This window comes from Nicotiana sylvestris, chromosome 3 (genome assembly GCF_000393655.2).
Source record: "Nicotiana sylvestris chromosome 3, ASM39365v2, whole genome shotgun sequence".
Lineage (NCBI taxonomy): Eukaryota > Viridiplantae > Streptophyta > Magnoliopsida > Solanales > Solanaceae > Nicotiana > Nicotiana sylvestris.
In genome coordinates, this window is record NC_091059.1 from 60,013,497 (window position 1) to 60,085,585 (window position 72,089).

Consider the following 72,089-nt stretch of genomic DNA (forward strand, 5'->3'; position numbering starts at 1 on the left):
AAAAAAGGAAAATTGATCATGGACCATTGGTCTTCTAAGATCAACGACCAGGATTAAATTTAGGTTGGGTTGAATTTTAAACAGGTAGGGTATTTGGGTTATTGGATTATTGGGTTGATAGGGTATTGGGCTAGTGGGTAGGTCCAAAAAATTTAATTAAAAAGGACTATATTTTAAATACCCATTTAATTTAATAAAATAATTTAATAAAATAATTAATCAATGATAAAAATGTCATTTTTGCATGAAAATAATTTAAAATAATTACTTAATATTATAAAAATATAAAAAGTCATTTTTCATGTAAATAATGTAATTATGCATATATGGGCTATTATTGCAAAGCTATTGCAATTATAGCCTAAAGATACAAATATAATTATGCATAAAATGATTAAAGCTTAATATGAATATAAATGATAAAAATCAAGTAATAAATTATTATAAAATTATTTGTTATGCAATTAGTAATTATTTAGATAATAAAATGCTGGAATAAATTAATTAAAATCCTTTTAAAATTACATTAAATTATGGAAAAATATTAGTGGATGTTCATGCACTATCTTGAAAGTATATATATGCATTTTAAAATATATGAGGTAAAAATTGGGTATCAACAGCCACTATATCCAAAATGTATCATACCCGTCCCTTAGCCATATTACAACCATAATAAAGTTTTATTTGATTTCAGACCGAGTGGGCCTACATTAATAGAGGTTTACATAATGAGCAAGCCTATGGTACCTTTTGTGTGCATGTGACTTCTTTGCGAGAGTGAGTGAATTTTCTTTATATGCGCGAGTCCTTAAAATATATTTGATCATTTGATTTGGATGTGTCAACTGCTTACTCTTTGTTTTATTGTGAGGGCACATGGTTTCATAAAGGATAGGTAAGGTTATTAGACCTCTATGTTAGATTAAGTATTCAAGCATCGGGTGCATTGTGACATTGAGTTAGTTTTCGAGGCTAGAATTGTTATAATCATGTTGTTCATGGGGTTGGATGTTTTGAAATTGGGCATGAGTATGGAAAGTGAATTTTGACCGCATATGCTAGAGCTTAATTATTACTATCAACCATGGTCATAGGTGTAGTGTGCTGGGAATGCGTGGCTAATTGGATCATTGAAGAGGAAGAGTTTAGTTGGTTGACTCGAGGGCGAGCAACATTTAAGTGTGGGGTGTTGATGTCGTGCTATAATTCCATATATTTTGACGTTATTTACTCTACTTGCTTTTTATTTGGATGCTAATTTGTGCAACAATTGAGTATCATAGAGATTATTTCACGTGTAGGAATGCTTGGACATGAATTAGAGAAAGGTTGCATGAAATGGTACTTTAGAGCTACAAAATGAAGCAATAAAAGAAAACGTGCAAGGCAATGAAAAGTCATGGCCATAGACAGTGCAAGGCGTTGTCCAGGGCACTGTCATTGGCACCCCTGACAGTGCCTCACGCAGAAACATTGGTGCCCCTGATAGTGCCTCGTGCAGAAATGTTGGCGCCTCTAATAGTGCCTCGCGCCGACGTTGCTACCGAGCCACTTTTATTTCATCCTTAATTTTGGACATGTATATTTTAACCCTACTTTATAAAACCTCCTAAACATAGTTTTTAGAGAGAGAGACATCATTAGAAAGGGGATTCGAACCAAGAGGCAAGAACACGCTAGGAGCAAGGCGGAGAATTCTTCTACGAGTTTTTCACTTCCTTTTCCTATTTTCATTATTGGTTATGATTTCTAGTATTGTAGTTTTGCATACTATTATGAATAGATAACTTGTTATTTAGTGTTTTGATGGAACCTTTTGTAAGATAAATTTTAGTTATGTTTTTATATAATTGAATCTTAGATTTCTCTACTTGTTCAACTACATATTTACTAGTGTTGATTGAATAGCCATCGATTGACTGTGCCTATTTAGTATGTATTACTTGATATAGGGTACATACGTAGGTAGTTGTTAAACAACATCACTCCTAACGTATGTGAGAGATTAATATGGAGGGTTTAAAGGTGGGATTAGAGATAACAAAACCTTGGTGCGATCGTAGTGAGCAGTGAATTAGTGGAAGCTAGCGTAGATCGAGAGAATATGTCTAGTAAATTGTGGTAATTTCTCGATAGAGAATTACGACACCAGAAGTACTCATGATCGGTAGAGAATACTTAGGCAAAATTATAGAAGACGCAATGGGAAGGTTTCCGACAATTGGGAAAATCATAACTCTAGATCTCGTTAATCTTTTCTCCAATCCGTAGTATCTTTAGTTATTAATATACTAATTTAATTTGTTAATTAGTTATATATAAGAATCTTAATATTTAAAACTTAGGAAGTGTTCGAGCTTATCTTCATAGTGATAGTAAATAGTTGTAGCTAAACTAAGTTCTGTGTGGGATTCGATTCCGAATTATATTTGTAACAATCGCTTATCCTTTTTAGGACTAGAGTTGGGTGTGATTAGAGTTTAACCCTCAATAGAAGATAATCACATAAATTAGAAGCAAAAATACAAAATTTCAATAACTACCTAAGAACTAGTGTCACAAGTCATGAGCCACTAAGAGTAAATTTACGATAGCGATGTGAAGAGAGGTACAATATTTGTTTGAATACACATAAATAAAAATATAAGATCCTAGGCTACCATGAACAAATGGCAGCTAATGACTGGAAAGATGGGAAGTGTAAAAATTCACAATAACTATGTTTCAAAATCTTTACACAGGGTAAAGAAGTATAGTATGAGTACAACCGACCTCCTAAGTAGTGGTGAGGTTTTAGTCAAAATATACTCACCTTATGTAATTTACTTCATTCATATGCATATATCATAATAAGGAAAGTTCCAAAAAGTAGCAAAAATCAATAATAAGGTGCATAGTCAATGAGAAAAATAGTAAGCATATTTTTTCAAATAACAAGGTCAAAAAAAGCTTATATAAATACAACAAATCCACATATAAAGGAGATATGCAACAAGTAATATTAATTTGAATGCTTTTACATGAGTCTAGAATATCTATACATAATAATGACTCAGCTTTACATCAATATGATATCCTCCAGGTGTCCAACTATCTGCTAACAAGTCACATGTGTGTGTAAAATGCATAAATGTGCATAATGAGTTTAGAATATTCGTGCATAATAAAGATTAAAACTTTACAACAACCAACACTTTCCTGGTGTCTGACACCTCCCCAATATCCAACAATATTATGCACACATGGCCCAATGTAGCATGGTGATTGCGTGACTCCGGAGGGATGAATCTAAATCTATGCATTCGAGAATTATAGCTCCATAATCAATCATTAACTTTCATAAAATTTCACATCGTGACATAATCATATCCATTGCATAAAATAAATCATTGTGCCATAATTATATTAACCACAAGATATAAATTATTGTGCCATAATCACATTAACCGCACGACATAAATTATCATGTCATAATCATATCAACTGCAAGGCATGAGTTATCGTGCAATTATCTCAGTCCATATAAGGGAACCATATGCATGGTTATACGGATATGAACAAAGGAGATAAACATGTATGATCCATATGGACTAGAGAAATCAACATGCAAGGATGTATGCATGTGTATAATATATGACTATGACTATAACATATAATCCAACATACAATTAGTGCATCATGTTCAAATAAAATATCAAAAGACTAGACATGATCTCTAGCATGAATAAGAAAAGTGAAGTAGTCATACCGGCAGATAAAGCATATTGTAAGTAGATCATGTAAGAAATAATGTATAAAAAGTCTAAATTTTATCCCAAGAATGGAGAACCTTGGTATCCGCATATGCGCTCGTAACCTCGTATACACGTTGTCACGACTTGGAATTTCCACTTTCGAGACTTTGATGGCACCTGATATTCCACTTGTTAGGCAAGCCAACGTTAGAGGATTCGCAAGTCAACTTCAACCAATTTCAATAACAGGAACAATTAGGCTATTCAAAAGCCAAAATTGATTGCGAAATAACATAAAACCCATAATATCTGATACATTTAAGATCTGGAGTCACAACTCACGAGCTACTATGATTTAATACAAACAGAGTCTGAAAGAAAATACACTATTCTAAAAGAAAAGAAACAATAAAATAATAAGACTAGGAAGAAACTTCAAGGTCTGCAATCGCCAGTAGATCTACCTTGGGTCTCCTGACAAACAAGTCCAGCTTCTAACCTCACAATCATCTAGGGATAGTACCAAAATCTACATAATAAGTGCAGAGTGTAGTAGCAGTAACACCGACCCCATGTATTGATAAGTGTCGAGCCTAACCTCGGTGAAGTTGTAACGACCTGGCCGGTCGTTTTATGAGTTACCGCTTTATTTCCCCCATTTCTGCTTTTTTATGTGTTGTTTAGCTACATTTCATCGTATCGCGTTGGTTGGTTTGGGCTTGGAGTAGTTTTGGAGTGTTCTAAGACACTTAGTCTCTTAAGTTGGCCATTTAGTTGGAAAAGTCAACCGAAAGTTGACTTGTGAGTAAACGATCTCGTAATTTGGTTATTATGGCTCGGATAGATTTGTTAGGTGATCTGGGACTTGGGAGCGTGTTCGGAACGTAATTTGGAGGTTCGAGGTAGATTTAGGCTTGAATTGGCGAAATTGGAAATTTGGCGTTTTCCGGTTGGTAGCGGAAATCTTGATATTAGGGTCGAAATGAAATTTCGGAAATTGGAATAGGCTCATTGTGTCATTTGTGACGTGTGTGCATATTTTCAGGTCATTCGGAGATTATTTGATAGGCTTTTTGGTCGTTTGTGGACTTCGGTATTTTTGGAAACCTTAGGCTTGGATCCGAGTGTGTTTTGATGATTGGATATTCTTTTGAGTGTTCCAAAGGTTGGTATAAGTTTGAATAGTGATATGTGACTTGTTCGTATTTTTGGTTGAGATCCCGGGGGCCTCGGGATGATTTTGGAAGATTTTTGGAAAGTTTGATTTTGAAAGTGAGTAGTTTCAGCTGCTGCCCCTGTCATAACCGCACATGCAGATTGGGGACCACAGGTGTGAGATCGCAGAAGTGCAAGAGTAGCCGTAGATACGGCCATAAGCGAGAAGGCCAGAAGTCACTGGTGCGGTAGAAAGGCGCAGGTGTGGTTCAAGGAAAATAAGTAAAAACCACATATGCGGTTGGTTCGTTAGACCGCAGAAGCGGTACTGTAGGAGCGAAAAAAGGACCGCAAGTGCGGAATCCCTAGGTCAGAAAGTATATAAGTTTCCCTTTGCGAAATTTGGGTTGTTTTCCACCATTTTTGTCCGGAGTTGAAGCTTTTTGGAGGGCTTTGAAGAGGGAATCAAGGGTGTTTTCATTGAGGTGCATTTCTTGAACCTAAAACTTGATTCTATGTTGATTTTCAGTTGTTTAAACATGAAATTTATGAGATTCATGGTAAAAAATTGGGAAGTTAGGGCTTGAAATTGGAGAGGTAAAATTGGAGATTTGAGAGCCATTTGAGGTCCGATTGCGATGTTCTTGGTATGTATGGACTTGTGGGAGGATAAGGATTCTATTGATATAATTTTTATCGGATTCCGAGACATGGCCCCGGGGGTCGGATTTGACCAATTTCAGGATTTTTGATGTAATTTGATTATTTTCGCGTGGGCTTTGTTCCCTTAACATATATTGATGTTATGATTCTGATTTTGGATAGATTCAGGGCGAGTTGAGGCCGATTCGAGAGGCAAGGGCATCGCAGAGTAGGATTTCATCCAGTTTGAGGTAAGTAACGATTGTAAATCTAGACCTAAGGGTATGAAACCCCGGAAATTTCGTACAATTTGATAAATGAGGTGACACACATGCTAGGTGACGGGCATGTGGGCGTGCACCCTTAGGGATTGTGACTTGGTCCGTCCCGTGGCGACTATATAGTTGCATATTTTGATAATCAATATATGATATCCATGTGTTTTAGAAATGAATCTGTTAACTTGGATTGAATGCCATGTTTGGGGCCTTGTGTCGAACTGTTTAGACCCTTAGGGGTATTTTATTACTTTCGTCACACTGTTTTGATTTGAAAGCATATCATCAGTCATGTTTTACCTGTTTATTGTTTATTCCAGTTTCATTACCCTACTTCTTAATATATGAAAACTATATGGGTTGAGTTTCCCTAATTTTCACTAAAATGTCTGAGTGGTCGTGAGGTTAATGACTAAGATAGGTTGAGGACCTAATGGTGACGATTATATACATGAGATGTCTATTATGAGATGTCTATTGAGCGGAAGTGCTGAGTGTAAATACTGATTAATGAGAGTTGAGTCACGAGTGACTGAGAGGCTTGTCCGAGGGGCAATACATATGAGTGATACTTTGCCCGATGGGCTTGTTTATGAGATTTTCTGTTTTCACTCTTCTTTTATATTGAGCGTCTATTTAAAAATGTTGAATAAATGATTTAAAGGATTTTTATTGAAACTGGAGTTTTTATAAAATATTTGGTTATTGAACTACTGATTTAAATGCTTGTCACTGCACTCAGACTTTATTTACTTTAGTTACTTACTGAGTTGGCGTACTCACGTTACTTCCTGCACCTTGTGTGCAGATCCAGGTGCCAGAGCTTTAGAGTGAGAGCTTTCAGTAGCTTTTTGTGAATTTCCGAAGTTAGCAAGGTAGTTGCACGGCGTTCAGCCCTGCCTTTCTCCTTCCTATCCTAGTACTTTATATTTCAGACTTATTTTATATTAAGTAGACAGTGTTGAGTTGTACTTAGTGGCTCATAACTAGTGACACCAAATTCGGGCTGTATTGATATATTTATGTACTTGTTTCCGTGTATTTATTTTGATATATATTTAAAAAATGAAACATTTGAGACTTAATCTATTTAGAAAAATGAATCTTACAAAAGATCTTCACATTGTTTGTGTTGTTTTGGCTGGCCTAGTACTGTGATAAGCGCCATCATGACCGAGGTGTTTTGGGTCATGACAAGTTGGTATCAGAGCCTAGGTTACATAGATCTCACGGGTCATGAACCGATTTAGTAGAGTCTTGCGGATCGGTATAGAGACGTTTGTACTTATCCTCGAGAGGCTATAGAACCTTTAGGAAAAACTTCACATCCTTGAAATTCGTGTCGTGCGAATCTGTTGATTCTGGTGCAAAACTTTTGTTATTCTACCCTCTCACAGACGATGAGGACACGTGCTATCGGTCAGGATGAATGACCACCAGTACCACCAGTTGGGGCCACTAGAGGCCGAGGTCGCGGTTGAGGCCATGGTGGGGGCAGGGGTATAGCCCACACAACAGCTAGGGTAGCACCTGCAGATCCACCAGCCGCCACAGTTCATGATCAGGTCCCAGTTGCGGATGCTCCAGTAGGGCCAGCCCAGGCACCGACTATGCCGATTGTTATACCAGGCCTTCAGGAGGCCCTGGCCCACATTCTATCAGTGTGCACTGGCCTAGCTCAAACGGTCTATGTACTGCATTTGCAGCTACTTCTCAGGGTGGGGGAGGCACTCAGACTCCCGCCGTATACACACCTGACTAGATTGTGCAGGGACTTCAAACACCAAAGGCACCTCCAGTCTAGCCGGTTGCACCAGCCTAGGATTTTGTGGTACCAGTTATGCCTAATGACGAGCAGTGTCGATTGCAGAGGTTGGGTAGACATCAGCCTCCAACTTTCAGTGGTGCAGAGGGCGAGGATGCCCAGGGTTTCTTAGACAAATGTTAGAGGATTCTTCGGACCGCGGGTATTTTGGAGACCAATGGGGTCTCGTTCACTACTTTCCAGTTTTCAGGTGTTGCCTTTACGTGGTGCGAGGCTTATGAGAGGTGTAGGCCTGTTAATGTAGCGCCTCTTACCTGGAAGCAGTTCTCCGCTCTCTTTTTGGAGAAGTATGTGCGACAGTCTCATAAAGAGGAGTTGCACAGGCAGTTCGAGCAGTTGCGTCAGGATGATATGACTGTGATGCAGTATGAGATGAGATTTTTAGAGCTAGCTCATCATGTTGTTTGGTTGGTTCCTACAGATAGAGAGAGGATCAGAAGGTTCGTGGATGGCCTCATATATCAGCTTCGGATTCTTATGACTAGGTAGAGGGTGTCAGGTGCTACTTTTGAGCAGGTTGTTGATATTGTTCAAGAGATTGAGTCAGTTCGTTGCTAGGAGCAAGATTAGAGGGAGGCTAAGAGGTCTCGAGAATCTGGTTGTTTTGGTGGCATTCCTTTTAGAGGCCAGTTTTAGCACGGCAGAGGCCGTCCATTCAAACAGGCTTAGTCAGCTCGCCCAGTTCATCGTGGGCATCATCAGGCCATGGTTCTCATAGTTCACATGAGGTCCATTCATCACTTAGCGCCCTACCAGCCTAGAGTTCGTCCCGTGCTCCATCAATTTAGGGTTCTTCCATGCCAGGTCCTTCTACTGGTCATTCTAGTGCTAGGGGTTCCCTTCAGTCCCCGTCTCCAGCACTAGGGAGTTGTTATGAGTGTGGAGAGTTTAGCCATATGAGGAGGCAGTGTCCTCGTCTTCCTAGGGGTCCAGCTCAGCAAAGTGGTCAGCCCCCGACTTCAGCTCCAGTTACTTCACCACCCTCTAAGGCAACCAAGGGTGGGGTCAGTCAGCTAGGGATCGCCCCAGAGGGGGAGTTCGATCAGGTAGTGGTCATGCTCGTATGCACTCCCAGCTAGACCAGATGTTATTGCTTCAGGTACCATGATTACATGTATTGTCTCACTTTTCCACAAAGATGCCTTTGTGTTATTTGATCCTGGTTCCACTTTTTCATATGTGTCATCACATTTTGCTCGCTATTTGGATACGCCCTATGAGTCTCTTGTTTCATTTATTTGTGTATCTACTCCAGTGGGTGATACCATTATTGTGGACCGTGTATACCGGTCGTGTGTGGTGATTATTGGGGGTCTGGAGACCCGAGTTGATCTTTTGTTGCTTTGTATACTGGACTTTGATGTGATATTAGGCATGGATTGGCTATCTTTGTGTCGTTCTATTGTGGACTGTCATGTTAAGACTGTGACGTTGTCTATGCCGGGTGTGCCACTGATTGAGTGGCGAGGTTCGGTTGATTTTGTTCCCATTAGGGTGATTTCATTTCTGAAGGCCCAACGGATGGTTGGGAAAGGTTGACTTTCATACTTAGCTTTTGTGAGGGACGTCAGTGCAGACACTCCTGGTATTGATTCTGTTCCAATAGTGAGGGATTTTCTTGATGTGTTTCCTGCAGACCTACCGGGCATACCACCAGATAGGGATATTGACTTTGGTATTAATTTGGTTCCGGGCACTCAGCCTATTTCTATTCCACCGTATCGTATGGCACCGGCGGAGTTGAAAGAGCTGAAAGAGCAGTTTCAGGAACTCCTTGATAAGGGGTTTATTCAGCTTAATGTATCGTCGTGGGGTGTTAAGAAGAAGGATAGCACGATGAGGATGCGCATTCATTACAGACAGTTGAATAAAGTTACAATCAAGAACAAGTATCCTTTGCCTCGTATCGATGATATATTTGACCAGCTTCAGGGAACGAGAGTGTTCTCCAAGATTGATCTTCGTTCAGAGTATCACCAGTTGAAGGTCAGGGACTCGGATATTCTTAAGATAGCCTTCAGGACCCGATATGGTCATTATGAGTTCCTTGTGATGTCTTTTAGGCTGACCAACGCCCCAGTAGCGTTCATGCATTTGATGAACGGCGTGTTTCGACCTTATCTCGACTCGTTCGTTATTGTATACATTGATGATATTCTGGTATACTCGCGTAGTCAGGAGGAGCACGCGGAGCATTTGAGAGTTGTGTTGCAGAGATTGAGGGAGGAGAAGCTTTATGCAAAGTTCTCCAAGTGTGAGTTTTGGCTCAGTTCAGTGGCTTTCTTAGGGCACGTGGTGTCCAGTGAGGGTATTCAGGTTGATCCGAAGAAGATAGAGGCGGTTCAAAGTTGGCCCCGACCATCCTCAGCCATAGAGATTCGCAGCTTTCTTGGGTTGGCGGGCTATTATCATCGGTTCATTTACGTATTTTCATCTATTGCATTACCCTTGACCAAATTGACTCAAAAGGGTGCTCCATCAAGGTGGTCGGATGAGTGTGAGGCGAACTTTCAGAAGCTCAAGACTGCCTTAACCACAACTCCAGTGTTAGTTTTGCCATCAGTTTAAGGTTCATATACAGTATATTGTGTTGCTTCAAGAGTTGGTATTGGGTGTGTTTTGATTCAGGAGGGTAGAGTGATTGCTTATGCTTCTCGTAAGTTAAATCCACATGAGAAGAACTACCATATTCATGATTGGAGTTAGCTACCATTGTTCACACATTGAATATTTGGAGGCATTATCTCTATGGTGTGTCTTGTGAGGTGTTTACTGATCACTGTAGCCTCCAGCACTTGTTCAAAAAGAAGGATCTCAACTTGAGGCAGTGGAGATGGTTGGAGCTGCTAAAGGATTATGATATCACTATCTTATGTCATCCGGAAAAGGCTAATGTAGTGGTCGATGCCTTGAGTAGGAAGGCGGTGAGTATGGGCAGTTTGGCATATATTCATATTGGGGAGAGACCTCTTGCACTGGATGTTCAGGCCTTGGCCAATCAGTTTGTGAAGTTGGATATTTCAGAGCCCAGTCGAGTCTTAGCTTGTGTGATTTCTCGGTCTTCATTGTTCGATCGCATTAGAGCACGCCAGTATGATGATCCTTATTTGCTTGTCCTTAAGGACAAAGTTCAGCATGACGATGCCAGATATGTGACTATTGGTGATGACGGAGTATTAAAGATGTAGGGCCGGATATGTGTACCCAATGTGGATGGGTTTTGGGAGTTGATTCTAGAGGAGGTTCATAGCTTGCGGTATTCCATCCATATAGGTGTCGCGGGGATGTATCAGGATTTGAGACAACACTATTGGTGGAGGAGAATGAAGAAGGATATTGTGGGATTTCTAGCTCGGCATCTCAATTGTCAGCAGGTGAAATATGAGCATCTAAGACCAGGTGGCTTTTTTTAGTGGTTAGAGATCCAGAAGAGAAGTGGGAGCGGATCACCATGGATTTCGTAGTAGGGCTCCCACGGACTTTGAAGAAGTTCGTTGCTATTTGGGTGATTGTGGATCAGCTGACCAAGTCTGTGCACTTCATTCCAGTGTGTACTACTTATTCTTCGGAGCGGTTAGCTGGGATTTATATCCGAGAGATTGTTCTCCTGCATGGGGTTCCAGTTTCCATCATTTCAGATAGAGGTACTCAGTTTACTTTGTAGTTTTAGAGAGCCGTGCAGATAGATTTGGGTACTCAGGTTGAGTTGAGCACAACTTTTCACCCTCAGATGGACGGACAGTCCGAGCGCACTATTCAAATATTCGAGTACATGTTGCGCTTGTGTCATTGATTTTGGTGGTTCATGGGATCAGTTTCTACTGCTCGCGGAGTTTACATATAATAGCAATTATCAGTCGACAATTCAGATGGCTCCATGTGAGGCTTTATATGGGAAACGGTGTAGATCTCCAGTTAGTTGGTTTGAGCCTGGCGAGGAAAGGCTTTTGGGTACAGACTTGGTACAGGATGCTTTAAACAAGGTGAGATAATTCAAGAGCGACTTCGTACAACGCAGTCGAGATAAAAGAGTTATGCTGACATGAAGGTTTCTGATGTGTCCTACATGGTTGGGAAGAAGGTTCTATTGAAGGTTTCACCCATGAAGGGTGTTATGAGATTTAGGAAGAAGGGTAAGTCCTCGGTTCATTGGACCTTTTGAGGTACTTTAGAGGATTGGGAAGGTGGCTTATGAGCTTGTTTTGCCACCCAGCTTGTCGAGTGTGCATCCGGTATTTCATATTCTATGCTCTGGAAGTATATTGGTGATTTATCTCATGTTTTTGGATTTCAGCACGGTTCAGTTAGACAGTGATTTGACTTATGATGTGGAGCCAGTGGCTATTTTGGAGCGTTAAGTTCGAAAGCTGAGATCAAAGGATATAGCTTTAGTGGAAGTGCAGTGGAGAGGTCAACCCATGGAGGAGGCTACCTGGGAGACCGAGCAAGAGATGCAGAGCAGATATCCTCACCTATTTGAGGCTTTAGGTATATTTCTTGATTCAATCGAGGACGAACGTTTGTTTAAGAGGGGCGGATGTAATGACCCGGTCAGTCATTTCATGAGTTACCACTCTGTTTTCCCCATTTCTGCTTTCTTATGTATTGTTCAGCTACATTTCATGATGTTTGGTTCGGGCTTGGAGTAGTTTTGGAGTGTTATGAGACACTTAGTCTCTTAAGTTGGCCATTTAGTTGGAAAAGTCAAACGAAAGTTTACTTGTGAGTAAACAATCTCGAAATTTGGTTTTAATGGCTCGGATAGCTTCGTTAGTTGATTTGGGACTTGGGAGCGTGTTCGGAACGTAATTTGGAGGTTTGAGGTAGATTCAGGCTTGAATTGGCGAAATTGGAAATTTGGCATTTTCCGGTTGGTAGTGGAAATCTTGATATCGGGGTCGGAATGGAATTTTGGAAATTGGAGTAGGCCCGCTATGTCATTTGTGATATGTGTGCTAATTTTCTGGTAATTCGGAGGTGATTTGATAGGCTTTTTGGTCGTTTGCGGAATTCGATAGTTTTGGAAACCTTAGGCTTGAATCTGAGAGTGTTTTGATGATTCGATATTGTTTTGAGTGTTCTGAAGGTTGGTATAAGTTTGAATAGTGATATGTGACTTGTTCGTATTTTTGGTTGAGGTCCCGGGAGCCTCGAGATGAATTCAGAAGATTTTCGAAAAGTTTGGTTTTGAAAGTGAGTAGCTTCAGCTGCTGCCCCTGTCATAACTGCACTTGCGGATTGGGGACCGCAGGTGCGAGATCGCAGAAGCGCTAGTGCAGCCGCAGATGCGGCCATAAGCGGGAAGGCCAGAAGTCGCAGGTGCGGAAGGTGGGACGCACCTGCGAGACCGCAGGTGTGGTAGAGAGGCACAAGAGTGGTTCAAGGGAAGTAAGTGACAACAGTATATGCGGTTGGTTAGACTGCAGGAGCAAGAAAAGGACCGTAGGTGTGGAATCCCTAGGTCAGAAAGTATATAAGTTCCCCTTCGCAAAATTTAGGTTGTTTATCACCATTTTTATCCGGAGTTGAAGCTTTGTGGAGGGCTTTGAAGAGGGAATCAAGGGGGTTTTCATTGAGGTGAGTTTCTTTAACCTAAAACTCGATTCTATGTTTATTTTTAGTTGTTTAAGCATGAAATTTATGAGATTAAGGATGAAAATTGGGAAGCTAGGGCTTGAAATTGGAGAGGTAAAATTGGGGATTTGAGGGGCCATTTGATGTCCGTTTTGATGTTCGTGGTATGTATGGACTCATGGGAGGATAAGAATTCTATTGATGTGATTTTTATCGGATTCTGAGAAGTGGGCCCGGGGGTTGGGTTTGACTAATTTCGGGATTTTTGATGTAATTTGATTATTTTCGCGTGGGCTTTGTTCCCTTAGAATATTGTGATGTTATGATTCTGATTTTGGATAGATTCACGGCGAGTTGAGGCCGAGTCGAGGGGCAAGGCCGTCGCAGAGTAGGATTTCATCCAGTTTGAGGAAAGTAACGATTGTAGATCTAGACCTGAGGGTATGAAACCCCGAAAATTTTGTACTATTTGATAAATAAGGTGACACACATGCTAGGTGACGGGCGTGTGGGCGTGCACCCGTAGGGATTGTGACTTGGTACGTCCTGTGGTGACTATATAGTTGCATATTTTGATAATCTGTATATGTCTCCATGTGTTTTAGAAATGAATCTGTTAACTTGGGTTGAATTCCATGTTTGGGGCCTTGTGCCGAACTGTTTAGACCCTTAGGGGTATTTTACTACTTTCCTCACACTGTTTTGATTTGAAAGCATATCCTCAGTCATGTTTTACCTATTTATTGTTTAATCCGGTTCCATTACCCTACTTCTTAATATATGAAAACTGTATGGGCTGAGTTTTCCTGATTTTCACTGAAATGCCCAAGTGGCCGTAAGGTTAATGACTGAGAGAGGTTGAGGACCAATGGTGAGGATTATAAATATGTTATGGATAGAGTTGCACGCCGCAGCGATATTTTATATATATATATATGGATCGGACTGCATGCCACAGCGATATGTATTGGATCGGGCTGCGCGCCGCAGCGATATGATGTTTGGGTTGTAGGAGCCCCTCCGGAGTCTGTACACCCCCAGTGAGCATAGTCAACTATATATTTATGGATCGGGCTGCACGTTGCAGTGGTTACTATTATGAGATATCTATTGAGCGGAAGTGCTGAGTGTGAATACTGATTGGCGAGAGTTGAGTCACGAGTGACTGAGAGTCTTGCCCGAGGGGCTATACTTATGAGTGATACTTTGCCGGAGGGGATAATTTATGAGATTTTCTGTTTTCACTCTTCTTTTATATTGAGCCTCTATTGAAAAATGTTGAATAAATGCTTTAAAGGATTTTTATTGAAACTGGAGTTTTTATGAGATATTTGGTTATTGAACTGCAGATTCTGACTTTGACATTTCTGTTGAGATTCTTGATAAAGTATGCATATGATTTTTAAATGCTCGTCACTACACTCAGACTTTATTTACTTTAGTTACTTACTGAGTTGGCGTACTCACGTTACTCCCTGTACCTTGTGTGCACATCCAGGTGCCAGAGCTTCAAAGTGAGAACTTTCAGTAGCTTTCTATGAATTTTCGAAGTTAGACTTATTTTGTACTAAGCAGATAGTGTTGAGCTGTACTTTGTGGCTCATGACTAGTGACACCGGATTCGGGTTGTGTTGATGTATTTACGTACTTGTTTCCATGTATTTCTTTTGATATATTTAGAAAATGAAAGATTTGAGACTTAATCTATTGAGAAAAATGAATCTTACAAAAGATCTTCACATTGTTCGTGTTATTTTGGCTGGCCTAGTACTGTGATAGGTGCCATCACGACCGGGGTGTTTGGGGTCGTGACAGAAGTAGTGACGAGGCTATGACAAGACACCTACATAATAAACTTGTGCAATTTAATAGTATATGCACAAAATAACAACAAATAGAAGCTAGAAAAGTAATATCGGAGGGGGACATGCTGAGGAGGATACGAGATAAGAGAATCACAATAGAAATGATATCCAGAACAGTCAATATACCTTGAAACAATGAAATGATTAAACACAATAAAGGAAAGTGCATGGCGTCACCCTTCGTGCTTTTACTCTCAACCTCACCCTATAAATCAACAGAAACAGCACGGCATCACCCTTCGTGCATTAACACTCACATACGGCTTGACATCACCCTTCGTGCATTAACACTCTCCTTTATAACATAACAATGAAGAAGTAAAAATAGGGAGATAGGATCAATAAGTATAAACCTTACTTCAACAACGATCCCACAATACCAATCTCAACTCGGAATCCATAATCAATTATCACCAAAGCTCATAAACATGATTAGAACAATCAATTTAACAATTAACTAGTCTAAGCATGGATAATATGATCAAGGAAGGTAACAATTACAAGAACAAGTCCCACTTGCATGTTATAACCCGACAACAACGCATTAGTACTCGTCACCTCACATATACGTTGTACCCAACATCAAAACACGTAGAAAATAGACAAGTCCTAATCCCTCAAGTCAAGGTTAACTATGATACTTACCTCGCTCCAAGGACCAAACTCAAAGCTCAACCACCGCTTTTCCTTTCAAACAATCCTCCGAGCCAATAGAATCTAGAAATTTACCAACCAAACGATTCAAATTAAGCCTGAGGAAGTACCCACGATTGCAAGAATTCAATTAAGGTCATTATTAAAAAGGTCAACAAAAGTCAACTCTCATGCTTGCTTGGTCCAACTCGAAATTCGGACCAAAACCCGATTACCCATTCACCTCCGAGCCCGGTTATATAATTTGTTTTGGAATCCGACTCAATTTGAGGTCTAAATACCTATTTTTCAAAAATCTCTAATTCTACCAAAAAACCTCAATTTCCACCATGAAAACTCTAGATTTTAGGTTGAAAGCTTAGGGAAAGTAGTGAAATATTGAAATAAACTAGTTTAGAATCATTCACCAATGATTTGGGGAAGAAAAGTTCTTTGAAAAATCGCCTCTAGGGTTCTTGAGTTTGAAATTTTGAAGAATGAACCAAAAATCCCGTCTAAGTCCCATTTTGATCAGTTGCAGATGTTGCATTTGCCACCTGGGGTTCGCATTAGTGTAAAGAAACCATCGCAAATGCAAATATCTCCACACTTCTGCTTTCTTCGAAAATGCGAAGAATGGTTCGCAAATGTGAACAATGATCTCCGCAAATGCGATCATTTGATCGCATTTGCGATAACTGCCTCCCCTTGCCCCTCTTCACAAATGCAAACTCTAGCCTTCCCAGCTAGTCTTCGCAAATGCGATGCGTAGCTCGCAAATGTGAATCCATCAGTGGTCGCAATTGCGATGAATGACCTCGTAATTGCAAGGTCTGAGGCCTGCAATAAAACTGAAGCACACCAACAACGCTCTAATTCCAATTTTCACTCGGTAGCCTATCCAAAACTCACCCAAGCCCTCAGGGCTCTAAATCAAAAGTGCACACAAGTCTAAAAACATCATACGAATTTGCTCACGTAATTAAATCACCAAAATAATACCTAGAACTACGAATTGAGCACCAAATCAATTGAAATTTTCAAGAAAAACTTTGAAACTTCTATCTTTTTACAACCGGACGTCCGAATCACGTCAAACCAACTCCATTTCTCACTAAATTTCACAAACAAGTCATAAATATAATATTGGACTTATATCGCGTTCCGAAACCAAAATATGGACCCTATATCTAAAAAGTCAACCACTGGTCAAACCTTTCAAATTCATTAAGCATTTACTTTATAATTCTACAAAGTCCGATAACTCGACCTACGGACTTCCGAAATCGATTCTAGGCATACGCCCAAGTCTCAAATCACGATACGGACCCACCGGGACCGTCAAAACACAAATTCGGGTATGTTTGCTCAAAATGTTGACTGAAATCAACTCAAATTGATTCAAAGCTAGAATTTCATATTTTTATCAATTTTTACTATGAAAGTTTTCTAGAAGCATGCCCGGACTATGCACGCAAATCGAGGAGGGTAAAAATGAGATTTTTAAGGCTTCAAAGCATAGAATTAGGTTCTAAAACATAAGATGACCTATCGGGTCATCATATTCCCCGCATCTAAAATGATTGTTCATCCTCGAATAGACATAGAAAAGTACCTGGGCTGGTGAAAAGGTGGAGATATCTACTCTGCATGTCCGACTCGGACTCCCAAGTAGCTTCCTCGATGGGCTAACCTCTCCACTTCACTCGAACTGAAGGATAACTCTTCGATCTCAACTAACGAACCTGCCGGGCTAGAATAGCCACCGGATCCTCCTCATAAGTCAAATCCTTGTCCAATTGGACATATCTGAAATCTAACACATGGGATGGATCGCCGTAATACTTTTGGAGCATGGACATATGGAATACCAGATGACCTGCTGATAAACTAGGTGGCAATGCGAGCTTGTAAGCCACTTCACCCACTCTCTGAAGAATCTCAAAAGGTCTGATATATCTAGGGCACAACTTGCCATTATTTTCGAACCTCATTACACCCTTCATGTGTGAAAACCGGAGCAATACCCGCTCTTTCACCATGAACACAACATCACGAACTTTACGATTGGCATAACTCTTATACCCGGACTAGGCTATACGAAGTCTATCCTGAATGATCCTAACCTTATCCAAGGCATCCTGTACCAAATCTGTACCTAGTAACCGAGCCTCCCCCGGCTCAAACCATCCAATCGGCGATCGACACCGTATACAATATAATGCCTCATATGGAGCCATCTAGATGCTAGAGTGATAGTTGTTGTTGTAGACAAACTCTGCAAGTGGAAAGAACTGATCCCAAGATCCTTCAAAGTCTATAACACAAGCACGGAGCATATCCTCCAATATCTGAATAGTGCGCTCGGACTGTCCGTCTGTCAGAGGATGAAATGATGTGCTCAACTCAACCTGTGTGCCTAATTCATGTTGTACTATCCTCCAGAAATACAAGGTGAACTGTGCACCTTGATCAGAAATGATAGACACGGGCACGCCCTGGAGGCGGACGATCTCATGGATGTAAATCTTAGCTAACTACTTTGAAGAATAGGTAAATGCCACAGGAATGAAATGTGCTGACTTGGTCAGCCTATCCACAACAATGAAATCCATAGTGATACGCTCCCACTTCCACTCAGGAATCTCTATCTTCTGAAGCAAACCACCAGGTCTCTGATGCTCATACTTTACTTCCTGACAATTTAAACACTGAGCTACATATGCAACTATATCCTTCTTCATCCTCCTCCACCAATAATGCTGCCGCAAGTCCTGATACATTTTGGTGGCGCCCAGATGAATAGAATACCGGGAACTATGGGCCTCCTCTATAATCAACTCACAAAGTCCATCCACATTAGGCACACAAACACGATCCTACATCCTTAAAACTCCATCATCTCCAACCGTAACCTACGTGGCATCACCATGCCGCACTGTGTCCCTAAGTACAAGCAAATGAGGGTCATTATACTGCCACTCCCTGATGCGCTCAAACAATAAAAACCGAGAGACCGTACAAGCTAGAACACGACTGGGCTCAGAAACATCCAACCTCACGAACTGATTGGCCAAGGCCTGAACATCTAATGCAAGCGGTCGCTCACCGACTAGAATGTACGCAAGGTTGCCCATACTTACTGACTTCCTACTCAAGGCATCGGCCACCACATTGGCCTTCCCGGGATGATACAAGATGGTGATATCATAGTCTTTCAATGGCTACAACCACCTCCTCTGCCTCAAATTGAGCTCCTTTTGTCTGAACAAGTACTGCAAATTCTGATGATCCGTGAATACCTCACACGACACGCCATAAAGAAAGTGCCTCCAAATCTTTAGTGCATGAACGATGGCTGCCAGCTCTAAGTCATGAACAAGGTAATTCTTCTCATGAACCTTTAGCTACCGTGATGCATATGCGATCACCCTCCTATCCTGCATCAATATCGCACCAAGTCCAATACAAGATGCATCACAATATACCATATAAGATCTTGAACCTGTGGACAACACCAACACCGATGTCGTAGACAAAGCAGTCTTGAGCTTCTGAAAGCTCGCCTCACACTCGTCTGACCATTTAAACGGGGCACCCTTCTGGGTCAACCTAGTCAACGGGGATGCTATAGAAGAGAATCCCTCCATAAACCAATGGTAATAACTCGCCAATCCCAAGAAACTCCGAAACTATGTAGCTGAAGTAGGTCTAGGCCAGTTCTGAAGTACTTCAATCTTCTTAGGATCCACCTGAATACCCTCTACCGACATAACGTGTCCCAAGAAAGCGACTAAGCTCAACTAAAACTCACATTTTGAAAACTTAGCATATAACTAGTTTTCTCTTAGAGTCTAAAGAATGATCCGAAGATGCTGCTCATGCTCCTCTCGACTGCGGGAGTAGATCAAGATATCATTAATAAACACAATCACAAAGGAATCCAAATAAAGTTTGAACACCCAGTTTATCTAATCCATAAATGTTGTTGGGGCATTTGTTAGCCCAAATGACATCAGTAGAAACTCATAATGCCCATACCGAGTCCGAAAAGCTGACTTAGGGACATCATATGCCATAATCCTCATCTAATGGTAGCCAGACCTCAAATCGATCTTTGAAAATACCTTGGCACCCTAAAGTTGATCAAATAAGTTATCAATCCTTGGCAATGAATACTTGTTCTTGATGGTGACTTTGTTCAACTACCGATAATCTGTGCACATCCTCAACGATCCATCCTTCTTCTTTACAAACAACACGGGCGTACCCCAGGGCGAGACACTAGGTCTAATGAAGCCCTTATCAAGCAAATCTTGAAATTGGTCCTTCAATTCTTTCAACTCTAATGGGGCCATATGGTATGGCGAAATAGAAATAGGTTGAGTGCACGAGGCCAAATCAATACAGAAGTTGATATCTCTATCGGGTGGCATCCCTGGCAGGTCTGCAGGAAACACCTCTAGAAACTCACGAACAACCGATATTGATTCCATTGAAGGAACCTTTGCGCTAGAATCGCGGACATAAACCAAATAAGATAGACACCCCTTCTCGATGATATGCCAAGCCTTCACATAATATATAACCCTGCTGGTAGAATGGCCAGGAGTGCCTCTCTACTCTAATTGAGGCAAACCCGGCAAGGCTAAGGTCACTATCTTGGCATGACAATCCAATATAGCATGATAAGGTGACAGCCAATTTATACCCAAAATGACATCAAAATCAATCATATCGAGAAGTAGGAGATTTACGAGTCTCAAGACCCTTATGGTAACCACACACGAACTATAAACACGATCTACAACAATAGCATCACCCACGGGTGTGGACATATACATAGGAACACTCAAAGAATCACGAGGCACAACCAATATGAAGCAAAATAGGATGACACGTAGGAATAAGTAGAACCCGAATCAAATAGAACTGAGGCATCTCTACTGCAAATTGAACCATACATGTGATAACCACGTCAGAAGACTTAGCCTCAGGCCTGACTAGAAAGGCATAACATCGGGGCGAGGGGCCACCACTCTGAACTACATCTCGAGGATGGGCCCTAGCTGGCTGGCCTCCACCTCTAGCAGCCTGACCTCCACCTCTAGCTGTCTGACACCTACACCTAGCTGGCTGAGCGGGCGGTGAAGCACTTAGTGTCGGGACCATGGCACAAGAACTCTGATGCTGAGAAATGCTCGATGCTCGAGGGAAAAATCTAACAATGTGCCTTGGATCACCACAAGTATAACAAGACATTGACTGTTGTGACTGCTAACCTTGAAACTGACCCTGTCGGCTTGAGTAACCACCCTGAAAACTCTAGAGCGGAGGTGCACTAATAGGAGCTGACGGTGCACTATAGTCTAGCTGATCGAAATAAGGCATATGAGAGCCACGACCACCTTAAGTACCGTAGGATATCTGGAGCACCATAATTGCATATAGAATAATTAATTCGCGTCACACAGGTAAGTTTATAGCTAACACTGTTGCAGATATTTGTAGATATTTTTGCTTTAGCGATAAAATAATGGCAATTTCAATGGATAATGCTTCTAGTAACACCAGTGCTATAGGCATGCTTACAACAACACTAAATCCTGCATTTACTAATATTTTCCATGTTAGATGTATTTGTCATATTTATCATTTAATTGTCGGTGATGGTATGCGAATATTAAACATAGAAATTGAAAAGGTTAGAATGGCTCTTAATTGGCTTTTTTATTCAAACCGTAGAAGTAGACTTAGAGAGTATTGAAATGGCCTGGGAGGATGGCCTCTACCAAAAGTACACCTACCTCTAGATGAGGCACCACTGATCTTGTCAGACCCCTGACTCCCCCCCCCTGCTAGAACCATCTCGACTCGCCTGGCGACATTGGCAGCCGTCTAAAAAGAAATCTCACTCCCACTCTCCTTGGCCATCTGCAACTTGATAGGCTAGGAAAGTCCCTCAATAAACCTCCTCACCCTCTCTCTCGGTAGAAAGTAGAAGAATAGCATGACGGGCCAGATCTACAAAGCCGGTCTTATACTGGGTGTCAGACATAGTACCCTGCTGAAGGCACTCGAACTGCCTTCGCTAGTCCTCTCTTAGTGTGACAGGAAGGAAATTCTCAAGAAATATCTGAGAGAACTAGTCCCAAGTAAGAGTAGGCGACCCAGGTGGTTTGGTCGATACAAAGTCCTTCCACCATCTCTTGGCGAAACCCATCATCTTGAACACAACAAAATTGACCCCATTGGTCTTCATTATCCCCATATTCCGCAGCACTTCATGGCAGCAGTTAAGTTAATCTCATGGGTCCTTAGAAGGTGCACCACTGAAGTGAACTGGGAAGAGCTTGATGAACTTGTCTAACCTCAATAAGCCCTCAGAAGACATAGCTGGTCCATCACCGGCATGTGCTGCAACTGTCGGCTGAACTACTCCAACGAGCTGAGCTGCTAGAGTCTGAAACTAGGGAACCATCTGCTCCGGAGTGTGAGCAGCGGGAGTCTGTGCTCCTCCCCCAGCTTGAGAGATGGCTTGTGCCATAGGGAATGTGTCGGCCTGTGCCACACTCTCCTTAAGGCCCACTAAACGAACCAAAGAATCCTGAAGCACTTGGGTGGCGATGAACCCCTTCAGGACCTGAACTGGTCCAGCTGGCACAGTTTGGACTGGAACATTCTCATCGAACTCTACCAGAGGCTCCGCTGTTGGCGCTGCTACTCAAGCTTTAGGCTGATCTCTGCCCCTACCCCGGCCTCTGGCACTACCTCGGCCTCGACCTTTGCCCCTCGTAGGAGCTACCACTGGGGGCTCTGGCTGCTGCTTAGCTGAAGATGCAATACGTGTTCTCGCCATCTGTGAGAGAACAGGAGTAGAAGAGTTCAATTAGCAATGAGAGAACAGACTCGCATGATAGAGAAGAATAGAAGTGAAATTTTTTCCTAAACTTCATAGCCTCTAGAAGATAAGTGCAAATGTCTCCAAACCGATCCTCCAGACTCTACTAAGCTTGCTCGTGGATTGTGATACCTAGGAAACCTAGTACTCTGATGCCAACTTGTCATGACCCGGAATTTCCACTTTCGGGGCCGTGATGGCACCTAACATTTCACTTGCTAGGCAAGCCAATATTAGAGGATTCTCAAGTCAACTTCAGCCAATTTCAATAACAGGAACAATTAAGCTAAACAAAAGCTAAAATTGATTGCGGAATAACATAAAACCAATAATATCTTATACATTTAGGATCTGGAGTCACAACTCACGAGCTACTACGATATACTACAAATAGAGTCTGAAAGAAAATATATTGTTCTAAAAGAAAAGAAACAATAAAATAATAAGACTAGGAAGAGACTACAGGGTATGAGGACGCCAGCAGATCTACCTTGGGTTTCCTGACGAACAAGTCCAGCTGCTAACCTCACGATTACCTAGGGACGGTACCAAAATCTGCACAATAAGTGCAGAGTGTAGTATTAGTACAACTGACCTCATGTACTGGTAAGTGTCGAGCCTAACCTCGACGAAGTAGTAACGAGACTATGACAAGACACCTATATAATAAATCTGTGCAATTTAATAGTATATGCAAAAAATAACAACAAATAGAAGCTAGACAAGTGATATCGGGGGGGAACATGCTGAGGTGGATACGTGATAAGAGCATGACAACAGAAATGATATACAGAATAATCAATATGCCTTGAACCAGTGAAATGATTAAACACAATAAAGGAAAGCGCATGACATCACCCTTCGTGTTTTTACTCTCAACCTCATTATATAAATCAATAGAAACGACACAGCATCACCCTTCGTGCATTAACTCTCATAACATGGCACGGCATCACCCTTCGTGCATTAACGCTCACAATGTGGCATGGCATCACCCTTCGTACATTAACACTCACATACGACATGGCATCACCCTTCGTGGATTAACGCTCTCCCTTACCACATAACAATGAACAAGTAAAAACAGGGAGATAGGATCAATAAGTATAAGCCTTACTTCAACAACGGTCCCACAATACCAATCTCAACTCGGAATCCATAATCAATTATCACCAAAGCTCATAAACATGATTAGAACAATCAATTTAATAATTAACTAGTCTAAGCATGGATAATATGATCAAGGAAGTCAACAATTACAAGAACAAGTACCACTTGCATGTTATAACCCGACAACAACGCATAAGTACTCATCACCTCACATATACGTTGTACCCAACATCTAAACAAGTAGCAAATAGATAAATAAGTTCTAATCCCTCAAGTCAAGGCTAACCACGACACTTATCTCGCTCCAAGGACCAAACTCAAAGCTCAACCACCGCTTTGCCTTTCAAACAAGACTCAGAACCAATAGAATCTAGCAATTTACCAATCAAACGATTCAAATTAAGCCTTAGGAACTACCTACGATTGCAAGAATTCAAACTAGGTCATTATTAAAAAAAATTAACAAAAGCCAGCTCCCGGGATCGCTTGGTCCAAACCCGAAATATGTACCAAAACCCGATTACCCATTCACCTTCGAGCCCGATTATGTAATTTGTTCTGGAATCTAACCTCAATTTGAGGTCTAAATCCCTATTTTTCAAATATTTCTAACTCTACAAAAAAAACAAATTTCCAACATGAAAACTCTAGATTTTAGGTTGAAATCTTAGGAAAAGTAGTGAAAGATTGAAAGAAACTAGTTTAGAATCACTTACCAATGATTTGGGTAAGAAACGTTCTTTCAAAAATCGCCTCTAGGGTTCTTGAGTTTAAAATTTTGAAGAATGAACCAAAAATCTCGTCTAAGTCCCATTTTGATTAGCTGCAGATGTTGCATTTGCGACCTGAGATTCGCAAATGCGAACCCCGCAAATGTGAAGAAACCATCACAAATGCGAAGCTCTCCACACTTCTGCTTTTTTTGCAAATGCGAAGAATGGTTCGCAATTGCGAACAATGATCTCCGCAAATGCGATTACTGCCTCCCCCTATCCCTGTTCGCAAATGCGAACTCTGGCCTTCCCAGCTACTCTTCTCAAATGCGATGAGTAGCTCGCAAATGCGAATCCATCGGTGGTCGCAATTGCGATGATTGACCTCGCAATTGCGAGGTCTGTGGCCTGCAATAAAACTGAAGCACACCGGCAATGCTCTAAGTCCAATTTTCACTTTGTAGCCTATCCGAAACTCACCCGAGCCCTCGGGACTCTAAACTAAAAGTGCACACAAGTCTAAAAAAAAGCATACAAACTTTCTCGTGCGATCAAATCGCCAAAATAATACTTAGAACTATGAATTGAGCATCAAATCAATTGAAATTTTCAAGAAAAACTTTGAAACTTCTATTTTTTTACAATCGCACATTCGAATCATGTCAAACCAACTCCATTTCTCACCAAATTTCACAGTCAGGTCATAAATATAATATTGGACCTATACTGGATTCCGGAACCAAATTACGGACCCAATATCTAAAAAGTCCACCATTGGTAAAACCTTTCAAATTTAGAAAGCCTTTAACTTTCAAATTTCTACAAAGTTTGATAACACGGGCTAGGGACTTTCGAAATCCATTCCGGGTATACGTCCAAGTCCCAAATCATGATACGGATCCACCGGGTTCGTCAAATTATCAATTTGGATCTGTTTGCTCAAAACATTGACCGAAGTCAACTCAAATTGATTCAAAGTTAGAATTTCATATTTTCATCAGTTTTTAACATGAAAGCTTTCCGAAAACATGCCCGGACTTCGCGCGCAAATTGAGGAGGGTAAAAAGAGATTTTAACGGCTTCAAAGTGCAAAATTAGGTTCTAATACATGATATGACCTATCGGGTCATCACACACGTCACTCTCAAACACGTAGCATGTAGCACATAAGTCTATTTTTTAGAAAAAATTCCTTAATTCGAGGTAAGCAAGATACCTACCTTAATTCCAGACGAGCTTTATTCTTCAAAATTTATTTTTTCTAGCTCCAAATCTGTTAAAGGAGACTGATCTAGCCCAAAGAATGCTCAAGCAAATCAAATAAAGTTATAGCAATCAATTTCAAATGATAAAGGTTCGATTCAAAAAAGTCTCAAAAGTCAACAAAAAGTCAATTCCGGGCCCTTATGGTCAAAGGCCAAGGGCCTTCGCCAAAAAGAAGAGTTCGACCTAGAACGAATAACGACGGGTTAATGTTTCGATGAAAGTTCGAAATAACAACCTTAAAGGCCAAGGGCCTTCGCCAAAAAGAAGAGTTCGACCTCGATCTAACAACGACAAGTTAATATTTTGATGAAATTTCAAAATAACACCCATAAAGGCCAACGGCCTTCGCCAAAAATAAAAGTGCGACATCGATCGAACAACGACAGGTTAATATTTCGACGAATGTTCGAAATAACACCCTTAAAGGACAAGGGCATTCGTGAAAAAGAAGAGTTCGATCTTGATCGAACAATGACGGGATAATAATTTGATGAAAGTTCGAAATAACACCCTTAAAGGCCAAGGGCCTTCGCCAAAAAGTAAAGTTTGCCCTCGATCAAACAACGACATGTTAATATTTCGACGAAAGACCGAAATAACACCGTTTAGGGCCAAGGGCCTTCGCAAAAAAGAAGAGTTCGACCTCGATCGAACAATGACGGGTCAATATTTTGACGAAAATTCAAAATAACACCCATAAAGGCCAACGACCTTCGCCAAAAAAAAAGTTCGACATCGATCGAACAACGACGGGTTAATATTTCGATGAAAGTTCGAAATAACACCCTTAAAGGACAAGGGCCTTCGTGAATAAGAAGAGTTCGATCTTGATCGAACAATGACGGGTTAATATTTCGATGAAAGTTCGAAATAACATCAGATTTCATCCATATAGGAGCAGAGGCAAACATGCCCAATCTAATACCTGATCTTGGGGAGAAACTATCTCAGTAGGAGGTTGAGAATGCTGAAGACCTGGCAATTCCTAAAATATAAGACGAGGATGGTGAGCCTTTGAGAAAGTCTACAAGAAATAAAAATTACCATCTTGGATGTCTGATTATGGTACCATTACAACTTCTAAAAAATGTTACTATCCCATGAGTGACAGTCTTTCATCTGCAAATATTTCCCCAACTTGTCAGCATTATCTGATGGTTGTCTCTCTTGTGACTGAGCCTAAGAGTTACCAGGAATCATGCACTTATTGGGTGCAAATGGGTCTACACGTTGAAGTTCAAATTTAATGGAGATATTGAAACATATAAGGCAATGGTGATTGCAAAAGGGTACAACCTACAAGAGGGCCTCAACTATCATGAGACATTCTCACCAGTGGTGAATATTGTCACAGTCAATACTGTGTTATCCATGACAATAGCTGCATGTTGGCACATACACAATATGGATGAGTATAATACCTTCCTGTAGGGGAATCTTCATGATGAAGTTTACATGTCACTTTTGAGGGATTTTCTAGATTGGGGGAGAATAAAGGATTGGTTTGTAGGCTAGTAAACTCCCTATATGGGTTGACGCAGGTAATAATGGAATGTGAAGTAGACAAAATCACTAATGAATTCAGGCTTTACACAAAGCAGCCTTGACCATTCTTCATCAAAAGAATTGATAAGCACATAGTAGTAATCTTGGTGTATGCGGATGACATGATAATTCCAGGGGACACCATCAACTTAATTGAACAAACAAAATAATAACTACACTCTGCATTCAAAGATGAAAGATCTGGGCACTCTAGAATACTTCTTGGGAGTAGAGTTTAGCAGATCAAAAAAGGGAATATTAATGAACCGGAGAAAATATGCTTTGGAACTCATTGGAGACATGTGCCTAACTGGATCAAAACCATCATGCACTCCTTTGTATAAAAACATAAAGCTAACCACTATGGAAATTGACAAACTAGGAAAGAGGACAAATGATGAAATTATGCATGATAAAGATGTTTATCATAGGTTAATAGGAAGACTCCTATGTTTGACACAAACCAAGCCAAATACTAGCTTTGCCGTACAAACTCTAAGTCAGTTTATGCATCAACATAAAAGGTCACACCTGCTTTGAAGGTGGTGAGATATGTGAAAAGAACCAGGACTAGGGATTCTCATGAGCAACAATAGATCAAACAGGTTGAAAGCAAATTGTGAAACAGATTGAGCATCATGTCCTAATTCCAAAAAATTAGTCACTGATTTTATGATAAAACATGGAGACTCCTTGATATCTTGGAAGTTAAGGAAACAGACAACAAATCCCAGAAGCTCAGTTGAAGTGGAGTTATAAGAGCATGGCAAACACTGTATCAGAAATAATGTGGATTGTAGGATTTTTCAAGGAACTGTGTCACAAGACCTTTATAAGATTCATTTAATATTTTTAAATTTGTGTGCTCAGTTCATGTCTTTTTTCGAAGAGATTTTATGTGAAAATTTAAAGAAAATATGATTTTTGGCTTTGAAAATAACTTGAGCTGACTACGGTCAATATTTTATGTGAAAAACTCCAGATCGGTATTTTAACAATCCCGATGGGTCCGTATCGTGATTTTGAACTTGGGAATATGCCAGGATTTAATTCGGAAGTCCCTAATTTTATTTGACTTGGTTTTTCAAAATCTAGTAACTTAAAGGTTTAAAAATTTCCTAGGTTTGATTGTAGGTTGACTTTATGGCTACTGGGTTTGGAATTTAGTTCCGGAACTTGGTATAGGTCTATTTTTCTATTTAAATTTTATCTGTAAAATTTGGTACAAATGGAGTTGGTTTGATAGGATTCTGACGCTCAGTTGTGATTTTAGAAGCTCTTGAGTTTCTTTTAAAATTTCATGCATTTTGATGTCTGATTTATTGTTTTAGGTGTTATTTTGGTATTTTTATCATGAAATCAAGGTTTTATGATGTTATTACACTTGTGTGCATGTATGGTTTGAAGCCCGAGGAACTCAGGTGAGTTTCGGATAGCCTACAAACCATTTAAAACTTTGAAAGTTATTGGTTTTCATCTGTTGCTGGTGTCTGATGTCTTGTGCTTCACTATTGTGAAGCTACTCTCGTGATCGTGAAGGGGAATTTAGGATGGGGCGGATTTCTTCTACGTGAACGCGGGGATACGACCGCGACCGCGAAGCAATGTAGGGCTTACCCTTCACGAATGCGACCATTCCCTCACGAACGCGACTAATCCCTCACAAAACCGATGGGTTGTGGGATATAGAGGAAGTCTGGGCAGTAATTCAATGCGAATGTGAGCCTTGGATCATGAACACGAAGGCTAGGGGGGTTAAGACTTCGCTAACACGAAGGTTACATCGCGAACGCGTAAGTCTTTTTGGCCGCTATTTATCGCGATCGCGTCAGGTGCCTCGCGAACTCAAAGGAAACCTTACGCCCAGTGATTTAAACTTTCAAAGGACGGGATTTATGTCATTTTTCACCATTTTCAAGTTTGAGCTCGGCCTAGAGATGATTTTGAAGAGATTTTTCATCCCCACTTTATTGGTTAGTAGATTTTAACTTATTTTCTTATATTTCCATAAACACCCATTGATTTTAACCTTTAATATAAGCTTTTTTCATGAGAGAAATTAGGGATTTAGATAGAAATTGAGAATTTTGAAAAATTGAGATTTAGACCTCAAATTGCGGTCAGATTTCAAAATTGCTCGGGAGTGAATGGGTATTTGGGTTTTGGTTCGAATCTCGGGTTTTGACCAAATGGATTGGGGTTTGGCTTTTGTTGACTTTTATTGAAATAATTAAAAAATGAATCTTTTTGCACTTGTGGGTAGTTTTTGAAGCCTAAATTAAATTATTTGAACGATATTTGGCTAGATGTGATTGATTTTGAGGCTAATTCTAAAGAAAAGGCCCCGGTTGTGCCTTGATTTGATTGCGGAGCGAGGTAAGTATGGTATCTAACATTGATTTGAGGGAATTATGACTTGTTGAATTATTTATTATGCGTATTATGTGGGAATGCATCATATATGCGAGGTGACGAGTGTATATGCGCCACCGCGGGATTAAGCATGTAGAGTTGGAGTATTTACTTCCATATTTTCATTTGTTCCATGTTATTTTGTGTTATATGATTTAACTATTACATATTTTTATTTGACATCTATGTAATATTAGTTAATGGTTATTTAACTGCTACTTGCATTGATTTGTTCACTTTCCACGTGATTTCTGCTTATTTGTTACTTGTTTCAATTTGCCTTAATCCTGTTTTACTGATTTTCATTGTTTGAGATTCTGAGATGTTTAATTTCTTCGTTTATTATGTAATTCTTTATTGTTGGTACATTTCACCCCTCTGTATTGATGCTTTGCAAGTATTGTTGTTAAGTTTTTTGAGTTAAACAACTTGAAATTGTTTGGGGATTAGGTTGCATGCCGTAACGGTATTGAACGGTACTGAAATTATACGAAGGAATAAGGCTGGATTATGATATGAGAAGATGATGTTATGGTGGGATCGAGTTGCGCGCCGCAACGGGTTTGATATGTGGTATTGTACTGGTTTTAGATTGTACAGTCACTCTTGGTATTGTAATGTGAGATTTGAGGTTTTATTATTTTGAGTTCTCTGGTAGTTGGTTTTCGGATTCATTTCACGAGTTTGTGGCTTTATTCTATTCTTTTTCTCATGTTACTATTATTATTATTATTATTATTATTATTATTATTATTATTATTATTATTATTATTATTATTATTATTATTTCGCACATGTTATTTTTGAGGTACTTGCCTTAGCCTCGTCACTACTTTGTCGAGGTTTGGATCGGCACTTATAGGGTATATGAGATCGGTTATACTCATACTACACTTCTGCACTTCTTATTCAGATACTGGAATTGATCCCAACTACGAATAGTGAGACTGTTCGGATTCAGCTACTTGTGGAAACTTGAGGTATAGCTACATGGCATTCGTAGCCCTAAAGTCCCCTTCCATTCTATCATTTTTGTTTATTTACCTTCAAAATAATTGTATTTTGTTCAGACTTTATTTGTAGCATTCTAGATGCCCATTTATTCATGACTCCAGATTTTAGGTTATGTTTAGACTATGTTATTTAGTATTACATCACTCTACTTTAGGTTATTACGATTATTATTGTTAATGTTTTATTTTGAATTGGTAAAATTGGTTAAATAATCTAGATAAAGTTGGCTTGCCTCTCAAGTGAAATGTTAGGTGCCATCACGGTCCCGAGGGTGGGATTTCGGGCCGTGATAAGTTGGTATCAGAGTACTAGGTTTCTTAGGTCTCACGAGTCATGAGCAAGCTTAGTGGAGTCTGGAGGATTTGTACGGAGACGTTTGTACTTATATTCTAGAGGCTATAGAGCTTTAGGAAAATTTCACTTCTTTCTTTCACTATCGTGAGATTTTATTCTATCATTGATGTTTGAATAATTCCATTCTTGTTCTATTTCAGATGGAGAGAACACGCACAACATCTACAGCCGAGTAGGAGCTGGAGCTGGAGCCCCCTATTGCAGCTACTATTAGGGGTAGGGGCCGGGGCCGTGGTCGAGCCACAGGCCGAGCAGAGGTAGAGCTCAGCCTAAATCTCGTTCAGTAGAACCCAATGTGGAGCCTCAGATTGATTATGAGGAGGAGATCTTAGCTCAGACCGTACCAGTCGGACCCGCTTAGGTCTCGGAAGGATTTATAGCAACTCTCGTACTTCAGAACGCCTTACTCCACTTGGTGGGCCTTATGGAGAGTATGGCCCAGACCGGTGCATTTTCGATGGCACCAATTGTCTCTAAGTCCGGGGGAGGAGCACAGACTCCCACTACTCATGCTCCGGAGCAAATGGCTCCCATTTATCAGACTTCTACGATTCCAGCATTCGGGGTGGTTCAGCCTATTATTGCTCCACAACCCGGGGAGAGACCCCCGATGTCTTCTGAGGGATTGATGAGGTTAGATAAGTTTACCAAGATCTTTCCTGTTCATTTTATTAGTGAAACTTTTGAGGACCCATAGGATTATTTGGACTATTGTCATGAGGTATTGCGCAACATGGGTATTGTTGAGCCTAATATGGCCGACTTTGAAGTTTTGAGATGACCGATTTTGTGAAGAGGTGGTGGCAGGATTATGAGCGGAGCAAACCAGAAGGTACGCTCGGTTATTCCTTTCACTCTGAGAGAGGGGTACCGCAGGTAGTTCGAGTGCCTTCAAAAGGGTAGCATGCCTGTTACTTAGTATGAAACCCTATTTGTGGATCTAGTTTGCCATGCAGTTATCTTACTCCCTACTGAGAGGGTGAGATTGAGGAGATTTATTGATGGACTTACTTTTAGTATTAGTCTACAGATGGCCAAGGAGATTGGGGATGATATTTCTTTCCAAAGGGCCATGGAGATTGCTAGGCAAATCAAGATGATTCATAGTCAGGGTAGGGAGGTAGTATATGAGAAGAGGTCTCGTCACTTTGGGGGTTTCCGTGGTGACTCATCTGGGGCAGAGGTTCATTTGGTAGAGGCCATCCTCCTAGGCTGATTCAGTCAGCACTACAAGTATCTCACGGTGATTTAGGTAGTTGTGGTTCACAAGGGTATCATTCGGAGCGACCAGTATTCAATGCACCTTCAGCTCATATCAATGCACCACCATCACAGAGTAACTACATGGATATCCGATCCGTCAAGGTCAGACTCAGCTTCATCAACCTCAACAGCCGAGAGAGTGATTTGAGTGTGGAGGTACATGTCACATCAGGAAGTATTATCCCATATTGATGAGAAATAGACCTCAGCAGGGTTCTCATGACATTGTGCCGACACCGGTTGCTTCACTGCCCACACAACTAGCTAGAGACGGGGTTCAGGTAGCTAGAGATGGAGGTCAGGCCATTAGAGGTAGATGCTAGCCATCTAGAGGTCGCACGGGGGGGAGGTTAGAGTGGTGGGTCCCAGCCTCATTTTTGTGCATTCCCTGCCAGGCCTAAGGCAGAATCATCTGATGTTGTCATCACATGTATTGTTCTGGTTTGCCATAGGGATGCCTTAGTTTTATTTGATCCAAGCTCTAACTATTCATACATGTCATCCTACTTTGCTTCATATCTAGTTATGTCTCGTGATTACTTGAGTGTTCTTTTCTACGCGTATATGCCTATAGGAGATTCTATTGTAGTAAATCGTGTTTATCGCTCGTATGTGGTTTCTATTGGGAACATTGAGACTAGTGTAGGTCTTCTACTTCTTGATATGATGTACTTTGATGTTATCTTGGTCATGGATTGGATGTCACCTTATCACACTATATTAGACTGACATGCCAAGACGGTGACCCTAGCCATGCCGGGGTTTCCTCAACTAGAGTGGAGAGGGACTCTTAGTCATTCTACTAGCAGGGTTATTTCTTTTGTGAAGGATCGACATATGGTCAAGAAGGGATGTCTAGCATATTTGGCCTATATCCGTGATTCTAGTGCGGAGGTTCCTTCCATGGATTCAGTACCAGTTGTGTGCAAGTTTCCAGAGGTGTTTCATGCAGATCTGTCGGGGATGCTACCCAACAGAGATATTGACTTCTGTATTGACTTGGCTCTGGGCACTCAGCCCATTTCTATTTTACCATATCGTATAGCCTCAACTGAGTTGAAGGAGCAGTTGCAGGATTTGCTTGATAAAGGATTCATTAGACCTAGTGTCTCGCCCTATGGTACACAATGTTATTTGTAAAGAAGAAAGATGGTTTGATCAGGATGTGTATAGATTTCGATAGTTGAACAAAGTCACTATCAAGAACAAGTATTTGTTGACGAGGATTGATGACTTATTTGATCAGTTTCAGGGTACCAAAGTGTTTTCAAAGATTGATCTGAGATCTGGCTACCATCAGTTGAAGATTAGGGCATCATATGTCCCTAAGACAGCTTTTCGGACTCGATATGGTCATTATGAGTTATTAGTGACGTTATTTGGTTTGACCAATGCCCTAGCATCATTCATGGATTTGATGAACCAGGTATTTAATCCATCTTTGGATACTTTTGCAATCGTCTTCATTGATGATATTTTGATCTACTCCCCCAGTTGAGAAGAGCATGAGCAACATCTTCGGATCGTACTTTAGATTCTGAGAGATAGTTAGTTATATGCCAAATTTTCAAAATGTGAGTTTTGGTTGGATTCAGTCGTCTTTTTGGGGTATGTTGTATCATCCTAGAGCATTAAGTGGATCCTAAGAAGATTGAGGCAGTTAAGAACTAGCCTAGAAATACTTTAGCTACAGATATTCTGAGTTTCTTCGGTTTGGCGTGTTTTATAGCCGGTTCATGGAGGGGTTTTCATTTATCGCAGCCTCATTCACTAGATTGACCTAGAAGGGTGCCCTGCTTATTTGGTCTGATGTGTGTGAGTTGAACTTTTAGAAGCTCAAGACTGCTTTGACTATAACTCCAGTTCTAATTTTGCCATAATCATCGGGTTCATATGTAGTTTATTATGATGCTTTGCGGATTGAGATCGGATGTTTCCTAATACAGGAGAGTAGGGTGATCGCTTATGCTTCACGTCAGCTGAAGCCCTATGAGAAGAACTACCCATTCATGATTTAGAGTTGGCAGCCATTGTGCATGCATTGAAGATTTGGAGGCATTACCTTTACAGTGTGTCGTGAAAGGTATTCACAAATTATGGAAGTTTACAACACATATTTAAGCAAAAGGATCTAAATTTGAGGCAGCAAAGGTGGTTAGACCTATTAAAAGACGATGATATTACCATTTTGTATTATCCCTAGAAGGCCAATGTGGTGGTCGATGCCTTGAGTAGAAAGGCAGAGAGTATGGGTAGCCTTGCATATATTCATGTTGGTAAGAGAACACTAGCATTGGATGTCCAGGAGTTGGCCAATCAACGCATGTGGTTAGATATTTCAGGGCCTAGTCTGGTTTTTGCTTGCACGATTTCTCAGTCTTCTTTGTATGAGCGTATCAGAGAGCATCAATATGATGACTCCATTTACTTTTTCTTAAGGATACAGTGCAGCACGACAATACCAAGGAGGTTTCTATTAGAGATGATGGGGTGTTGTGGATGTATGGTTAGATTTGTATACTCAATGTTGATGGGCTGCATGAGTTGATTCTTTAGGAAGCCCACAAGTTGCGGTATTCCATTCATCTGGGTACCTCCAAGATGTATTAGGATTTGAGGCCGTATTATTGGTAGAGAAGAATGAAGAAAGATATAGTAGGGTATGTGGCTCGATGTTAAAATTGTAGTAGGTGAAGTACGAGCATTAGAGGCGTGGCAGTTTATTTCAGAGACTTGATATTCCCGAGTGGAAGTGGGAGCATATTACCATAGATTTCGTTGTTGGTTTCCCACGTACTTTGAAGAGATTTGACGCGATATCAGTTATTATGGATAGGTTGACCAAGACTGCACATTTCATACCGGTTGTAACTACCTATTCTTGAGAGCAGCTGGCCCAGATCTATAGCCGCGAGATTGTTCGCCTTCACTGTGTGCTAGTGTCTATCATCTCCGACCGAGGCACGCAATTCATGTCGAATTTCTGGAGAGTTGTGTTGCTGGAATTAGGTACGCGAGTGGAGTTGAGTACATCATTTCACCCCAGATGGATGGGTAGTCCGAGCGCACCATTTAGATCTAAGAGGACATGTTACACATTTGTGTTATAGATTTTAGGGGGTTCATAGGATCAATTCTTTCCCTTGCAGAGTTTGCCTACAACAATAGCTACCAATTGAGTACTCAGATGGCTCGTTATGGACTTGTATGGGAGGCGGTGTCGTTCACTAGTTGGTTGGTTTGAGCCGGGAGAGACTAGGTTATTAGGCACAGATTTAGTTCGGGATGCCTCGGAGAAAGTCAAGTTGATTCAGGATCGGCTTCGTACAACTAGTCTAGACAGAAGAAATATGATGATCGGAAGACCTGTGATGGGTTTGCTTCGGGTATCAGCCATGAAGGGTGTGATGAGGATCGGGAAGAAGGGCAAGATGAGCCCCAAGTATATTGGTCCTTTTGAGATCCTTGAGAGGGTTGGTGAGGTGGACTAAAAACTTGCATTGCCACCTAACTTATCGGCATATCACCTGATATTCCATGCTTTTATGCTTCAGAAGTATCACGACAATCCGTCCCATGTATTAGATTTCAGCTCAGTTCAATTGGACAAGGATTTGACTTATGAGGAGGAGCCGGTGGCTAGAGCCCAACAAGTTCGGAAGTTGAGGTCTAAGAGTTATCCTTATGTTAGAGTGCAGTAGAGATGTCAGCCGATCGAGGCAGCTACATTGGAGTTCGAGTCTGATATACAAAGTAGATAACCACACCTTTTCACCGGTCTATATACTTTTCTATGTCTGTTCGAGGACGAATGTTTGTTTTAGAGGTAGAGAATATGATAATCCGGTAGATCATTTTGAGTACTAGCCTTTATTTTCGTATTTTGAGACCTCAATTAACTTAATTTAATATTTCTCAATTTGCGTGCACAGTCCATGTCTTTTTTTCGAATAAATGTTATGTGAAAATTTGAAGAAAATATGATTTTTGGATTTAAAAATAACTTGAGTTTACTAAGGTCAATATTTTATGTAAATGATCCCGGATCAGTATTTTGACAATCCCGATGAGTCCGTATCGTGATTTAGAACTTGGGAGTATGCCCGGAATTTAATTCGAAAGTCCCTAACTTGATTTGACTTGATTTTTCGAAAGCTATTAACTTGAAGGTTTAAATCTTTTTAGGTTTGTCAGTAGGTTGACTTTATGGCTATTGGGTTCAGATTTTGATTTTGAGACTTGGTATAGGTCCATTTTACTATTTGAAACTTGTCTGTGAAATTTGGTGCAAAACTGAGTTCATTTGATATGAGTTTCTTTGAAAATTTCATGTATTTTGATGTCTGATTCGTTGATCTAGGTGTTATTTGGTATTTTGATTGCGCGGCCGAGTTCGTATGATGCTATTACACTTGTGTGCATGTTTGGTTTGAGCCCTTGGGGCTTGGGTGAGTTTTAGATAGGCTACATACCATTTTGGACTTTGAAAGTTGTTGGTTTTCAATTGTTGCTGGTGTCTGATGTCTTGTGCTTCACGATCGCAAAAGGGGAAATTATATTGGGAGCTGATTTCTTCTACGTGAACGCGGGGATGTTTCTGCAAACACGAAGCAGTAGAGGGCTTACCCTTCGCGAACGTGGTGAGTTATGGTATCTGGGGTTGGTTAGGTAGTAATTTAACGTGAATGCGAGCCATGGCTCGCGAAGGATGGGGTTTAAAGGATGGGATTTGAGTTAAACATTCAAAGGACGAGATTTGAGTTATTTTCACCATTTTCAAGTTTGAGCACGGCCTAGAGGCGATTTTGAAGAGGGTTTCATCCCTACTTTATTGATTAATAGATTTTATGTTGTTTCCTTATACTTTCATAAACACCTATTGTTTTAAACCTTAATCTAAGCTTTTTCATAGTAGAAATTAGGAATTTAGGTAGACATTAGAGATTTTGAGAAATTAACATTTAGACCTCAAATTGAGGTCGGATTTTGAAACTAATTAAATAACCGGGCTTGGGGTGAATGGGTAATTGGGTTTTGGTCCAAATCTGGGGTTTTGACCGAGCGGGGGTTGACTTTTATTGACTTTTATCGACATCATTAAAGATTAATTTTTTTCACTCGTGGGTAGTTTCTAAAGCCTAGCTTGAATTATTTAAGCTATATTTGGCTAGATTTGATTAGTTTAGAGGCTAATTCTGAAGGAAAGGCCGCAGTTGTGCCTTGATTTGGTTGCGTAGCGAGGTAAGTATGGTGTCTAACCTTGACTTGATTGAATTATTTGTTATGTGTATTATGTGAAAAATCGGCGGATATACAAGGTGACACGTGTATATGCATCACAGGATTTAACATGCAGGGTTGTAGTATTTACTTCCATATTTTTATTTGTTCCATATTATTTCATGTTTTATGCTTTAATTGTTACACGTATTACTTGACATCTATGGTTAATTGTTATTTAACTGCTACTTACGTTGATTTGTTCATTTTCTATGCGATTTCTATTTATTGGCTACTTGTTTTAATTTGCCTTAATTGTATATTTTAATTATCACTTGTTTTACCTGTTTTTATTGTTTGAGATTTCGAGATGTTGGACTTTCTCCATTTATTGTATGATTCTTTATTGTTGGTACATTTTACCCTCCTATTGATACTTTGCAAGTATTGTTGTTGAGTTAAATAGTTTGGAATTATTTGGGGATCGGATTGTACGTCGCAACGTTATTGAAATAATAAAAAGGAATAAGACCAGATTATGATATGAGCAGATAGTGTTATGGTGGAATCGGGTTGCGCGCCATAACGGATTTGATATGTGGTATTGTACTGGTTTGAGATTGTAGAGTCACTTTTTGTATTGTAATATGAGATTTGAGATTTTGTTGTTCTGAGTTCACTGGTAGTTGGTTTTCGGATCCATTTCATGAGTTTATGGCTTTATTCTATTCTTTTTTTTCCTGTTATTATTATTTCGCACAGGTTATTTGTGAGTGACCTGCCTTAGCCTCGTCACTACTTCGTCGAGGTTAGGCTCGTTACTTACGTGGTACATGTGGCCGGTTGTACTCATACTACAATTATGCACTTTTTGTACAAATACCAGAGCTGATCCCAGCTGCGCATAGTGAGACTGCTCAGATTCAGCTACTTGTAGAGACTTGAGGTATACCTGCATGGCGTCTCCAGCCCTTAAGTCCCCCTTCCATTCTATCATTTCTGTTTATTTAGCTTCGAAATAGTTGTATTTTGTTCAGACTATATTTGTAGCACTCTAGATGCTCATGCATTCGTGACTCCATATTCTGGGTTATGTTTAGACTACATTATTCAGTATTACATCACTTGAATTCAACTTATTACAATTTTTATTGTTAATATCTTCTTTTGAATTAGTAAAATTGGTTAAATAACCTAGTTAACGTTGGTTTGCCTAACAAGTGAAATGTTAGGCGTCATCACGGTTCCGAGGGTGGGATTCCGGATCGTGATAAAATGGGAGAAGAGATTCATATGCAGTAGACCTCTATAATGATAGAGGCAGCACTACAAATTGCTGCAAATCTAGTTTATCATGAGTGAACTAAATATATAGAGATTGACCGCCATTTCATAAAAGAGAAAAAACAAGCAGGTTTGATCAACATACAATATCTGGCTACAAAGGAGCAATTAACAGACATTATGACAAAAGGGTTATACATACCACAACACGAGTTTCTAGTTTCCAAGATGGGTGTCCTTGATGTTTTCATACCTACCAGCTTAAGGGGAGTAATGAGAGTGAAGGTGTAACGTAATACTAGCTAACTTATTAATTATTTTTAGTTTTAACTAATTCTTAAATTGTTAGTTATTAGTCAACAAAGTCGTTAGTCAGCATAGTTAGTGGGTTAGATAGGACAATTGTCAAGTGAATGTGTATACAAGTATATAGTCGAGACATACATTGTAAAATTTCATTTTTACTGATATTGGAAAGCTGAGCACTTTGCACAAATTCTCTCCCACTCTCATTGATTTGATCTCTGTAAGTTAGCTAGGGTTCGAATCCTAAATCACCTTAAAAGCCCAAGATTTCAAGTTTAATTTGATTACAAGAATACACGACTCCAGTCAAAGATGAAGCCAAGATTTGGAATTTTTGGTTTCTAAATTCTAGGATAACAATATTCAGGTGTTAGTACTTGTATTCTTAATTTAAATTTTGTACATATTAAGTGAATTTTTTAATACAAATACAGCTTTGTACTAAAGCTACAGAGTTCGGCCGAAACCGTACTTCGATTTCTAGCTCCACCCCTAATTCCGGTAATTAGTTCATTGTCATCCCAAGTTAGAGTGAATGGATGAGAAAGCAACGAGTTCATGTTCATATTGCTTTGTGATCCGTTTGGTCCAAAGCTTAAATAAGCTAGAGAAATGGATTAGAAAGAAAAGCTACTCTCTTTGGCTTTTTTCTCTGATAAACTTTTTCTTTTGAAAAAAAAAGAGCTTAGATTCATGACTCACCAGAGAAGGGGAGCTCTCCGTTTTGAATAAGTTGAGGCGAGCATAAATATATCCAAAATGAGGCAGCGCTTGCAGTCCGAAAATCTAAGATTGGAATTCCAACGTCTTCAGCTACTTCAAATGCCACACTCAGAATTCCATCAGCTATAACAAGTCACTGGCCCCTGCCTTGTAACTTCACTACTACCACTTGGACAACCGGCGGCAAGAATTATTTCTTTCAAAATTGGCTTCGCAGTGCTTCTCAAGAAATCAAAAATCACCATCAATTTATTAGTCTCTTGATGAGTGTGCGGAACATTGTCCGAAAGGCCGTCGGTAATGGTCTCAAAGCGAAAGCCAGGAAAGCGGCTGAAACGGGATTGAATGTCTGTATTACGGGAAAGTCGATTTTGAATAGAAAGGGTGTTGATGAAGGTGACATGAATACCAGATAGGCTCAGTAGCTCGGCGAGCTTGAGCATAGGATTCACATGTCCTTGCACTTGGAAAAGGGAAGATGACTCATGACTACGTGAGGTGGGAACTCGGTTTTCTCCATCATAATCAATATACTAATGCTTTTGGCCTTTTTAGCAATTCACATCTTTAGAAATCTTGGCTCTGGAATTTATAGTGTAGATGCTAGTACTTGGTGGATTAGTTGTTCTTTCTCTAGGGCATCTATTCAGTGATAAACAAATTAGATGCCGTAACGAAACAGATGTTTACTACATGTGCCAACCTCGACAATACGACGGTGGACAACTGCTACTATCTTGCGCCTGCTATATTAGGTACACAATGTTATCACGAGAACTTTTTATCGTTGTATATTCATCATGTACTGCATCTCGCGTGATTAATATGGGAAAATGACATTGTCACTATAAGAAATATATATATATATATATATATATATATATATATATATATATAAATTTTCTATACTTTTGCAGATATCAAATATAAATAATTTAAGCTGCAGGCTAAAAGTGATTTTAATTGCCCCATTTAATGTTTTCAATATGAAGTAAGAAAACATTGATAAATTATTTTACTAAATAATTTATGAATTTAGAAGATGACACACTATAAAAAAAGACGTTTTGTGTTTTGATTCCCCTGATGACGTGGATTTTATTTAATATGTAACGGCAACAATGTTAAGAAGCACGAAAACAACGGAACACTTAAAATATTGGCTGATAATTATAGAGAATATTCTGCTTATACAAATGATATAATTTGGCTTATTTCTTTGTACACGCGACAAATGTGTATTCATACGCTCATATCTTCATATTGTATACCATCCTTGGACTACATGTAACGATCCGATCGGTCATTTTATGTAATTGCGTCCTATTTCCTCTTTTCATTCTTCATACAATGTGTGTTTACAATTTTATGACTTGCGGGTTGGTTAGTTTCGTTTCGGGAAGCTTTTAGATTGATTTGCACCCTTGATTCTTGACTTAGAAGTTTAAATTTGAAAATGTTGACCAAACTTTGACTTTCGTTGAAACGACTACGGAACTGTTTTTTTATGGCTCCACTAGTTCGTGATTTCGGACTTGGCCGTATGCCCGAAATTGATTTTGGAAGTCCGTAGGTTGATTTGCCGAAATTTGGCAATTTAAAGTTGAAAAGTTTGATCGTAGGTTGACTTTTAGCTATTGAACTCGGAATTTAATTTTGGGACTTAGAATAAGTCCGTTATGACATTCTGAACTTGTCTGCAAAATTTGGTGTAGTTTGGTGTTGATTTGATAGGATTCAGATGTTTAGTTGTAATTCTAGAAATTCTTGAAAATTTCCTTGAATTCCATGCATTTTAGTGTTCGATTCGTAGTTTTAGATGTTATTTTATGTTTTGATCGCGCGAGCGAGTTCGTATGATATTTTTAGACTTGTGTGGATATTTGATTGGGAGCCCCGAGGGATGGGATGAGTTTCATACATGTTCTAGAGTGATTTGGACTGAAAAATGGCAAATCTGGTGTCGCAATTAGATACATCAGGCTCGCATTTGCGAAGGTGACATGTAAGGGCAATTGTCGCAAATGCGACATTCCCTTCGCATTTGCGAACCCAACAGAAATTGGACATGTTCGCAATTGCGAACAATTGTTCACTTTTGCGATATTCCCTCAGTTCGCAATTGCGATATATGCTGAGTAGTTTGGAGTTGATTTGATTTGATATTCTCCAGTTCTCTTTTGTAATTTGGAGTTGATTTGATTTGATAGAACTTGTCTGCAATTGGTCGCTTTTGCGATATTCCCTGGTTCGCAACTACGAACCTTATGTCGCAAATGCGACATCTGCAGTTAGTTAAAGGGTTGAGAGACGGAATTTTTGAACTTATTCTCACATTTTTGAACGCTAGAGTCGGTAAGATGCGATTTGGAGGGGGGATTTTCACCTACAAACCTTCGGTAAATGATTCTAATTTATTTGTAATCATATTCCATTAGCATATCTTAGAGTTCAACATCAAAATCATGTGAATCAAAGTGAAAATTTGTCAAGTTTTTGAAAAATAAGAATTTGAGTTTTGAGAGTCCATTTGGATTCGAATTTTGAAACTAATCACATATATGAACTCATGTTGTCATGGGTAGACGGAGTCTATCATTGTACCCGAGTTTTGACCGAGTGAGCCCCGAGTTGACGTTTGTTGACTTTTTGAAAAAAGTATAAAGATCTTTACTTTATCTATTGCAATTGAATTCCCTAGTATTGTTTGATGATATTGAATCTATGTTGGTTAGATTTGAGCTGTGTGGAGGCGAATTTTAAGGGAAAAGCTATTTCTGAGTATTAAATTGACCTAATTGAGGTAAACGTCTTGCCTAACATCGTGTGGGGGAACTACCCCTTAAGATTGGTATTGCTTGATTCAATTGTGCTAAGTGAAATTCGTGACGAGTGAGTACACTGGTTGTACGTGGTAATTGGCCGGTTTAGGCTACTTAGACTATTTTCATGCTTTAATTGAAATGCCATATCATATTCTAAATTCTCGTAGTTAATTTATCCTTAATTTTATTAGACTATCCTTACATCCCTTAAATGCTTGTTTAGTACTCGCTTTACATCCTACTTGCTAAATTACCTCCATGCTTTAGTTGAACTTGTTGCCTCTTTTATTGTTACGTGCTATCCATTAATTGTTAATTATTATTATTTGAATCATTGCTCGTGTAATCTCTTTCCATATTGACCTTCGTTACTTGAAGTAATTGTTCATGTTATCCCTTTACTTATTGATTTCCATTATTTGAGACTCATTGTTAAATGTTATCTCCTTTATTGTGTGTTAGTCTTATCTAATATCGTGGTTATACACTATTTCTTCCATTCTTGAGTTATTTGGTGTTGAAGTTGTGAAAGTTGTTAATACGTTGAGGCAATGTTGGTTATTGTCGAAACATCTATCTTATTTTGTATTTTTCATTCATTGTTGTTGTGGATATTCTTGTATACATTTTGGAAACATTGATATTGTTGTTGTGGGCAAGTTGCGATATATGGGCACTTGTAGTGTGAATTATTATTATGGTACGATATTGACACGCATGCGGCGTTATAAAGCTTGGGGTTAATGTGCATGCGACGGTATAAAGTGGGACTTATGTGCATGTTGCTTGTAGGGGAACTACGTGAAGCCTCGCAGCGTCATAAGGTGGGCTAAAGTGCATGTAGCTATTTCGGAAAAATTATTTTTCAAAACCTATTTCAAATGTATGGCTCACGCGGTTGTATTGGGAGAGATTGTGATTGAAATTGAGAAATATGAATATGAGGCGGTATCTCAGTTGTGATTCTTGATCATATGAGGTGGTACCTCGGTTTGATTTCATTATACACGAAGAGGTACCTCATTGTGATTCTTGCTGTTAATTTCATGTGGAAAAGAGTTTTTGGTGGAAATATTTATTGTTGTTTCATTCTTATTTGTTTTAGAAGCTGTTGTCCGTGTATGACCACTTCGGTTTCTTCAGTTGTTTCTTTTACGTGTTCCTATGTTTAGATTATGGTATTTGTTCAGGTTATTATCTTGTTTTATATCAGTCGTTTCTTTCTTTCTAACATTTATCCTTAATACATTTCATACTGTTTACTTATATTTTAATAGGTGTCTTGACCTGGCCTCGTCACTACTCTACTGAGGTTAGGCTCGCTATTTACTGGGTACTGTTGTAGTGTACTCATACTACATTTTTGCACATTTTTGTGCAGATCCAAGTATGTTTGCTCGTGCCGGTCGTTAGAGATCTCCTGCTAGCTGCTTTTATCAGTGACTTCAAGGTATGCCTGCTCGGTATCCGCACGCCTCTGAGTCACCTTCCCTTATTCTCATATACTGTTGTATTTACTTTCGGACAGTGATGTAGTAGTTATTCTAGTTATACTTTGTAGAGCTTATGACTGGTTTTGGAGGAGCGTTCTTTTGTGATTATGTTTTGTATCAGAAGATTTTATCAGTTATTCGATTTTTTTCAGTTATGACGTGATTATGTTTTGATAATTGTTCTGTCAAATTATTACTATTTGTTAGGCTTACCTAGTCGTAGATATTATGTGCCATCACGACATCCTACAGAGGGAATTTGGGGTCGTGACACTATAACTGATTCAAAGAACTCGATACCAACCTAGGATTATATCTAATTCAAATAACTCGATTTGGCCTTTATATCTTTATTCGAATAGGTCATCAAAAATTTTAAAAAAAAAAAAAAAAAAAAATTTGCCAACTTGCGGCAAGAAACATTGACCAAGTATGACTCTTATTTTTCAGATCACTTGCTAAATTCTAGCTATCCAAACTCAAGTTAAATGTGGACTCATGCTTTGCCACCTCCGTGAAAACTATATATATCTTGGATCAAGCGGTCTAAACTGCGAGTTGATGATCCACCTTCACCAACACTTGCTCTTGCAAATTTTGCCATGTCATTTGCCCTCTCCAAGAACTCATTTCTCCTCGCTTCCATCAAATCCCTCACCATTTTCTCGATTATGACTCTATCACAAGTATCTTTCAAGTCCAACCCCAATTTCCATACCTCCCCAACAAATCTGCTATTGACTTGTTGGTCAGCCAATTGAGGCCAACATATCATTGGCACTGCCTCGTATACGCTCTCCAAAGTCGAATTCCAGCCACTATGAGTTAAAAATCCTCCAATTGTCGGGTGTGCTAACACCTCTTCTTGAGGAGCCCAACTTACAATATAACCATTTTTGGTCAGACCCTCCCTCAGTTCAACATCCATGTGAGCTAATTCATCATCTTTATCCTTGATAACATCATGCCTAATAACCCACAAAAATTGCTGACCACTATTGACAAGGCCGTGCCAGAACTCTGTCAACTCATGTTTTGTCAATGTAATCACACTTCCAAAGCTTACATAAAGTACTGACCTCGATGGTTGCTCGTCGAGCCATTTTAAGCAACTCCTGTCTTCTTCCCATAATCCGCTGGAAGATATGGATTCTGATTTGTTCTTCAAGTGTGCATGGAGCGGACCAATGGTGTAAACATTTGGGATATCAACACAAATTTGGTCCAGTATTGGTCCTTCGAGTCCCTCGAACGTGTTGAATATAAGCCCTTTGGTTCGAAGGGTGCTTAGAGTTACGCTCATGACATATTTGAAAGCTCCTTCTCCCAAAGTATCCACGCGGCAAAAACTCGGAATCACGTCGTCTTAGAAAGCTCTCCATCCCCTTCACATTCGCAATTGAGGTCGTTTCCTGTCATAAAGTCGTTGGCCAATTAATATAACTCCCAAATAAGAAAATTTAATAAAAGAAAAAAAAATCATGTATGTGGTCCTACTGGGTAACATGCATGGTCATATGAGTTTTTCACATGTGTGTGTTCCTTTGGGTAACATGGTCATTTGAGTTTTTCACAAACCGATGTAATAAAGGCCGATAAATGTCAAGATTTTACTGAAAACCTCTCTGCCATCACAAGATAGGATAATATTTGCATTCACACTACGCTACCATTTCTAGAGTATACTGGGTTTAATTTGTTCCCGTTGTTGTTGGTGTAAGGCCGATAAATACAAGAATATAATACTCCTAGATAACAAGTTCAATATACTAAAACTTGTTGCTTTCCCTAGAATTGGGTAACATGGTCATTTGAGTTTTTCACAAATTGATGTAATAAAGGCCGATAAATGCCGAGGTTTTATTGGAAACCTCTCCGCCATCACAAGGTAAGATAATGTTTGCGCACACCCTACCCTCCCTAGATTATACTGAGTATCTTCTTGTTATTGTTAATGTGAGGCCGATAAATACAATAATAATGCTCCTAGATAGCAAGTTCAATAAACTAAAACTTGTTGTCTTCCCTAGCTAGAATTGGGTCAAATAAGTTTAAAGTGAAAAATGCTCACCAGAGAAGGGAAGCTCGCCGGCATGGATTAATTGAGGGATGCAATAATAAGCCCAAAAAGAGGAAGAGCTGGAAGTACGAAAATGAAAGGTAGGAATCCCACAATCTTCAGCCACTTCAAGTGCTATACTTAAAATTCCATCAGATATAAGACAAGTCACTGGTGGTACCTGCCCTATAACTTCATCACTAGTGCCTAATTCGCAATTTCCAAAAGAAACAATCAATTCTTTGAGAAGTGGTTTGGCAGTGGTCCTCAAGGACTTCAAAACAGCCATAATATCATCAGAAGTATGTGGAAGTCCATCGCCGAGGCCTAAGTTAATGGTTTTGAATCTGAAGCCTGGGAAACGGCCAAAACGGGACTTAAGGTCGGTACAACGTAAAAGTCGATTATGAATAGAAAGAGCGTTGATGAAAGTAACATGGATGTCGGACAAGCTAAGAAGCTCGGCCAGATTGAGCATTGGATGGACATGGCCCAGTGCTGGAAACGGGAAGATGACCACATGAGGTGGTTGCCTTGCTCCTTGCTCCATCGTAATTTCTCCAATTCTACTGTGACTTTTCAGCTCCTATTACACTTGGAAACTATTTGTGGTGAAACTTTGGTTGCAAATGTCTCTATATGAGGAGGCGGGCATTCATGTTTATCTAATACTCCTACTAGACAAGTCCAAATTTGCTCACCTAAGCAGGGGCGTAATAGAAGATGCTTTTTACTGCTAGGATACAAATACAATGGATCAATAGAACAAATACGTACTTTTTCTATTATTTATGTATACAAACTTTTAAATGGCCTGAAAACTAAACTGGAAAAGACTACGGACAACCAAACATGAATATTTATTTATTTATTTATTTATTTTTGCGGAGGCTCTAAAAAAAACTTGACTGCCTTTCCCCAATTTAATTTGTCTTATGCTTAGCGGGTAGATCGATTTTAAGGTTCACTATAAATATTATTTTAGTTAGGATTTATACACTGACATGTAATTTTTTTAAAAAAAAACATTTTGTGAAGTTTTTGCAGCATATTATTTATGTCTTTTATCAGATTTCTAATTATTGTTTATCAGAAATTTACTTGTAACTATGTCCTTTCGATAATGTATAGCTCTAGGCCTCCAATTCCATTGAGCCACCTCTATTATTTTTTCTTTCTCTATGTTTCATGAGCTGTTTACTTTTTTCCCAAATCATGTGTAGATTTTGAGGAGAAGAAAATGCTTCTTGTACGTATATTTCTTACATCCCTAAGCAAAGGTAAATATACTAGGTCCTATGACTATTTTAGAAAGAAAAATAAATTACAATCAATTAGAATAAAATAAAATTTCACTCCCCCTCAAGTTGGTGCAAAGATGTCACACATGCCCAGCTTGCAAACCAGTGTATGAAAAGTCCGTTTGTTGAGACCTTTGGTAAACATATCATCAAACTATTTTTCTGATGGTACATGAAACAGACTCAAGACACCAGTTGTAATTTTTTCTTTGATTAATTGTCGATCTATTTTCAAATGCTTTATCCGGTCATGCTGGACTGAATTATGAGCTATACTGATGACAACCTTATTGTCACAGTACAAGAAAAGTTTTTCTTTTTCAGACAGTCTCAATTCCTTTACTATCTGTTGTAACTAAAGCAGTTCGCAAACACCCTAGCCATAGTTCTATATTCTGTCTTCGCACTTGATCTAACAAGTATACTTTGCTTCTTGCTTCTCTAAGTAACCAAGTTTCCTCTTACGAGCGTAACCAGATGTACATCTTCTGTCATCCAGAGATCCAGCCCAATCCGCATCTATAAAGGCTTCTTTTTGGAGATGACCATGTTTGGAGAAAAGTAGACCTTTCCTTGGAGCATACTTCAGATACCACAAAATGTGAAAGACAACTTGCGTTTGAGGATCTCGGGGATCATGCATGAACTGACTCATCAGGCTAACTGAATAGGCTATGTCTGGTCTAGTTTGGAAGAGATAAATGAGTCTTCCAACCACCTCTGATATCTCTCCTTATCAACTGACTTTATAACTCCGCTTTGTGAAATGATTGCTTTCCACGGGCAATTCTGGGGATCTGCAACCTGTCATACCAGTTTCTTTCAAAAGATCCACAATATACTTCACCTAAGAAATAAAGATTATTCTTTTTGATCTAGCAACCTCAATACCTAAGGGACTGCAATTTTCCTAAATCTTTGATCTCAAATTCCTGTACCAACAACTTATTTAATCAAGACATCTCCTCTTTGTCATCTCATGTCATTACTATGTCATCAACATAAACTATGAGAAAAGTCAGTTTACCCATATGATGTCTTATGAAAAGGGAGTGATCAACATTACTTTGTTGGAAACCAAAGGAGATCAACATTATTTTCTAGCGTGGACAAAGCAAACACACCTAAACAGTATATTCATTCTTACCCTTTAAAGCTTACATAGGACTTTGAAAATTAAGGTTTTAAGTTGTATTCTGTTGATAAGATAGACAGCCACTAAAATAGCATCCCTTCAATAAGGTTTTGGTAGATGCATAGTGAACATAAGAGATCTTGCTACTTCTAACAAATTCATGTTTTTTCTTTCAACGATTCTATTTTGTGCACTAGTATAAGGACAACTAGCTTGATGGACTATCCCATTAGACTCCAAATAAGCACCATTATTCATATATTCATTGCTATTGTTAGTTCTCAAGATTTTTATTTCGGCATCAAACTGAATATAAGTCATCTTATGAAATGACTGAAAACTAGAAAAAACTTCAATTTTGAAATTTAACAAATATACATAGGTCATCTTTGTACAACAACAATGAAAGTAACAAACCGCGTACTACCAAATAAAGAAACAGTTTGGGTAGGACCCATAGATAAGAATGAATAGTTATAAATGGAGTTGTGCTTCTATTATCACTCACGGGATAGGAGTTTCTAGTATTATTGACATATTCATACGCATCACAGAATAAAGATTCAAATTGAGTCCTTGAAAATAAATCGGGATATAACCTTTTTCAAAACAAAGAATGATGGGTGTCCTAACCGTCTATGCCGTTGTTTTATTTCATGGTTGACATCCTTACTTTTCCCAAAAAAGGCATGACCAAAGTTTTGAATTCCATCTACTATATACAAGTCATCATGTAATCTACCACTGTCAATCTTTTTCCCTGTTTGAAGATCCTGAAAATATAATGATCGAGAAAAAGCTTAATTTTATAGTTTAAAGCATTGGTGATGGAACTAACAGATAAAAGATTGACAGGGAACTCAGGGACATGGAGCACAAATGATAGTTTAATATTAGGAGTACAAACGACAGAACCTGTTCCAAAGATAGGTATTAAAGAACTAATGGCTATTTTAACATTATCTCCTTTGAGAGAGGGGAGTAGTTTTGAATGCCTCTAGAAGAGCGTGTCATGTGTCTAATTGCACTAGAATCAACAATCCAAGAATTAAAGTGAGTGACGAAGGCAATAACTGCTTGCACATAATTAAATGTTGCAACATTAACGGAGTCAAGTTTGGCTAGGAGACGAAGGAAAAGCTGAATTTCATCCGAAGACAAGATTTCTCTAGAAAGCGTCTCCTTAAATATCTTCATACCTTTTGCGAATCGGAAGAAAATCTAAAGAAAAATGCTCAAAATAATCTGCCTCTCCGAAAATCAAATCTGTCTCGATGAAAGCAGAAGGAGTTTGTGTTGCGGACAGCCACCAAGAGAGAGAAAACTCGATCTCTTTGATAAAAATAAAATCCTAGTGCTGCGGGGGAGATAACTCACCTAAAAAAGACAGCAGTGACTCTAATACCATGCAGATTTTGAGAAGAAGAAAATGCTTATTGTATTTCTATGTATTTCTTGAATCCTTAAGTAAATATATTTATATATTAGGTCCTATGACTATTTTAGGAAGGAAAATAAATTACAATTAATTTATAATCAATTACAATCAATCAGAATAAAATTAAATCTCAACCAGAATAAAATATTTCCTAATAATTAAGCCAATCAACACTGAGCTATTAATTATTTTTATGCCAGAAATCGGGAAATATTAAAATTGTCAAGGCCATGATAAAAGCATCTATAATGTAACCAAATTTTTGGGCATGTTTCGCATGTACTTCTGTTCCAACTGGGCATGTTTCTCCCCCGCGGCAGCAAGCTCTTCAAATTTAGAGTTCAAGGCTACCTCTAAGTTAGTCACCCTTTCAGCGGAGGCAGCCTCACATTCGGTTGCAGAAAGAACAACGTCATAGATTTCAGCCCATTTGGCCTTGGCCTCGTCAAATTTAACCCTCAATGGGCCAATTTCTTGGCTAAAGGTTACCACCTCTCGCTTTGTTTTACTGCAAACGAGCCTCCAATACAACAAATTCTACAGCTTTGGCTTCCAACTCCAAGAGGCGAATAATTACCACTTCAGCCCATTTGGCCCTAGCCTCGTCCCATTCCACCACAAGTTGATCCCCCTTGGAAGTAAGTTCTTCCTTCTCACGAATGAACCTTTGAAGGCCCTCAGAAGCAAGAAAGTTGGCCTACCAAGCGAGAAGGGTAAAGATTAGGATATTTTCTTATCAAGAATAGAAGAAATCTAAGGAAGAAAGGAACGTACTGCTACAGTGTTGTGCATACGTTGTTCAACAGACACTCTCCTGAGAGTTCCCGAACCTTTTTCCAATTTTTCTCTGAAGTCAAAGGCTTCAGATAATTAGAGAGCTCCACCGGCAGGGAAAGCAAGTTGCACTCGGTAGAGACTGAAAGGGTGACATTCCTCCTCCTTTGTGGATCTTCAGAAGGGACATCATAATTTCGCCCCAAATTCCCATGAAATGAGAATGAGGAAGAGGAATACCTTCTTCGTGGTCAGGTGTGGCTAGCGGAGATAACGTAGCAATTGCTGGTGGAAGAATGGATGAAGATGAAAGTGATGTGGAGTTGCTGGTTTTGGTGAAGATGGAGATGAAGCTGGTGGAGTTAAAGAGTGTGAAGCAGCTGCATCGAGTGGATCGATGGTTGTTGAATGCTCGTCAACCAAAGACAGTAGGGATCCGGTACTTAGCCTCACAGTACCGGGAAAAGCAATGGGGGCCTGATAGCGGGAGTTGGCATTTTCCACTAAATCAAACTCCCCCAAAGCGGCGAGGCATCATCCTTAGTTAGTGTAACTAACTCAACAGATTGATCATTCTGTTAAGTTGATGATGAACATCGCCTTCTGTGTAGGACAGCTCCATCATCACTAGCTTCTTCATCATCGTCAATCATCACGGTGCCCGACCGGCCCGGGAGGTGGGCTAGTGATCACAACTTCCGGAGACGACTCAAGGGCAATAGTTTTCGCCCTCTTATTCTTTTCCCCGGCCATAGAAGAACGCCTTCTTTTTGGTTGCTTGTTCTCTGGGCGGGGATTCCGTGGTAAAACATTTGTGCCCGAAGCAGGCCTAGAGACACCTGTTCAAGTTAGAGTTTCCTGAAGCAGCCTCGCCACATCAGCAGGATCAGCCAAGACGTCCTTCTCGGGGACAACAACAGAGCCTGCAGGTAGACCTAATTTCGTAGTCAGAAGTGTTCAACCAAGTTCTTCAAATAAAAAAAATGGAAGCAAGATAAGTTTAAATTACCATGATTTTTGGCCTTCCACCCGTATTTAAGGGCCAATTATTTCTACAAATGAGTTTCGAGCATCATAACATCCAAGATCTTCTGAACCCACCAATATAAATCGCCCACCACCGGTGAGATCCATCGAGTTGCTGAAATATGCGAAGGGTGAAGAGTCAATACGACAATAGAGGAATATTTAGTAAAAGGGAATATTAAATAAAAATCTTACAAGTGCGGTTCCAAGCAGCCGAAAAGGATGAAGCCATTGTCGGAATGATATTATTGGTGGTGACTATAACGAACCGTTCCATCGACCCACTTCATTATCATCATCAATGCTAGTCAACAAAGCATGGTGGCCATGTTTGTAGAGGTTTATCGTTCTCCCACGGAAAATTTTAGGAGAGTATAGATTTATCATACGAGCTAAGGTTAGCTCTTCTCCAGTCTCCTGGCACAAATGTCGAAGGTAGGTGACCGTTCCACACAGAAGGACTTACTTGTGCCAAATATACTTGGTGTGGAGGAAAAACTCCGCAATCACAGAATCTATATCTCCACTTAAAGGAAATGCACCCAAAGTAAATGGATACATGTAAAATCCTCCTTGAGATGGGTCACTTGCTTCGATAGATCAGGAGCAATAATAACCATTTCATGGCAGAGACAGTCTTCCTTCACATTAGGAATACTGGAAGGACGAATGAAAGAAGGGTACCTACTAACAGCCTATGTACGAGGGTTAGCAGTAAGAAATTTTTCTTCGAAGTTTTTTGTTGTATTAAGACTTCTAGGGATGATAGAACCCAGTGTTGGAGGAGTAGAGTCTTCGGCTTTGCTCTTGTTCTTTGAAGCAATGGAACGCTTTGAAGAAGAAGCCATTGAATGAAAGAAAGAAAAAGTTTTTTGTTCGAAGAGAGTTAGAGAGAAGATGGAAAACTAAGGTGCAAATCAAAAGCTTAGAAATTATAAAGTGCAAGGGAAAAAGGGATGATGCGTATATGTAAAATTTTGGGTGCTAAATTCATGGCCATGATTACCTCGATAATCAGCAAAAGCCATGCTGAATCGTGGGATGACGCGTGTTCGGGGCATTAATTATGGAGAGACGTACGTCTAATCAACCGTCAGAAGCCTTTAGAAGGGGTTGTAGTAATTTCTGCCAAAAGAATATTTCTATCAACTTCCTGCTAATGCAAAGTTATGTCGCCGAAAAGCAGGGGGACTATCTGTATAAGGTAAAATATGATACCACACGCAGTCATCTAAAGGAAGGACACGTGGAACCCAAGACGGGGATGGACAAAGACCGAACATAACTATTTCGCTTGTCACCGGAAGGGATAACGTTCATAAAGATGTGTTAAATGCCCTGCGCCCGGTAGCATTTAATAAGGAATATTCTGTGCCATTAAGAGCGACGGCCCGTTACAAGAAATTTGGCATTTATGTTCGCTGTTATATATTCATTAATGACCCTCATAATTGGCATTAAAAGAGCGCACGATCCTAGGACCTCCTTCCCTAGAACAACTATAAATAGTGAGCTTAGTTATCATTGTAGAGGACACGAATTTTCTAGCAAACTTACACTATTCTATACAAAGATTAGTACAATTTTACTTTCTCGCTTTTTGATTTCATCATTGCTGTGCCAGGATATCTTGTTTCCGAAACTGTCATCTCTGTTGTTTCATCTACATTTTAAGGCTAAGTTTTGCATAATTCTTCACTTATTTCATCATTTTCAGGATTAAGTTAGTTCACTTGTCTAGAAACCACACATAAATTCAACATTACTGTTTTACGAGTAAACAAAAGGGATGGGGAAATAACTGATATTCTTTATTCAATTTCTAATATAAAGAGATACTCATTTAAAACTTATTTGCATATAATTGATAAATTGTATATAACCATGTAATTAAGTTAAAACTTAATTAGAGATGGTTATAAAATTTCATATATAGTATAGGAAAGTAAAAATCTCTAAGATGCAAAAGGAGTGAGTAGTAAAAAGTGGGCTTTAGAATTAGGCAGCATACTCAGTCCAATTCCCAAAGTTCGTCGTCTAAATGAAATGGGCAAAACTAATCAGCTCACACGCTATTCCGCTAGATCACTCCGTACCGGTTTGAATATACCTATCGTCTGTTTGTTATATACTCAGTTTTGTTCCAATTTATATCATTTTTTTTATTAGACTATTTCAAAAAAAATATTTATATCTATATTTAGAAACAATTAAACTTTAAATTTTTTATTTATTTATTTTAGCGGTAATAAATTTTTTTTGTATCTGTACAAAATATTTTTTTCCTTAATCTCTTGCTGTATCAACATATCTTCTGCTTGTTATATGTGATCAATGGTGGCTTAACTTCTACATAACGATCAAAACAACTTGCTCAACTCTATTCTTTTTGTTGGACATTGGAATATTTATATCAATTGCATTTGTGTACAAAATAATGATTGTTAAGCTGTACCCTTTTATCCAATGCAATTAGATTTTATATCCTTCCCTCTTCTGCCTAAGTTTTTAATGTCATCGACGAGACATTCAAGAGCATTGTACGATGAACCTCCCTCTCCAACACTTTCTTTTGCCAAATTAGATAATTTCTCAGCTGATTTCTTAAACTCATCCCTATTTGTTACCATCAGATCTTTGACCATCTTCTCTATAATGTATCTATCACATATGTCCTTCATGTCCACCCCAATTTTCCACACCTCACTCACAAATCTACTAGTGACTCGTTGGTCCACGTAAACAGCCCAACAGATCATGGGCTTTCCTTGAACAATACTTTCCATAGTCGAGTTCCATCCACTGTGAGTTAAAAACCCACCAATAGCAGAGTGGGCCAACACCTCTTCTTGTGGAGCCCAACTCACTATATAGGCTCTTTCTTTGCATCCCTCGGCAAGCTCCTTCGCAAATTGGTGGTTCCATTCTTCTCCCCTTAACAAGTTGGACCTGATGACCCACAAAAATCTGATTCCACTATTTACTAAACCATGCCAAAACTCCAAGATTTCTTCCTTTGACAAAGTTGCCATACTTCCAAAACTTACATAGATTACTGATTCGATTGGCTGTGCATCGAGCCATTGAATTGAACTGTGGTCTTCTTCCCACAAACTATTTGAAGAGGCTGATATTGGCATCCTTTTTTCAGCAAGTTTAGTCTTGAGATGCAAATGTAGTGGCCCAATAGCATAAGTTTGTGGACAATGAGAGCGAATGAGGGAGAGTAATGGCCCGTCTAAATCTTCAAATGTGTTTAATATGAGTCCATTGGATTGAGGGATACTCTCCACTTCTTTGAGTGCGATTTGGCAATAGGGATCGGTTGCATAATCGATTAGACGATAGAATGGAAAATCACGACGGCGTAGAAGACCTTGCATGCCAGCTACATTTTCGAACAATACGTCCAAATCATTTCCTTAGCAAGAAAGATAAATTTTTGGCTTGTTAGTTGAGTTAGATGTTGCCATAAATCACAAGAGAATTTAAAATACGCGTTCATCAAAAGATAAATAAAGTGAAGGTATTTCGTCTTTTACGTACATATTTTCTACTACTTGGAAGAAACTATTGGTACTAGCAGAATCCTAGCGTTTTCATATGGAATTCCTGGCAGTAGAACGTACAGAATAGGCAGAGGACTGAAGAGAAAACTCGATCAATAAAATCATAAAGGTTTGACCTTATCTATTCTTGAGTACTACATACTATACAGTAGTACTAATATTTAACTTCGACCGAGAAAGATAATCTTAAAACTTTCTAGAAATTATTAATAAAAATAATATGCGACGCATAGTAATTAACGTGTTTATGCTGGCAACGAAGATATAATTTATTTTAATTATATCACATAAGCATTAACCAACCAGATATTCGTTTTAGTCACACGTAGCATTTTCTTATATTCTCCACTCTCCAGTGATTGGAGTAGTTAACATGATATATTATTCTTGTTCGTCTTTTCTCAAGCTTTGGTCAACTGTTTACTGTTGTTGCGCCCCTCCTGAAGAAAATAGCACAAAACAGAAATCTTGAACACACAAGTAGATACTTCCTCTGATTCCACTTTACTCCTTATAATTGGAAGTAGGGTGTTCATAAAAACCAGAAAAACCGAATCAAACCGAAAACCAAATCAAACCGACCAAAAAAATCGATACTTTTTGGTTTGGTTTGGTTTGGTTTTGAATTTTAAAAATCGATCAAATTTGGTTTGGTTTTGGTTTTAATCAGAAAAAACCCGAACTAAACCGACTATAGGAGTAATTATTTCAAATTTATTATTACACCTATATATATGTATATTGTTATACAAAATTTCAAAAAATTTATGGTAAATGTTAATAGTTTGCACCTTTAATATAGTTCTTTACCTTTACATTCTAGTTTGATTGGTAGTTTTCTTTTGTTTAGTGTAAGAATCCATTTCGTGTTAAAAATAACATATTTTAATTGAATCCTTAAATTATTCATCACTATTTGATTCAATTATCATCAATATATTTTGGTAAATAATAGATTTTCAAAGGGCAATTGATTTGATAGTGTTACATTGAAAATGTGGTCGCCGGAATATGTGTTTGGTAGTGTATGTCTTATATTTAAGAAAAAACCGACAAATAACCGAAAAAATCGACATAAACCGTATCGAGAAAAACCGACTTAATTGGTTTGGTTTGGTTCTAATATTTGAAAAACCGACTTACTTGGTTTGATTTCTTTTTAGGGAAAAACCGATCCAAACCGAACCATGAACACCCCTAATTGGAAGAGTCAAATAACTTTATTTCACAATGAATTTTTCTAATATTTAAATTATTAGATATTGTAAGGTATACTAATACTTTGTAGGATACTTTTTAAATACTTAGAATAAATTATTCCAAAATACTTAAAAAATTTACGCCTGAATTCATATAAAAGGTTGAATAGACACCTAAAATTATCACGGTTGTTTATTGAGACGTCTCAACTAGTCTCTTTTTCGATTGAACACATGTAATAGGCCAAAATTGTACCAATCGTACACATTTCGCAATGGCTTGGAAATACCTCAAGCACTTGTGATGTGTCTATAAACGCTCCTTACGTGGAATAATTAGTCAATTAAATTGTTAATTACATGTGGAACATGTAATTTTCACACCTCTCGGACAACTTTTCACATTTCTTAACATTTAAGGTTCATCTTTCCTACTAAAGTGATTTAATTGGCTAATTATTTCACGTAAGGAGCGCTTGCAGATACGAGCTTGAAATATTCTAAACCAGTACAAAATGTGTTTGATTGATATACTTTGGGCCCAGTACAAGTGTTCAATGTAACAAGGCCTAGTTAAGATATCTAAATTTCAGCCAAAAATTAAGTACTTTTGATCAACATAGAAATAAACATGAAGGAGTGCGAAACAGTGTTATGCTAAAATAAAAATGTAATCAACTCAACTTCTATCAGTATTTATGTTTCTTTTATATATATTCGCACGTAAAGTGTATTCAACTCAATATTTATCAGGGGCAAGTGGATAAATAATGGAAGTCAAAGAATACCACTTGTGGATGTATCGTTTACTTTAAACAATTTTATATAAAAAGAAAACGAAAAAAAAAGAAAGAAAAGTACCTTTGAAAGGAACCTCTCCGGCTTGAATGAGTTTTGGAATACAGAGATAAACCCAGAGGCAACAAGGACTAATAGTGTCGAAAGGGATAACTGGAACTCCAATCTCATTACCAACATCCACTGCATAATAGAACAACCCATCAGGTATAACACACGTCACCGGCGGCTCGGTAACTCCATCACTACTACTGAGCAATATTTCTCTGAGGAAAGGCTCCGCCACGGCTTGCAAAGAGCTAATAAGTTCTCCAAACTGTACCGACGATCGGGGATTTTCAACCGGTAGGCCGTCGGAAATGGTCCGGAAACGGAACCGGGGATATTGCCGGAATCTTGATTCGACGTTGGTGTGTTGGAGGAGAAGTTTCTGATTGTGATTGGTGTTGAGGAAAGTGACCTGCAAACCTGCGAGACAGAAGAGTTCGGCAAGTTGAAGCATAGAGTTGATAGGGCTTTGTATTGGAAGAGGGAAGAGGAGCACGTGAGGAGAGGGATGGTCCATTGATGAACAGTTCTGAGTTGTCTCTCTGCTCCTTGTGGGGAATGGGAGATAAGATTGAGAGATGTATATTGATAGCTACTACTCTTTGCTTATAATAAGCTTTGGCTGGGTTAAGATTTTACGAATGACGACACAAAGATTTGTCAAAGATACGGCGCCTAGGATTTGTTCCTTTAATAAATGGACCTGCTGCACCTTTACCTTGTTTGTGGTTCAATTCAATAATGACATTTATGTTATAAAATAAAAGTAATGCAGTAAAATTTAAATAAGAAGAGATAGAAAGAAGGGAGAAGTGTTTTCTTCTTTCACTTTGATATATTTTTCCATTGTAATTATATGGCCTTTTATATGCATAAAAAGTAAAGATGATGGACATAAAGTAGGAAATTTAATCTTTAAGTTATTCACAACATGTACATCCAATGTAGTATCTAAAGTAGTATCCAGTGTACAAACTATTCATAACACTCCCCCTTGGATGTCCATGTAAGATAATGTGCCTCATTAAAAACTTACAAAAAAATATTAGGATGTACATAGTTATTTATAATATGCATTGCTTGCTGCCTCATTAAAAACCTTACCAGGAAAACCCAGTAGGACAAAACCTTGGTTAATGGAAAGAGTGCAGCGTGTAGTTACTCCCCCTGATGAAAAATCACTTAATGTCTCGAAGACGACGCATTCAAATCTTATATATCAGCTTTTCAAATATTGAGGTTGGTAACGCCTTAGTGAACATATCAGCCAAATTATCACTTGAACGAACTTGTTGTACATCTATTTCACCATTCTTCTGAAGATCATGAGTGAAAAAGAATTTCGATGAAATGTGTTTTGTTCTATCTCCTTTGATATATCCTCCTTTCAATTGAGCTATGCATGTAGCATTGTCTTCATACAATATTATTGGAATATTCTCTTTCGAAGAAAGACCACATGTTTGTTAAATGTGTTGAGTTATAGATCTTAACCAAACGCATTCTCGACTTGCTTCGTGAATGGCTATTATCTCTGCATGATTTGAAGAAGTAGCAACCATAGTTTGTTTTGTCGAACGCCATGATATGGCTGTACCTCCACTTGTAAATAAATAGCCTGTCTGAGATCGACCTTTGTGTGGATCAGACAAATATCCTGCATCTGCATAACCAATCAATGATGGCTTGGATTCATTTGAATAAAATAAACCCATATCAATGGTCCCTTGGAGGTATCTGAATATATGTTTAATACCATTCCAGTGTCTTTGTGTTGGCGAAGTACTAAATCTTGCCAATAAGCTTACTGAGAAAGCTATATCTGGTCGGGAATTATTGGCAAGATACATTAATGCCCCAATTGCACTAAGATATGGTACTTCGGCACCAAGAAGCTCTTCATCATTTTCATGAGGTCGGAATGGATCTTTCTTTATATCAAGTGATCTCACAACCATCGGGGTACTCAATGGATGTGCTTTATCCATATAGAATCGCTTTAAAATCTTTTCGGTGTATGTTGATTGATGGACAAATATTTCATCTTTCATATACTCAATTTGTAGACCAAGACAAAATTTTGTCTTTTCAAGATTTTTCATTTCAAATTCTTTCTTCAAACAGTCTACTGTTTTTGGAAGCTCGCCAGGAGTTCCAATGATATTTAAATCATCAACATACACAGCGATTATAACAAATTCAGATCCAGACCTTTTTATAAAGACACAAGGACAAATTGGATCATTCTTGTACCCTTCTTTCAACAGGTATTCACTCAGGCGATTGTACCACATACGACCTGATTGTTTCAATCCGTATAAAGATTTCTGAAGCTTTATTGAACAAGTTTCTCGAAAACTTTTATATGCTTCTGGCACTTTAAATCCCTCAGGTACTTTCATAAAAATTTCGTTGTCTAATGATCCATACAAATAGGCTGTAACAACATCCATTAGATGCATATCAAGTTTTTCTTGCACTGCCATATTTATGAGATACCTGAAGGTGATAGCATCCACTACAGGAGAATATGTCTCCATATAATCAATTCCAGGCCTTTGGGAAAACCCTTGTGCCACAAGTCGTGCTTTATATCTAACGACTTCATTTTTATCATTTCGTTTTCGCACAAAAACCCATTTATACCCTACTGGCTTTATGCCTTCAGGTGTTCGAACTATGGGTCCGAAGACTTCACGTTTTCCAAGTGAAGTTAACTCTGCCTGGATAGCGTCTTTCCATTTTGGCCAATCATTTCTCTGTCTACATTCATTGACAGATTTTGGTTCAAGATCCTCATCTTGTTGCATTATTTCAACAGCAACATTATAAGCAAAAATGTTATCGATAACAATATTATTTCGGTTCCATCTTTTCCCGGTTGAGACATAACTTATTGATATCTCTTCATTTTTATTATTTTCAGGTACCTGGACCTCTCCTAAGGTCTTATCATTTGTTATGTCTTGGGGCTCTTCTTGAGCCACTACCTCTGTGTTATGTTCACTTTGATCACTTTCTCCTTTTCTTCTTCGAGGATTTTTATCTTTAGAACCGATTGATCTACCACGTTTCAAGCATGGCTTAGACTCATTTGCTTTAATTAATTATCCTGTCGGGATATCAACTCGAATTGGAGCATTAGCAGCTGGAATATGTGACTTAGTCACCCTTGGTAGGTCAGTGAATGCATCTGGCAATTGATTTGCAATATTTTGTAAATGAATAATCTTTTGAACCTCTTGTTCACATTGATTTGTTCGAGGATCTAAATGAGACAGTGATAATGCATTCCAATCTATCTTCTTTTTCAGCTGCTTATTTTCTCCCCCTAATGTTGGATATACTGATTCATCAAAATGGCAATCAGAAAATCTTGCCGTAAATAAATCTCCAGTCATCGGCTCTAGATATTTTATAATAGAAGGAGATTCATATCCAACATATATCCCCAACCTTCTTTGAGGACCCATCTTTGTGCGTTGTGGTGGAGCAATTGGAACATATATCGCACAACCAAAGATCCTAAGATGGGAAATATTTGGCTCCTGACCAAAAGCCAATTGCAATGGGGAGACTTTATGATAACTTGTGGGCCTTATCCGCACAAGTGCTACTGCGTGCAAAATAGCATGACCCCATACTGAAATGGGAAGTTTTGTTCTTATTAGAATTGGTCTAGCAATTAATTGGAGACGTTTGATCAATGATTCTGCTAGACCATTTTGTGTATGAACATGAGCAACCGGATGCTCAATTGTTATCCCAGTTGAAATACAATAACCATTAAAGGCTTGGGATGTAAACTCACCAGCATTATCAAGACGAATTGTCTTAATTGCATAATTTGGAAATTGTGCTCTTAGCTTTATTATTTGAGCCAACAATCTCGCAAATGCCATATTGCGAGTTGATAGTAAGCACACATGTGACCATCTTGTATATACATCTACCAAAACCATATAATATTTGAATGGTCCACATGGAGGGTGAATGGGCCCACATATATCACCCTGTATACGTTCCAAAAATGCAGGGGATTCCATCCTAACTTTAATAGTTGATGGTCTAATAATTAATTTTCCTTGAGAACATGCAGCACAAGAGAATTCCTTAAATTGAAGAATCTTCTGATTCTTCATTGCATGTCCATGTGAATTCTCAATTATTTTACGCATCATATTAGAACCAGGATGGCCCAACCGGTCATGCCAAATAATAAAATTATCTTGATTAGTAAACTTCTCGTTTACTATGGCATGTGTTTCAATCCTGCTAATACTTGTGTAGTATAAGCCGGAGGAAAGAGCAGGTAACATTTCAAGCACATATTTCTTACCGGACATTATTGTAGTAATATAAAGATATTCAATCTTTTCATCATTTGTAGTCTCAATATGATAGCCATTTTGGCGAATATCTTTGAAACTTAATAAGTTTCTTTGAGATTTACTACAATATAGTGCTTCATCAATAGCCAAATTTGTTCCTCCTGGTAGTAATAAATTGGCTCTTCCAGAACCTTCAATTAATCTTGTACTACCGGATATTGTATTAACATTCGCTTCTTTCATTACCAAATAAGAGAAATATCTCTTATCTTTTAAAATAGTGTGTGTTGTAGCACTATCCAGAAGACATATATCATCTTTATTAATCTTGAGTCCAACTGAAGACTGAGGAATTTTCATATTCTTCATAAAAAAACAAATAATACATCATAAGAAATATGAAAGACAAGCGGAAAAAAAATATTAAGAAATACATTAGGAATGTAGAAACTAGCAACACATGATGCATTAGGAAAATACACTCAAGAAAAATAAACTAGTTGCAAACATAAAAATAACAACTTTTATAGCTTCATTCCCCAGTAAGATGATTAGTTCTTCAGTCAATATCCTCAAAGAAGTCTCCAACTTCTAAATGAGTAATATTTGTTAGGCCTTCAAAATCATCATCTTTATATGCAAGATGTGCCTTAGAATCATATTTATTTGAGGGACCTGCTTCATCATCATTATTTTGAAAGGTCAAGTGTGCCTCCACATTATTTTCTTTTTTCTTGAGGGAGGCTTGATAAAGTTTGACAAAATGTTCTGGCGTACGACAAATGCGTGCCCAATGACCTCTCATACCACATCGGTGACACATACTAGCTTTACCTTTTGAATGATTAATTTGAGAACCCTTATTGTTCTCCAATTTATTTCCACCATAATGACGATAATTGTTTCGCCCCCTGCCACGTCCACGTTTACGACCATGTCCACGACCACGGTAATTATTTTGTTTTCTTTCAAACTTATCATACGTTGCTACAACATTCACTTCCGGAAATGGAGCTGACCCAGTGGGACGAGCTTCATGATTTTTCATTAATAGAGTATTATTCTGCTCAGCCACAAGTAGGCATGTGATTAACTCAGAATATTTCTTAAAAACTTTTTCACGGTATTGCTGTTGTAGCATCACATTTGAAGCGTGAAAAGTAGAAAATATTTTTTCCAATAAGTCCTCATCTGTGATAGTGTCTCCACATAATTTTAATAGAGAACTTACTTTAAAGATAGCAGAATTATACTCACTTACGGTTTTAAAGTCTTGCAACCTTAAATGTATCCACTCATACCGAGCTTTCGGTAATACCGTAAGTTTTAGGTGGTCATATCGATCCTTCAAATTAATCCATAATTCAAGTGGATCTTTTACGGTTAAATATTCAGTTTTTAACCCTTCATGTAGATGATGACGAAGGAAAATCATGGCCTTCGCTTTATCCTGATTTGATGCTTCATTTCCTTGTATAATAGTATTTCCAAGACCTTTAGCGTCAAGGTGAATTTCAGCATCAAGAACCCATGATAAATAGTTCCTTCCGGTGATGTCAAGTGCCACAAATTCAAGTTTTGATAAATTTGACATAGTGAAAACTATCATAAAAGATGAATAAGTTAGAGAAATAATTATAATAATAAACAATTAATGAAAACAAAACGATTAAGGTAAAAGAAATGAAAATAGAGCTATATCATGTTAACAATCTACTATTTCATTTTATTCTTGCCATAAAGTAGAAATTACATACTTGTTTCATTTCACTTTATATTATTGATATATATATGTTAATAGAATTGAACGCGACTCACATTATTTATATGTTTCAATAAATATAAAGTAATTAAAAAAATTATTGCTTGTCAATTCATTTCTCACAGTTCTTCAAAATGCTTTAAAGATATGTTTTGATCCAGGGAGTCCATGACATTAGTGCATAGTTAGTTTGATGACTTTGAGGTCCTCTAAGAGTTGAGCACGGAAGGAAATAGTTATTTAATCACTGCAATGTACTTAAACTATTTAAGATGCCCAAGCGCACAAGTAATCTGCAAAGAGTGAGCATATGATATGTACTGCTATAAATAAGATGATTATAATGATACATACCTTAATAAAATATGGCTCAACTTAGCGGGAGTTAAGAATAAAATTAGAGCTTCTGCTGCTAACGTGTTATAAAATAAAAGTAATGCAGGAAAATGTAAATAAGAAGAGATAGAAAGAAGGGATAAGTGTTTTCTTCTTTCACTTTGGTGTAATTTTTCCATTGCAATTACATGACCTTTTATAGGCATAAAAAGTAAAGATGATGGACATAAAGTAGGAAATTTAATTTTTAAGTTATTCACAACATGAGCATCCAATGTAGTATCCAAAGTAGTATCCAATGTACAAACTATTCATAACAATTTCTGTTTTTTTTCTACTCCTCTATATTTTTTTTTCTTCAAATGGGTATAAATTAGTAATACCTTCCAATTTTGTTTTAAAAATTAAATCTCTCCTCATGTTAGAATAATAGACATTCTCCTCGTCAATTTTCAATTGCGGTATTAAGTACCTATTTTACCCTCTATAGTATCAATATTCATCTCTCATTTTTTTAAACAATGCAGGGCCTATGAGTATCAATCATTTCCCTAAAATTTCTCCTAAAATTTTCATTGTTCCCTCCCCTTATATTCTAAATTATAAAATTTGTAGGACGGTTTATTGATAAATTAACTTCTGGATTTGCCCTCTCTCCATTCTCCCTTACCTCCCCGAAAGGACAGGGTTTCTTCTCATTGAAGGTACTAGGATCATCGCTTTGTTGCCCACTGTTGGATCGTGGTCGACGGATGTCCATCGGGCACTTGTATAGGGCTAACGGGAAGCAGAGCACATGCCTCTTCTCGTGCCTCTCCATGAAGATAATTTTTTTTATTCCTTCTAGGTTTGAGAGTTTTAGGACTTGCCCTAAGTTTAGGTTTAGAGGACATCGTCCTCCTCCATTTCTACTTCTAATGGACCGGGTATTGGGTCTGCCTGGTGATATTGTGGAGATACTGGAGGGGGTACCGATGGGTTTGGAATCTCCTGGTTCCCCTGCTTGATGTCCCAAGGAACAAAGATGGGATTAAGATGGGTGTACATCTCCGTAGGGAAGAAGGGAAGGTACAAGGGAGCATTTTGAGGGTTTATAGGATTGAACTGGGGTGACATGCTCCATTTCTCTCTCATTATCTGAGCCATTTGAGGGTTTAATGATGGTGCCATTGGATGAATGATGTTGTTTAGCCAAACTTGGTTTAGATAGTTGTTTAAAGCTAACCTGATTCCTTCCGTTATGAGTTGTGCTAGATATTGGGTGTTGTGGAGGATTACTATTGCCTCTTGACAGTTGATTAGGACCGTGAAGGATATTGCATGTCCCATGAGGCCTAACTCCATCCAACTTGTAGGATGATAGTCTTGCGTTTAAGGGGGTTGGGCATAAATTATCTGAAGGTGTTCCTGAGGTGAAGGGGTGGAATGTTTTCCATGTTGAGAGGTTTGTGTTGGCGTAGAATTTGAATTAGACGGTTCCTCCTTCGTTGGGATGATGAAATCCTTGGCATTTTGGATAGGATAATGAGTATTTAATGAACTAAGAGTAGGCGTGGGGATGATGTTAATGGAGGGGAGGGGCGGATTGGTGGAAGAATCAATGATTGAGCATTCCAATTTTGTATCTTTTAGTCGCTGAGTGTCTTGATATGTAGGATTATTGATTACTTCTTTTTGGGGTTTTAAGGGTGTGGCCATTTGGCTTCCCTTTTCTTCTTCCATTGCCATTTGGCAAACATGCAGTGGGACGGTGAATTTGCCAAATCTTAAGGAGGGATTTTGTTGAGATCCTTCGGATAACACTAGATTTTGAAAAGATTTTTGCTTTTGGGGAGGGGGGAGGGTTAGGGTAGTAGTAGTATGATTATTAGGAGGGTTAGTAGTGTCCATTAAGGTACTATTTTGCATGGCATTATTTGTATCTAAAATGTTAGAATCATTTGATGCCACGTTAAAGTCACTCATACAAGTGTCATTTTATCCAAAGGCCAAATCATCACTTAATTGAATAAACTTATTATTACAAAGAAAATTAGTATTGGCCATAGTGGGTTTTGGAGAAACTGTTTGCTTATTATCTAAGAAGTGGTTTTTGGCTATACTAGTGGTTTGATCTTTTGTAATGATTAGTTGAGTATTAGCTTTTATGGGCATATTAGAAGTGAGATGATCTTTAGATTTATATTAAAGTATTTGAGTATCCAAATATTTACCTGTATTAGCATTAAAAAATTTAACCGATATACCTGGACCATTACTGCCTTTTGCTTGGGTGTTGATAGGTTGAGATGGAATATTTCCACCTTGATTTATTCTCTTAATGAATGAAATAATTATCCATTCCGCTTCAGTATCTCCCTTTGTATATGTAGGTTGATGTTCTTGTCCTGCATGGTGAGGATCATTACTTTGTTTCTTGATATAGTTACACTGTCTCATTGTGTGACCAAATCGATCACAATTTTTGCAAAGGAAATCTTCCCCTTCATAATGAATGTATTGCTTGTGGTGTCCAACAAATAGGTAGGCTTGGACTGGGATTTCTAGAGAAATTTCAGCACAAATCCTTGCATATCGACCTCTTAGGGTTGTTGATGTGCATATGTCTATTTTCAATAGACGTCCTATTGCATTTGTAATTTTTTCTAGGATTTTACCATCGTAAAATTCCGTTGGCAATTGAGAGAGCCTAATCCATACAACGGAGGTGGTTAATTTTTTATTTTTTTTCCATAAAGTTTGGTTTCCATCTGGAGATGGACATAAAATGGTCATTTATGAACTATGAACCATGGACCTTGATGGATAGCTTTGTCCATGTTTTCCTTCTTTTTGAAGTTGATGATATAATAGTCTTATCCAAGATCAATTAGTGAGAAATCTTCCATTGGATTCCATAGATCTTGAATTTTTCTCTTTAGATAATGATGTAGCATACGTTTTCCTACTAGTTTGATTATGATAGAATATTTCCATGGTTCATAGATACGCTGTCTATCTTCCGTGGGGAGGAAAACTTTTATAAAACCTCTTGTGCTATCTTCTGGATCATGCACAAACTCCTTTTCTTCCATTGAGTTTGTTGTGTAGACCATATATTCCTGTTCTATTGTAGGAGCAAAATCCATTGGATTTGACTCCAACAATTTGTCTTTGAAGGATGGAAACTTTTCCAAATCATTTTGCGATGGGTTGTGATGAACTATATCAGGTGGTTTTAGAGGGATAGTGTTTTGGTTTTCAAAGGGTTGGGAGTTCATCTTAGAAATGCCTTCGATCGTTTAGAATGGTCTTTTATTTGTCACACTCTTGATTACTTTAAATCCCCACCCAAATTTTCTAAATTGTTACTGAGATGTATCTCAACTAGTAGTATAGCAATTTTAGTAAACGGATCCGTCACAAATTATTTTGAGCCAAGTAGGGGAATAAGACAAGGAGACCCCATTTCTCCCTATATCTTTATTCTCTGCTTGGAAATTCTCACTAGATGCATAGAGCACCAAGTGGATACTAAAAATTGGGATCCCATATCCTTAAAAAATAGATGCCCAAAAATCTCTCATTTATTATTTGCAGACGATCTTACCCTAATGGCTAAAGCAAATGATAAATCATGTCAAGCCATTAAATATGGCCTTGACCAATTTTGTTCCCTATCAGGTCAATGTATCAATATTACAAAATCAAAAATACTCTTCTCCCGAAATTTTAATCATACTCTCATTAGAGATATTACTACTATGTTAGGTATCAAAAAAAGTACTAATTTTGGCACCTACCTAAATTTTCCTATCTTAAACCATAGTCCAAAGCCTAGGGACTATCAATTCCTAATCAACAAGATGAGAACCAAACTTGCCTCCTGAAAAATGAAGTTTTTTAATCTGGCAGGAAGAACAACCCTTGCAACATCATGCCTAAATTCCATACCCAACCACTACATGTAATACACCCTTCTTCCCAAGCAAACCCTAAAAGAAATTGATAAAGTCCAACGAGACTTTATATGGGGTAACTCAATAGAAAAAGAAAATTCACCTAGTCAACTGGTCTACCTTTTGCCAGCCTAAACCTAATGGTGCCTTAGGTATCCATAATGCTTTGAATAGAAATCTGTGCACCTTAGCTAGCCTAAGTTGGAGACTTCTTACAAATGCCACAATCTCTTGGGCCAAGCTTATCATTTCATACTATTGTACTAGTACCATAATGAATAGGTGTTCCTTCGTTTGGAAAAGTATTTGCAAAGGTTGGGAAATTTTCCCTAAGGATATAATATGATCCCCCCAACTTCACTCCAATCTTAACATATGGGAAACAAATTGGATCCCTAAATTTGGTAACCTAAGAAAAAGTGTGATAGGCCCACCCTCCACTAGGGATATTATGACAAACTTAGAGTTATCTTCGATGGTTGCAATTGGAACTTGGCCTATCCTTTCCTCTTCCTCCGAGACTATTATCTAATATCACAAAGATCAAAATTCGTTTCAAGGGCCCCTCTAATGATTTACCTATTTGGTCTCTCAACAAAAAATGGTGTGTTCACTACTAGGTCTTGTTATACTCTTCTAGAAACACCAAAAAACACTGACTTATAATTTGACTGGATTTGGAAACTAGAATGCCCCAATAAAATAAAATATTTTTTATGGCAATGTCTTCATGATTGAATCCCCTGCAGGAAATACCTTTCACAGATTGGACTAAACATTGACCTTTATTGTCCCATCTGTAAATGTCCTAATGAAGAATCCATAAAACATATTTTCCTAGAATGCAAAACCGTCAAAAAATTCTGGGCTTGCCTTCGATGGCAAAACCATAATAGTTTAAATGGTAACCACTGGCTTATCCAAGTAAGAGACCTTAACTATCCTCTTAATAACACATACTTAAACTGGAACTCTTATTTTCCCTTTATCATTTGGCACATTTGGATAAATAGAAATTGTGATCACTTGATTTTTGCCCTATATAAATTACTCCTATAAAAATCAAGAAAATAGATTTTTTCCAGTTATTTGTCATTTTTTGTTAATTGTTTGCATTTACGTGCATGTTTACTTTTATTTAAATCATGAAAAATGCCAAAAATACCATGCATTGCACTTAGGTTGTGTTTGTTACATTTTAAGGTTAACTAGTTAATTACATGTTTTATTAAAAAAATAAAAATCACAAAAAATTGCTCATTTTTTATTTTTTAGATTGTTGATTTTTCTCGTTTAATTTATGGTCAAGTAATCCTTTATAATTATTTTAATTAGATAAGTAATGTAATTTTTACAATTTAGCTAATTTAGGAATTTAATCTAGGATTTTTATTAATTAAATAAAAGGAAAAGAAAAAGAAAAAAGGAACTAGAGGAAAACAAAATAAAAGGGCTGTTGTTATTAGGCCAAAAATGCTGAAGCCCAAACCTTGTTTCTCACCAATCCACCCAAGCCCAAATAAGCTTACCCGGTCTGGCCTTACCCCTACGCTAGACGACGCCGTTTTTGCCTCCCCACATCTCAACCATTGGATCATTGAGATCCAACGGCCCGGAACTCATCACTCCCCAATATAAAACTGTCCTAAACTAAGCTCCCCCCATTTCGAACCCCATTCAGTCTCCCACACCCAAACCCTAATTAAACCTAGCCGCCCCAAATTCCCAAACCTCCACCGGCCGGCGACGTGACCCAATCGACCCCAAGTTCACACCATACAATCACCACCCACCCATATTTCTTAATCATCATGGGTTCCCCCGTAATCCTCACTCATTTGTCCCAATTTCAGATCTGATTCCCAAACAAAATTGAAAACCCTAATTTGTTCCCCTTTCTGAGTTCAAGCAGATTTATGGTTGATTTCGAGTCAGAATTTATGCCAATCGATTGTTCTTATTAAGAACAGTCGATTAACATCAATTTCGGCCCATTTCGAAGTTCACCAGATTTTATGCACAATCAAAGACCGGCAAAACATCGTCAAACATTATTGTAGGTATCTATTCCTCTTTCCTTTTTCTATTTCCTTATCTTTCTTTTCTTCTTTAGTTTCTTCTCTTCCACATCACTCTGATTTCTTCTACTTGTTTTTATGTTTCTTTGACTAAAAAAATGATGAAGAGGTTTGGATAGGCATAAGCTTGGGCTGTTAGTAGTTTAGGGTTCACTAATCCATTTGTGTTGCATCAGATTTCTCTTGTTTGTTTAGAGTTTATTAATTTGGTTTAACTCGTGTCTAATTGTTTAATTTTGAAATCAGTGGTTATTATTGTAGTTATGGAATGGTTCATCACTGTATGACCCATGTTAGTATTAGGTTCAAATTATTCTATTTTGCTTCATTTCTGCCTCATGTTTATGTCAAACGAATTTAGGGTTAGTTTAAAAGTTAGCTGCATAGGGATTTGCTCTTTTGATCTTTATTTTGTTCTGAATCTGATCTCTGTGTTGTTAGTCTTGATTTGGGATAATCGAAGTTATAGAGGGTTGATTGAATGAATAAGAAACTTAAGGGTGTCATGGGAGAGGTTAAGTGAACAACTAAGTACTTAGGGGTTACTTTGGGAAAACAAAAATAGGATTTTCAGATAAGGATTAGTATTGGAAGTTTTTAGAACCTAGGGTAGTTGTCCCCATTTGGCTAGCACAAAAATGCTGAGCCAATAAGGGACAGCCAGCTGTCCAGGTGGTTAAAAAAGATGCCTTGCAGGCTGGGAATAATTCCCAAGGCTGTTTTGCAGCACATGGCCTTAGAGGCCTATAAAATAGTGCCCTTTCCTTCACTCTAAACCAGATTTTCAAGCATATTTTCCCTGCATCAAAGTTCTGAAATACACAAACAGATTTAGAACCCTAGAAAAATACAAAAGTTTATGCATTACATTCACTGAAATTTGGGTCGAACTGTTCTCTGATTTTTTTGGTCAAGAACTTAGAAGTTTTCATGGATATTTCTGGTTTACTAAGCTGAACATGGATGGTTATTGAAGCCATAGTTTCGCTTATCATTGCTGCTCCTTGCTATTAGTTTTCTATCAGTTGTTAATCTTGGCGAGTTCAGGACTTCCTTTTCTTTGTTGCTGTATCCAGGTACCATCACAGGCTTTGAAAAATGCAAAAAATATGAAGAATGATCTATTTGACTTGAAGTTGGAAACTCCAAGATTTTATTTTTAATGTCCTCTTTTTCCTTTTTTTGGCTTGTAGTTTCTTTCCATCTGTTTAAATTTACTTAGAACTGATTCTCTATATCATTCAGTCATAATGTTTAGGTTGAAAAAATAGAATTGGTTTAGTGTTTTGCTATACTGGAGAACTGTAATATTTAGGGACTGTGTTAGAACTTGTGATTGTGTGTTAACTGTGGACAAATACCTTCAATTAAGCCATATTAAGTGTTAATATTATTTAAGGCTAGGTTAATATATGATGAGTTCGTATTAGTATTCAATAGGCGCTGAATCATTTTATGCTTTGTTTAAGATTAGTTTGTATATGTGAATTGACCATACTGTTACTATTAATAACAAACCATTAAAGGTTAGCTTATAATCTGGACATCCATGTACCTCTAATGTTCGAAACTGATATGCTATTTTGTCATAAGTGAGTTAAGAGGAACTAAGCCTAAAAGGGCCTTAGTGTTGAAGGTCTTCTTTTGTTAGAGGCTATTGGGCCAACCATGGCCCACATTAGGTGGTCCGCTTGGAGTTGTATTCAAAGTGTGTTTCATTGTTTTCCTTTTGGATTTTTGGGCTCGATCTCGATCCATGTTAGGTTCATCAGCTCCAACTTGTTAAGTTTCTAGATGCTGTACAATGGAAATATTTTTTACTGGAAGTTCGATGTTGAAAGGGTTGGGATTGGTGCTTGGCCAGTCAAAGCCATTGTGGCCTCTTGCCCTGTCTTTATCTTGGGGCGCCATGTTGAACCTTATTGTCTTGATCTACTATTAAAAGATATTTAAACAATTTTGGGCTTATCGTAGGCCCAGAAATCTCCTCAAATAGTTAAATACTTAGTATACTATCTAATGCCCTTTCATTATTAGTGATTTCAGATTAAGCTTTAATTTAGCTTAAAATTGAACTTCCTTAATTTACTTAAGTGAATACAGTTCTCCCCTTTAAATAAGGTAAGGTGTGCCATCTTAACTAGATCGCCCATGGCTCT

At 38.5% G+C, this 72,089-nt stretch overlaps 1 protein-coding gene and 1 pseudogene across 1 annotated transcript; both read right to left on the bottom strand.

Annotated features, from left to right (window-relative positions):
• Positions 1 to 3,705: 3,705 nt before the first annotated feature.
• Positions 3,706 to 42,905, bottom strand: LOC104249767 (7-deoxyloganetic acid glucosyltransferase-like; annotated as a pseudogene).
• Positions 42,906 to 44,455: 1,550 nt separating this feature from the next.
• Positions 44,456 to 58,156, bottom strand: LOC104249765 (uncharacterized). Its single transcript, XM_009806247.2, has 4 exons — positions 57,501 to 58,156; positions 54,416 to 55,292; positions 46,210 to 46,766; positions 44,456 to 45,503 (listed from the first exon to the last, which is right to left on the bottom strand). Exons 1-4 carry the CDS (start codon positions 58,000 to 58,002, stop codon positions 44,635 to 44,637), a joined length of 2,805 nt encoding a protein of 934 aa, XP_009804549.2. The 5' UTR covers positions 58,003 to 58,156; the 3' UTR covers positions 44,456 to 44,634.
• Positions 58,157 to 72,089: the final 13,933 nt, after the last annotated feature.

Excerpts from the sequence above, each read along its gene's own strand:
- LOC104249765 (XM_009806247.2), bottom strand. The coding sequence starts at position 58,002 with ATGGACCATCCCTCTCCTCACGTGCTCCTCTTCCCTCTTCCAATACAA. Across the intron at positions 46,767-54,415 it reads GTTGGAGAGGGAGGTTCATC|TAGAATTGGAGAAATTACGA; the intron begins GTACAATGCTCT and ends GAAAAGTCACAG. Across the intron at positions 45,504-46,209 it reads CGGCGAGCTTCCCTTCTCTG|ACGACGTGATTCCGAGTTTT; the intron begins GTGAGCATTTTT and ends GAGCTTTCTAAG.